The sequence below is a fragment of the Haematobia irritans genome, chromosome 3, assembly GCF_050003625.1.
Source record: "Haematobia irritans isolate KBUSLIRL chromosome 3, ASM5000362v1, whole genome shotgun sequence".
NCBI lineage: Eukaryota > Metazoa > Arthropoda > Insecta > Diptera > Muscidae > Haematobia > Haematobia irritans.
The window spans coordinates 174,391,341-174,463,429 of NC_134399.1; the positions used below are offsets into that span (position 1 = coordinate 174,391,341).

A 72,089-nucleotide genomic window follows, 5' to 3' on the forward strand; every position below is an offset into this window, starting at 1 on the left:
TGGTCATGAATTAAGCTCCTTTTCGCTCTAGGACGCATAGTTTAGGAGATATGAGCAAAACAAGTTTTTCATATAAAAATTTCAATTTTTTCAGGATTTGGATGGAATTTTCGATTTTTTGGGGGTGGTCATGAATTAAGCTCCTTTTCGCTCTAGGACGCATAGTTTAGGAGATATGAGCAAAACAAGTTTTTCATATAAAAATTTCAATTTTTTTACGATTTGGATGGAACTTTCGATTTTTTGGGGGTGATCATGAATTAAGCTCCATTTCGCTCTAGGACGCATAGTTTAGGAGATATGAGCAAAACAAGTTTTTCATATAAAAATTTCAATTTTTTTTACGATTTGGATGGAATTTTCGATTTTTTGGGGGTGGTCATGAATTAAGCTCCTTTTCGCTCTAGGAGGCATAGTTTACGAGATATGAGCAAAACAAGCTTTTCATATAAAAATTTAATTTTTTTTACGATTTGGATGGAATTTTCGATTTTTTGGGGGTGATCATGAATTAAGCTCCTTTTCGCTCTAGGACGCATAGTTTAGGAGATATGAGCAAAACAAGTTTTTCATATAAAAATTTCAATTTTTTTACGATTTGGACGGAATTTTCGATTTTTTGGGGATAGTCATGAATTAAGCTCCTTTTCGCTCTAGGACGCATAGTTTAGGAGATATGAGCAAAACAAGTTTTTCATATAAAAATTTGAATTTTTTCACGATTTCAATTTTTTCAGGATTTGGATAGAATTTTCGATTTTTTGAGGGTGGTCATGAATTAAGCTCCTTTTCGCTCTAGGACGCATAGTTTAGGAGATATGAGCAAAACAAGTTTTTCATATAAAAATTTTAATTTTTTCACGATTTGGATGGAATTTTCGATTTTTTGGGGGTGGTCATGAATTAAGCTCCTTTTCGCTCTAGGACGCATAGTTTAGGAGATATGAGCAAAACAAGTTTTTCATATAAAAATTTCATTTTTTTCAGGATTTGGATGGAATTTTCGATTTTTTGGGGGTGGTCATGAATTAAGCTTCTTTTCGCTCTAGGACGCATAGTTTAGGAGATATGAGCAAAACAAGTTTTTCATATAAAAATTTCAATTATTTTCACGATTTGGATGGAATTTTCGATTTTTTGGGGATGGTCATGAATTAAGCTCCTTTTCGCTCTAGGACGCATAGTTTAGGAGATATGAGCAAAACAAGTTTTTCATATAAAAATTTCAATTTTTTTACGATTTGGATGGAATTTTCGATTTTTTGGGGGTGGTCGTGAATTAAGCTCCTTTTCGCTCTAGGACGCATAGTTTAGGAGATATGAGCAAAACAAGTTTTTCATATAAAAATTTCAATTTTTTCAGGATTTGGATGGAATTTTCGATTTTTTGGGGGTGGTCATGAATTAAGCTCCTTTTCGCTCTAGGACGCATAGTTTAGGAGATATGAGCAAAACAAGTTTTTCATATAAAAATTTCAATTTTTTTTTACGATTTGGATGGAATTTTCGAATTTTTGGGGGTGGTCATGAATTAAGCTCCTTTTCGCTCTAGGAGGCATAGTTTACGAGATATGAGCAAAACAAGCTTTTCATATAAAAATTTCAATTTTTTTACGATTTGGATGGAATTTTCGATGTTTTGGGGGTGATCATGAATTAAGCTCCTTTTCGCTCTAGGACGCATAGTTTAGGAGATATGAGCAAAACAAGTTTTTCATATAAAAATTTCAATTTTTTCACGATTTCATTTTTGTCAGGATTTGGATGGAATTTTCGATTTTTTGGGGGTGGTCATGAATTAAGCTCCTTTTCGCTCTAGGACGCATAGTTTAGGAGATATGAGCAAAACAAGTTTTTCATATAAAAATTTCAATTTTTTTACGATTTGGATGGAACTTTCGATTTTTTGGGGGTGATCATGAATTAAGCTCCATTTCGCTCTAGGACGCATAGTTTAGGAGATATGAGCAAAACAAGTTTTTCATATAAAAATTTCAATTTTTTTTACGATTTGGATGGAATTTTCGATTTTTTGGGGGTGGTCATGAATTAAGCTCCTTTTCGCTCTAGGAGGCATAGTTTACGAGATATGAGCAAAACAAGCTTTTCATATAAAAATTTAATTTTTTTTACGATTTGGATGGAATTTTCGATTTTTTGGGGGTGATCATGAATTAAGCTCCTTTTCGCTCTAGGACGCATAGTTTAGGAGATATGAGCAAAACAAGTTTTTCATATAAAAATTTCAATTTTTTTACGATTTGGACGGAATTTTCGATTTTTTGGGGATAGTCATGAATTAAGCTCCTTTTCGCTCTAGGACGCATAGTTTAGGAGATATGAGCAAAACAAGTTTTTCATATAAAATTTTCAATTTTTTTACGATTTGGATGGAATTTTCGATTTTTTGGGGATAGTCATGAATTAAGCTCCTTTTCGCTCTAGGACGCATAGTTTAGGAGATATGAGCAAAACAAGTTTTTCATATAAAAATTTGAATTTTTTCACGATTTCAATTTTTTCAGGATTTGGATAGAATTTTCGATTTTTTGGGGGTGGTCATGAATTAAGCTCCTTTTCGCTCTAGGACGCATAGTTTAGGAGATATGAGCAAAACAAGTTTTTCATATAAAAATTTTAATTTTTTCACGATTTGGATGGAATTTTCGATTTTTTGGGGGTGGTCATGAATTAAGCTCCTTTTCGCTCTAGGACGCATAGTTTAGGAGATATGAGCAAAACAAGTTTTTCATATAAAAATTTCATTTTTTTCAGGATTTGGATGGAATTTTCGATTTTTTGGGGGTGGTCATGAATTAAGCTCCTTTTCGCTCTAGGACGCATAGTTTAGGAGATATGAGCAAAACAAGTTTTTCATATAAAAATTTCAATTTTTTCACGATTTGGATGGAATTTTCGATTTTTTGGGGGTGGTCATGAATTAAGCTCCTTTTCGCTCTAGGACGCATAGTTTAGGAGATATGAGCAAAACAAGTTTTTCATATAAAAATTTTAATTTTTTCACGATTTGGATGGAATTTTCGATTTTTTGGGGGTGGTCATGAATTAAGCTCCTTTTCGCTCTAGGACGCATAGTTTAGGAGATATGAGCAAAACAAGTTTTTCATATAAAAATTTCATTTTTTTCAGGATTTGGATGGAATTTTCGATTTTTTGGGGGTGGTCATGAATTAAGCTCCTTTTCGCTCTAGGACGCATAGTTTAGGAGATATGAGCAAAACAAGTTTTTCATGTAAAAATTTCAATTTTTTCACGATTTGGATGGAATTTTCGATTTTTTGGGGATGGCCATGAATTAAGCTCCTTTTCGCTCTAGGACGCCTAGTTTAGGAGATATGAGCAAAACAAGTTTTTCATATAAAAATTTCAATTTTTTCAGGATTTGGATGGAATTTTCGATTTTTTGGGGGTGGTCATTAATTAAGCTCCTTTTCGCTCTAGGATGCATAGTTTATGAGATATGAGCAAAACAAGTTTTTCATATAAAAATTTGAATTTTTTCACGATTTGGATGGAATTTTCGATTTTTTGGGGATGGTCATGAATTAAGCTCCTTTTCGCTCTAGGACGCATAGTTTAGGAGATATGAGCAAAACAAGTTTTTCATATAAAAATTTCAATTTTTTCACGATTTGGATGGAATTTTCGATTTTTTGGGGGTGGTCGTGAATTAAGCTCCTTTTCGCTCTAGGACGCATAGTTTAGGAGATATGAGCAAAACAAGTTTTTCATATAAAAATTTCAATTTTTTCAGGATTTGGATGGAATTTTCGATTTTTTGGGGGTGGTCATGAATTAAGCTCCTTTTCGCTCTAGGACGCATAGTTTAGGAGATATGAGCAAAACAAGTTTTTCATATAAAAATTTCAATTTTTTTTTACGATTTGGATGGAATTTTCGATTTTTTGGGGGTGGTCATGAATTAAGCTCCTTTTCGCTCTAGGAGGCATAGTTTACGAGATATGAGCAAAACAAGCTTTTCATATAAAAATTTCAATTTTTTTACGATTTGGATGGAATTTTCGATGTTTTGGGGGTGATCATGAATTAAGCTCCTTTTCGCATAGTTTAGGAGATAGGAGCAAAACAAGTTTTTCATATAAAAATTTTAATTTTTTCACGATTTAGATGGAATTTTCGATTTTTTGGGGGTGGTCATGAATTAAGCTCCTTTTCGCTCTAGGACGCATAGTTTACGAGATATGAGCAAAACAAGCTTTTCATATAAAAATTTCAATTTTTTTACGATTTGGATGGAATTTTCGATTTTTTGGGGGTGGTCATGAATTAAGCTCCTTTTCGCTCTAGGACGCATAGTTTACGAGATATGAGCAAAACAAGCTTTTCATATAAAAATTTCAATTTTTTTACGATTTGGATGGAATTTTCGATTTTTTGGGGGTGATCATGAATTAAGCTCCTTTTCGCTCTAGGACGCATAGTTTAGGAGATATGAGCAAACAAGTTTTTCATATAAAAATTTTAATTTTTTCACGATTTGGATGGAATTTTCGATTTTTTGGGGATGGTCATGAATTAAGCTCCTTTTCGCTCTAGGACGCATAGTTTAGGAGATATGAGCAAAACAAGTTTTTCATATAAAAATTTCATTTTTTTCAGGATTTGGATGGAATTTTCGATTTTTTGGGGGTGGTCATGAATTAAGCCCCTTTTCGCTCTAGGACGCATAGTTTAGGAGATATGAGCAAAACAAGTTTTTCATATAAAAATGTCATTTTTTTATATGAAGATATGAGCAAAACAAGTTTTTCATATAAAAATTTCAATTTTTTCAGGATTTGGATGGAATTTTCGATTTTTTGGGGGTGGTCATGAATTAAGCTCCTTTTCGCTCTAGGACGCATAGTTTAGGAGATATGAGCAAAACAAGTTTTTCATATAAAAATTTCAATTTTTTCAGGATTTGGATGGAATTTTCGATTTTTTGGGGGTGGTCATGAATTAAGCTCCTTTTCGCTCTAGGACGCATAGTTTAGGAGATATGAGCAAAACAAGTTTTTCATATAAAAATTTCAATTTTTTCACGATTTCATTTTTGTCAGGATTTGGATGGAATTTTCGATTTTTTGGGGGTGGTCATGAATTAAGCTCCTTTTCGCTCTAGGACGCATAGTTTCGGAGATATGAGCAAAACAAGTTTTTCATATAAAAATTTCAATTTTTTTACGATTTGGATGGAACTTTCGATTTTTTGGGGGTGATCATGAATTAAGCTCCATTTCGCTCTAGGACGCATAGTTTAGGAGATATGAGCAAAACAAGTTTTTCATATAAAAATTTCAATTTTTTTTACGATTTGGATAGAATTTTCGATTTTTTGAGGGTGGTCGTGAATTAAGCTCCTTTTCGCTCTAGGACGCATAGTTTAGGAGATATGAGCAAAACAAGTTTTTCATATAAAAATTTTAATTTTTTCACGATTTGGATGGAATTTTCGATTTTTTGGGGGTGGTCATGAATTAAGCTCCTTTTCGCTCTAGGACGCATAGTTTAGGAGATATGAGCAAAACAAGTTTTTCATATAAAAATTTCATTTTTTTCAGGATTTGGATGGAATTTTCGATTTTTTGGGGGTGGTCATGAATTAAGCTCCTTTTCGCTCTAGGACGCATAGTTTAGGAGATATGAGCAAAACAAGTTTTTCATATAAAAATTTCAATTTTTTCACGATTTGGATGGAATTTTCGATTTTTTGGGGGTGGTCATGAATTAAGCTCCTTTTCGCTCTAGGACGCATAGTTTAGGAGATATGAGCAAAACAAGTTTTTCATATAAAAATTTCAATTTTTTCACGATTTGGATGGAATTTTCGATTTTTTGGGGATGGTCATGACTTAAGCTCCTTTTCGCTCTAGGACGCATAGTTTAGGAGATATGAGCAAAACAAGTTTTTCATATAAAAATTTCAATTTTTTTACGATTTGGATGGAATTTTCGATTTTTTGGGGGTGGTCATGAATTAAGCTTCTTTTCGATTTTTTGGGGGTGGTCATGAATTAAGCTCCTTTTCGCTCTAGGACGCATAGTTTAGGACATATGAGCAAAACAAGTTTTTCTCAAAAAATTTCATTTTTTTCAGGATTTGGATGGAATTTTCGATTTTTTGGGGGTGGTCATGAATTAAGCTCCTTTTCGCTCTAGGACGCATAGTTTAGGAGATATGAGCAAAACAAGTTTTTCATATAAAAATTTCAATTTTTTTACGATTTGGATGGAACTTTCGATTTTTTGGGGGTGATCATGAATTAAGCTCCATTTCGCTCTAGGACGCATAGTTTAGGAGATATGAGCAAAACAAGTTTTTCATATAAAAATTTCAATTTTTTTACGATTTGGACGGAATTTTCGATTTTTTGGGGATAGTCATGAATTAAGCTCCTTTTCGCTCTAGGACGCATAGTTTAGGAGATATGAGCAAAACAAGTTTTTCATATAAAAATTTGAATTTTTTCACGATTTCAATTTTTTCAGGATTTGGATAGAATTTTCGATTTTTTGAGGGTGGTCATGAATTAAGCTCCTTTTCGCTCTAGGACGCATAGTTTAGGAGATATGAGCAAAACAAGTTTTTCATATAAAAATTTTAATTTTTTCACGATTTGGATGGAATTTTCGATTTTTTGGGGGTGGTCATGAATTAAGCTCCTTTTCGCTCTAGGACGCATAGTTTAGGAGATATGAGCAAAACAAGTTTTTCATATAAAAATTTCATTTTTTTCAGGATTTGGATGGAATTTTCGATTTTTTGGGGGTGGTCATGAATTAAGCTCCTTTTCGCTCTAGGACGCATAGTTTAGGAGATATGAGCAAAACAAGTTTTTCATATAAAAATTTCAATTTTTTCACGATTTGGATGGAATTTTCGATTTTTTGGGGGTGGTCATGAATTAAGCTCCTTTTCGCTCTAGGACGCATAGTTTAGGAGATATGAGCAAAACAAGTTTTTCATATAAAAATTTCAATTTTTTCACGATTTGGATGGAATTTTCGATTTTTTGGGGATGGTCATGACTTAAGCTCCTTTTCGCTCTAGGACGCATAGTTTAGGAGATATGAGCAAAACAAGTTTTTCATATAAAAATTTCAATTTTTTTACGATTTGGATGGAATTTTCGATTTTTTGGGGGTGGTCATGAATTAAGCTTCTTTTCGATTTTTTGGGGGTGGTCATGAATTAAGCTCCTTTTCGCTCTAGGACGCATAGTTTAGGACATATGAGCAAAACAAGTTTTTCTCAAAAAATTTCATTTTTTTCAGGATTTGGATGGAATTTTCGATTTTTTGGGGGTGGTCATGAATTAAGCTCCTTTTCGCTCTAGGACGCATAGTTTAGGAGATATGAGCAAAACAAGTTTTTCATATAAAAATTTCAATTTTTTTACGATTTGGATGGAACTTTCGATTTTTTGGGGGTGATCATGAATTAAGCTCCATTTCGCTCTAGGACGCATAGTTTAGGAGATATGAGCAAAACAAGTTTTTCATATAAAAATTTAAATTTTTTTACGATTTGGATGGAATTTTCGATTTTTTGGGGGTGGTCATGAATTAAGCTCCTTTTCGCTCTAGGACGCATAGTTTACGAGATATGAGCAAAACAAGCTTTTCATATAAAAATTTCAATTTTTTTACGATTTGGATGGAATTTTCGATTTTTTGGGGGTGATCATGAATTAAGCTCCTTTTCGCTCTAGGACGCATAGTTTAGGAGATATGAGCAAACAAGTTTTTCATATAAAAATTTTAATTTTTTCACGATTTGGATGGAATTTTCGATTTTTTGGGGATGGTCATGAATTAAGCTCCTTTTCGCTCTAGGACGCATAGTTTAGGAGATATGAGCAAAACAAGTTTTTCATATAAAAATTTCATTTTTTTCAGGATTTGGATGGAATTTTCGATTTTTTGGGGGTGGTCATGAATTAAGCCCCTTTTCGCTCTAGGACGCATAGTTTAGGAGATATGAGCAAAACAAGTTTTTCATATAAAAATGTCATTTTTTTATATGAAGATATGAGCAAAACAAGTTTTTCATATAAAAATTTCAATTTTTTCAGGATTTGGATGGAATTTTCGATTTTTTGGGGGTGGTCATGAATTAAGCTCCTTTTCGCTCTAGGACGCATAGTTTAGGAGATATGAGCAAAACAAGTTTTTCATATAAAAATTTCAATTTTTTCAGGATTTGGATGGAATTTTCGATTTTTTGGGGGTGGTCATGAATTAAGCTCCTTTTCGCTCTAGGACGCATAGTTTAGGAGATATGAGCAAAACAAGTTTTTCATATAAAAATTTCAATTTTTTCACGATTTCATTTTTGTCAGGATTTGGATGGAATTTTCGATTTTTTGGGGGTGGTCATGAATTAAGCTCCTTTTCGCTCTAGGACGCATAGTTTAGGAGATATGAGCAAAACAAGTTTTTCATATAAAAATTTCAATTTTTTTACGATTTGGATGGAACTTTCGATTTTTTGGGGGTGATCATGAATTAAGCTCCATTTCGCTCTAGGACGCATAGTTTAGGAGATATGAGCAAAACAAGTATTTCATATAAAAATTTCAATTTTTTTTACGATTTGGATGGAATTTTCGATTTTTTGGGGGTGGTCATGAATTAAGCTCCTTTTCGCTCTAGGAGGCATAGTTTACGAGATATGAGCAAAACAAGCTTTTCATATAAAAATTTAATTTTTTTTACGATTTGGATGGAATTTTCGATTTTTTGGGGGTGATCATGAATTAAGCTCCTTTTCGCTCTAGGACGCATAGTTTAGGAGATATGAGCAAAACAAGTTTTTCATATAAAAATTTCAATTTTTTTACGATTTGGACGGAATTTTCGATTTTTTGGGGATAGTCATGAATTAAGCTCCTTTTCGCTCTAGGACGCATAGTTTAGGAGATATGAGCAAAACAAGTTTTTCATATAAAAATTTGAATTTTTTCACGATTTCAATTTTTTCAGGATTTGGATAGAATTTTCGATTTTTTGAGGGTGGTCACGAATTAAGCTCCTTTTCGCTCTAGGACGCATAGTTTAGGAGATATGAGCAAAACAAGTTTTTCATATAAAAATTTTAATTTTTTCACGATTTGGATGGAATTTTCGATTTTTTGGGGGTGGTCATGAATTAAGCTCCTTTTCGCTCTAGGACGCATAGTTTAGGAGATATGAGCAAAACAAGTTTTTCATATAAAAATTTCATTTTTTTCAGGATTTGGATGGAATTTTCGATTTTTTGGGGGTGGTCATGAATTAAGCTCCTTTTCGCTCTAGGACGCATAGTTTAGGAGATATGAGCAAAACAAGTTTTTCATATAAAAATTTCAATTTTTTCACGATTTGGATGGAATTTTCGATTTTTTGGGGGTGGTCATGAATTAAGCTCCTTTTCGCTCTAGGACGCATAGTTTAGGAGATATGAGCAAAACAAGTTTTTCATATAAAAATTTCAATTTTTTCACGATTTGGATGGAATTTTCGATTTTTTGGGGATGGTCATGACTTAAGCTCCTTTTCGCTCTAGGACGCATAGTTTAGGAGATATGAGCAAAACAAGTTTTTCATATAAAAATTTCAATTTTTTTACGATTTGGATGGAATTTTCGATTTTTTGGGGGTGGTCATGAATTAAGCTTCTTTTCGCTCTAGGACGCATAGTTTAGGAGATATGAGCAAAACAAGTTTTTCATATAAAAATTTCAATTATTTTCACGATTTGGATGGAATTTTCGATTTTTTGGGGATGGTCATGAATTAAGCTCCTTTTCGCTCTAGGACGCATAGTTTAGGAGATATGAGCAAAACAAGTTTTTCATATAAAAATTTCAATTTTTTTACGATTTGGATGGAATTTTCGATTTTTTGGGGGTGGTCATGAATTAAGCTCCTTTTCGATTTTTTGGGGGTGGTCTTGAATTAAGCCCCTTTGCGATCTAGGACGCATAGTTTAGGAGCTATGAGCAAAACAAGTTTTTCATATAAAAATTTCAATTTTTTTACGATTTGGATGGAATTTTCGATTTTTTGGGGGTGGTCATGAATTAAGCTCCTTTTCGCTCTAGGACGCATAGTTTACGAGATATGAGCAAAACAAGTTTTTCATATGAAAATTTCAATTTTTTTACGATTTGGATGGAATTTTCGATTTTTTGGGGGTGGTCATGAATTAAGCTCCTTTTCGCTCTAGGACGCATAGTTTAGGAGATATGAGCAAAACAAGTTTTTCATGTAAAAATTTCAATTTTTTCACGATTTGGATGGAATTTTCGATTTTTTGGGAATGGCCATTAATTAAGCTCCTTTTCGCTCTAGGACGCCTAGTTTAGGAGATATGAGCAAAACAAGTTTTTCATATAAAAATTTCAATTTTTTCAGGATTTGGATGGAATTTTCGATTTTTTGGGGGTGGTCATTAATTAAGCTCCTTTTCGCTCTAGGATGCATAGTTTATGAGATATGAGCAAAACAAGTTTTTCATATAAAAATTTCAATTTTTTTACGATTTGGATGGAATTTTAGATTTTTTGGGGATAGTCATGAATTAAGCTCCTTTTCGCTCTAGGACGCATAGTTTAGGAGATATGAGCAAAACAAGTTTTTCATATAAAAATTTTAATTTTTTCACGATTTGGATGGAATTTTCGATTTTTTGGGGATGGTCATGAACTAAGCTCCTTTTCGCTCTAGGACGCCTAGTTTAGGAGATATGAGCAAAACAAGTTTTTCATATAAAAATTTCAATTTTTACGATTTGGATGGAACTTTCGATTTTTTGGCGGAGATCATGAATTAAACTCCTTTTCGATTTTTTGGGGGTGGTCATGAGTTAAGCCCCTTTTCGCTCTAGGACGCATAGTTTAGGAGATATGAGCAAAACAAGTTTTTCATATAAAAATGTCATTTTTTTATATGAAGATATGAGCAAAACAAGTTTTTCATATAAAAATTTCAATTTTTTCAGGATTTGGATGGAATTTTCGATTTTTTGGGGGTGGTCATGAATTAAGCTCCTTTTCGCTCTAGGACGCATAGTTTAGGAGATATGAGCAAAACAAGTTTTTCATATAAAAATTTCAATTTTTTCAGGATTTGGATGGAATTTTCGATTTTTTGGGGGTGGTCATGAATTAAGCTCCTTTTCGCTCTAGGACGCATAGTTTAGGAGATATGAGCAAAACAAGTTTTTCATATAAAAATTTCAATTTTTTCACGATTTCATTTTTGTCAGGATTTGGATGGAATTTTCGATTTTTTGGGGGTGGTCATGAATTAAGCTCCTTTTCGCTCTAGGACGCATAGTTTAGGAGATATGAGCAAAACAAGTTTTTCATATAAAAATTTCAATTTTTTTACGATTTGGATGGAACTTTCGATTTTTTGGGGGTGATCATGAATTAAGCTCCATTTCGCTCTAGGACGCATAGTTTAGGAGATATGAGCAAAACAAGTTTTTCATATAAAAATTTCAATTTTTTTTACGATTTGGATGGAATTTTCGATTTTTTGGGGGTGGTCATGAATTACGCTCCTTTTCGCTCTAGGAGGCATAGTTTACGAGATATGAGCAAAACAAGCTTTTCATATAAAAATTTAATTTTTTTTACGATTTGGATGGAATTTTCGATTTTTTGGGGGTGATCATGAATTAAGCTCCTTTTCGCTCTAGGACGCATAGTTTAGGAGATATGAGCAAAACAAGTTTTTCATATAAAAATTTCAATTTTTTTACGATTTGGACGGAATTTTCGATTTTTTGGGGATAGTCATGAATTAAGCTCCTTTTCGCTCTAGGACGCATAGTTTAGGAGATATGAGCAAAACAAGTTTTTCATATAAAAATTTGAATTTTTTCACGATTTCAATTTTTTCAGGATTTGGATAGAATTTTCGATTTTTTGAGGGTGGTCATGAATTAAGCTCCTTTTCGCTCTAGGACGCATAGTTTAGGAGATATGAGCAAAACAAGTTTTTCATATAAAAATTTTAATTTTTTCACGATTTGGATGGAATTTTCGATTTTTTGGGGGTGGTCATGAATTAAGCTCCTTTTCGCTCTAGGACGCATAGTTTAGGAGATATGAGCAAAACAAGTTTTTCATATAAAAATTTCATTTTTTTCAGGATTTGGATGGAATTTTCGATTTTTTGGGGGTGGTCATGAATTAAGCTCCTTTTCGCTCTAGGACGCATAGTTTAGGAGATATGAGCAAAACAAGTTTTTCATATAAAAATTTCAATTTTTTCACGATTTGGATGGAATTTTCGATTTTTTGGGGGTGGTCATGAATTAAGCTCCTTTTCGCTCTAGGACGCATAGTTTAGGAGATATGAGCAAAACAAGTTTTTCATATAAAAATTTCAATTTTTTCACGATTTGGATGGAATTTTCGATTTTTTGGGGATGGTCATGACTTAAGCTCCTTTTCGCTCTAGGACGCATAGTTTAGGAGATATGAGCAAAACAAGTTTTTCATATAAAAATTTCAATTTTTTTACGATTTGGATGGAATTTTCGATTTTTTGGGGGTGGTCATGAATTAAGCTTCTTTTCGCTCTAGGACGCATAGTTTAGGAGATATGAGCAAAACAAGTTTTTCATATAAAAATTTCAATTATTTTCACGATTTGGATGGAATTTTCGATTTTTTGGGGATGGTCATGAATTAAGCTCCTTTTCGCTCTAGGACGCATAGTTTAGGAGATATGAGCAAAACAAGTTTTTCATATAAAAATTTCAATTTTTTTACGATTTGGATGGAATTTTCGATTTTTTGGGGGTGGTCATGAATTAAGCTCCTTTTCGCTCTAGGACGCATAGTTTACGAGATATGAGCAAAACAAGTTTTTCATATGAAAATTTCAATTTTTTTACGATTTAGATGGAATTTTCGATTTTTTGGGGGTGGTCATGAATTAAGCTCCTTTTCGCTCTAGGACGCATAGTTTAGGAGATATGAGCAAAACAAGTTTTTCATGTAAAAATTTCAATTTTTTCACGATTTGGATGGAATTTTCGATTTTTTGGGGATGGCCATGAATTAAGCTCCTTTTCGCTCTAGGACGCCTAGTTTAGGAGATATGAGCAAAACAAGTTTTTCATATAAAAATTTCAATTTTTTCAGGATTTGGATGGAATTTTCGATTTTTTGGGGGTGGTCATTAATTAAGCTCCTTTTCGCTCTAGGATGCATAGTTTATGAGATATGAGCAAAACAAGTTTTTCATATAAAAATTTCAATTTTTTTACGATTTGGATGGAATTTTCGATTTTTTGGGGATAGTCATGAATTAAGCTCCTTTTCGCTCTAGGACGCATAGTTTAGGAGATATGAGCAAAACAAGTTTTTCATATAAAAATTTTAATTTTTTCACGATTTGGATGGAATTTTCGATTTTTTGGGGATGGTCATGAATTAAGCTCCTTTTCGCTCTAGGACGCATAGTTTAGGAGATATGAGCAAAACAAGTTTTTCATATAAAAATTTCAATTTTTACGATTTGGATGGAACTTTCGATTTTTTGGCGGTGATCATGAATTAAACTCCTTTTCGATTTTTTGGGGGTGGTCATGAATTAAGCCCCTTTTCGCTCTAGGACGCATAGTTTAGGAGATATGAGCAAAACAAGTTTTTCATATAAAAATGTCATTTTTTTCAGTATTTGGATGGAATTTTAGATTTTTTGGGGGTGGTCATGAATTAAGCTCCTTTTCGCTCTAGGACGCATAGTTTAGGAGATATGAGCAAAACAAGTTTTTCATATAAAAATTTCAATTTTTTTACGATTTGGATGGAATTTTCGATTTTTTGGGGGTGGTCATGAGTTAAGCTCCTTTTCGCTCTAGGACGCATAGTTTAGGAGATATGAGCAAAACAAGTTTTTCATATAAAAATTTCAATTTTTCAGGATTTGGATGGAATTTTCGATTTTTTGGGGATGGTCATGAATTAAGCTCCTTTTCGCTCTAGGACGCATAGTTTAGGAGATATGAGCAAAACAAGTTTTTCATATAAAAATTTCAATTTTTTACGATTTGGATGGTATTTGCTATTTTTTGGGGATAGTCATGAATTAAGCTCCTTTTCGCTCTAGGACGCATAGTTTAGGAGATATGAGCAAAACAAGTTTTTCATATAAAAATTTCAATTTTTTCACGATTTGGATGGAATTTTCGATTTTTTGGGGATGGTCATGAATTAAGCTCCTTTTCGCTCTAGGACGCATAGTTTAGGAGATATGAGCAAAAGACGTTTTTCATATAAAAATTTCAATTTTTTCAGGATTTGGATGGAATTTTCGATTTTTTGGGGGTGGTCATGAGTTAAGCTCCTTTTCGCTCTAGGACGCATAGTTTAGGAGATATGAGCAAAACAAGTTTTTCATATAAAAATTTCAATTTTTTCAGGATTTGGATGGAATTTTCGATTTTTTGGTGGTGGTCATGAATTAAGCTCCTTTTCGCTCTAGGACGCATAGTTTAGGAGATATGAGCAAAACAAGTTTTTCATATAAAAATTTTAATTTTTTCACGATTTGGAATGAATTTTCGATTTTTTGGGGATGGTCATGAATTAAGCTCCTTTTCGCTCTAGGACGCATAGTTTAGGAGATATGAGCAATACAAGTTTTTCACATAAAAATTTCAATTTTTTCAGGATTTGGATGGAATTTTCGATTTTTTGAGGGTGGTCATGAATTAAGCTCCTTTTCGCTCTAGGACGCATAGTTTAGGAGATATGAGCAAAACAAGTTTTTCATATAAAAATTACAATTTTTTTACGATTTGGATGGCATTTTCGATTTTTTGGGGATAGTCATGAATTAAGCTCCTTTTCGCTCTAGGACGCATAGTTTAGGAGATATGAGCAAAACAAGTTTTTCATATAAAAATTTTAATTTTTTCACGATTTGGATGGAATTTTCGATATTTTGGGGATGGTCATGAATTAAGCTCCTTTTCGCTCTAGGACGCATAGTTTAGGAGATATGAGCAAAACAAGTTTTTCATATAAAAATTTCAATTTTTTTACGATTGGGATGGAACTTTCGATTTTTTGGCGGTGATCATGAATTAAGCTCCTTTTCGATTTTTTGCGGGTGGTCATGAATTAAGCCCCTTTTCGCTCTAGGACGCATAGTTTAGGAGATATGAGCAAAACAAGTTTTTCATATAAAAATTTCAATTTTTTCAGGATTTGGATGGAATTTTCGATTTTTTGGGGGTGGTCATGAATTAAGCTCCTTTTCGCTCTAGGACGCATAGTTTAGGAGATATGAGCAAAACAAGTTTTTCACATAAAAATTTAAATTTTTTCAGGATTTGGATGGAATTTTCGATTTTTTGGGGGTGGTCATGAATTAAGCTCTTTTTCGCTCTAGGACGCATAGTTTAGGAGATATGAGCAAAACAAGTTTTTCATATAAATTTTTCAATTTTTTCAGGATTTGGATGGAATTTTCGATTTTTTGGGGGTGGTCATGAATTAAGCTCCTTTTCGCTCTAGGACGCATAGTTTAGGAGATATGAGCAAAACAAGTTTTTCATATAAAAATTTCAATTTTTTCACGATTTGGATGGAATTTTCGATTTTTTGGGGATGGTCATGAATTAAGCTCCTTTTCGCTCTAGGACGCATAGTTTAGGAGATATGAGCAAAAGACGTTTTTCATATAAAAATTTCAATTTTTTCAGGATTTGGATGGAATTTTCGATTTTTTGGGGGTGGTCATGAGTTAAGCTCCTTTTCGCTCTAGGACGCATAGTTTAGGAGATATGAGCAAAACAAGTTTTTCATATAAAAATTTCAATTTTTTCAGGATTTGGATGGAATTTTCGATTTTTTGGTGGTGGTCATGAATTAAGCTCCTTTTCGCTCTAGGACGCATAGTTTAGGAGATATGAGCAAAACAAGTTTTTCATATAAAAATTTTAATTTTTTCACGATTTGGAATGAATTTTCGATTTTTTGGGGATGGTCATGAATTAAGCTCCTTTTCGCTCTAGGACGCATAGTTTAGGAGATATGAGCAATACAAGTTTTTCACATAAAAATTTCAATTTTTTCAGGATTTGGATGGAATTTTCGATTTTTTGAGGGTGGTCATGAATTAAGCTCCTTTTCGCTCTAGGACGCATAGTTTAGGAGATATGAGCAAAACAAGTTTTTCATATAAAAATTACAATTTTTTTACGATTTGGATGGCATTTTCGATTTTTTGGGGATAGTCATGAATTAAGCTCCTTTTCGCTCTAGGACGCATAGTTTAGGAGATATGAGCAAAACAAGTTTTTCATATAAAAATTTTAATTTTTTCACGATTTGGATGGAATTTTCGATATTTTGGGGATGGTCATGAATTAAGCTCCTTTTCGCTCTAGGACGCATAGTTTAGGAGATATGAGCAAAACAAGTTTTTCATATAAAAATTTCAATTTTTTTACGATTGGGATGGAACTTTCGATTTTTTGGCGGTGATCATGAATTAAGCTCCTTTTCGATTTTTTGCGGGTGGTCATGAATTAAGCCCCTTTTCGCTCTAGGACGCATAGTTTAGGAGATATGAGCAAAACAAGTTTTTCATATAAAAATTTCAATTTTTTCAGGATTTGGATGGAATTTTCGATTTTTTGGGGGTGGTCATGAATTAAGCTCCTTTTCGCTCTAGGACGCATAGTTTAGGAGATATGAGCAAAACAAGTTTTTCACATAAAAATTTAAATTTTTTCAGGATTTGGATGGAATTTTCGATTTTTTGGGGGTGGTCATGAATTAAGCTCTTTTTCGCTCTAGGACGCATAGTTTAGGAGATATGAGCAAAACAAGTTTTTCATATAAATTTTTCAATTTTTTCAGGATTTGGATGGAATTTTCGATTTTTTGGGGGTGGTCATGAATTAAGCTCCTTTTCGCTCTAGGACGCATAGTTTAGGAGATATGAGCAAAACAAGTTTTTCATATAAAAATTTTAATTTTTTTACGATTTGGATGGAATTTTCGATTTTTTGGGGGTGGTCATGAATTAAGCTCCTTTTCGCTCTAGGACGCATAGTTTAGGAGATATGAGCAAAACAAGTTTTTCATATAAAAATTTAAATTTTTTCAGGATTTGGATGGAATTTTCGATTTTTTGGGGGTGGTCATGAATTAAGCTCCTTTTCACTCTAGGACGCATAGTTTAGGAGATATGAGCAAAACAAGTTTTTCATATAAAAATTTCAATTTTTTCAGGATTTGGATGGAGTTTTCGATTTTTTGGGGATGGTCATGAATTAAGCTCCTTTTCGCTCTAGGACGCATAGTTTAGGAGATATGAGCAAAACAAGTTTTTCATATAAAAAATTTCAATTTTTTACGATTTGGATGGAATTTTCGATTTTTTAGGGATAGTCATGAATTAAGCTCCTTTTCGCTCTAGGACGCATAGTTTAGGAGATATGAGCAAAACAAGTTTTTCATATAAAAATTTCAATTTTTTCACGATTTGGATGGAATTTTCGATTTTTTGGGGGTGGTCATGAATTAAGCTCCTTTTCGCTCTAGGACGCATAGTTTAGGAGATATGAGCAAAAGACGTTTTTCATATAAAAATTTCAATTTTTTCAGGATTTGGATGGAATTTTCGATTTTTTGGGGGTGGTCATGGATTAAGCTCCTTTTCGCTCTAGGACGCATAGTTTAGGAGATATGAGCAAAACAAGTTTTTCATATAAAAATTTCAATTTTTTCAGGATTTGGATGGAATTTTCGATTTTTTGGTGGTGGTCATGAATTAAGCTACTTTTCGCTCTAGGACGCATAGTTTAGGAGATATGAGCAAAACAAGTTTTTCATATAAAAATTTTAATTTTTTTCACGATTAGGAAAGAATTTTCGATTTTTTGGGGATGGTCATGAATTAAGCTCCTTTTCGCTCTAGGACGCATAGTTTAGGAGATATGAGCAAAACAAGTTTTTCACATAAAAATTTCAATTTTTTCAGGATTTGGATGGAATTTTCGATTTTTTGGGGGTGGTCATGAATTAAGCTCCTTTTCGCTCTAGGACGCATAGTTTAGGAGATATGAGCAAAACAAGTTTTTCATATAAAAATTACAATTTTTTTACGATTTGGATGGAATTTTCGATTTTTTGGGGATAGTCATGAATTAAGCTCCTTTTCGCTCTAGGACGCATAGTTTAGGAGATATGAGCAAAACAAGTTTTTCATATAAATTTTTCAATTTTTTCAGGATTTGGATGGAATTTTCGATTTTTTGGGGGTGGTCATGAATTAAGCTCCTTTTCGCTCTAGGACGCATAGTTTAGGAGATATGAGCAAAACAAGTTTTTCATATAAAAATTTTAATTTTTTCACGATTTGGATGGAATTTTCGATTTTTTGGGGATGGTCATGAATTAAGCTCCTTTTCGCTCTAGGACGCATAGTTTAGGAGATATGAGCAAAACAAGTTTTTCACATAAAAATTTAAATTTTTTCAGGATTTGGATGGAATTTTCGATTTTTTGGGGCTGGTCATGAATTAAGCTCTTTTTCGCTCTAGGACGCATAGTTTAGGAGATATGAGCAAAACAAGTTTTTCATATAAAAATTTCAATTTTTTCAGGATTTGGATGGAATTTTCGATTTTTTGGGGGTGGTCATGAATTAAGCTCCTTTTCGCTCTAGGACGCATAGTTTAGGAGATATGAGCAAAACAAGTTTTTCATATAAAAATTTTAATTTTTTCACGATTTGGATGGAATTTTCGATTTTTTGGGGATGGTCATGAATTAAGCTCCTTTTCGCTCTAGGACGCATAGTTTAGGAGATATGAGCAAAACAAGTTTTTCATATAAAAATTTCAATTTTTTTACGATTTGGATGGAACTTTCGATTTTTTGGCGGTGATCATGAATTAAGCTCCTTTTCGATTTTTTGGGGGTGGTCATGAATTAAGCCCCTTTTCGCTCTAGGACGCATAGTTTAGGAGATATGAGCAAAACAAGTTTTTCATATAAAAATTTCAATTTTTTTACGATTTGGATGGAATTTTCGATTTTTTGGGGGTGGTCATGAATTAAGCTCCTTTTCGCTCTAGGACGCATAGTTTAGGAGATATGAGCAAAACAAGTTTTTCATATAAAAATTTTAATTTTTTCACGATTTGGATGGAATTTTCGATTTTTTGGGGATGGTCATGAATTAAGCTCCTTTTCGCTCTAGGACGCATAGTTTAGGAGATATGAGCAAAACAAGTTTTTCATATGAAAATTTCAATTTTTTTACGATTTGGAGAAGAGAGAAGTTCACCACTGTGGTATCACAATGGACTGAATAGTCTAAGTGAGCCTGATACATCGGGCTGCCACATAACCTAACCTAACCTAAGCTCCTTTTCGCTCTAGGACGCATAGTTTAGGAGATATGAGCAAAACAAGTTTTTCATATAAATTTTTCAATTTTTTCAGGATTTGGATGGAATTTTCGATTTTTTGGGGGTGGTCATGAATTAAGCTCCTTTTCGCTCTAGGGCGCATAGTTTTGGAGATATGAGCAAAACAAGTTTTTCATATAAAAATTTCAATTTTTTTACGATTTGGATGGAATTTTCGATTTTTTGGGGATGGTCATGAATTAAGCTCCTTTTCGCTCTAGGACGCATAGTTTAGGAGATATGAGCCAAACAAGTTTTTCATATAAAAATTTCAATTTTTTCACGATTTCAATTTTTTCAGGATTTGGATAGAATTTTCGATTTTTTGAGGTTGGTCATGAATTAAGCTCCTTTTCGCTCTAGGACGCATAGTTTAGGAGATATGAGCAAAACAAGTTTTTCATATAAAAATTTAAATTTTTTCACGATTTGGATGAAATTTTCGATTTTTTGGGGGTGGTCATGAATTAAGCTCCTTTTCGCTCTAGGACGCATAGTTTAGGAGATATGAGCAAAACAAGTTTTTCATATAAAAATTTCATTTTTTTTCAGGATTTGGATGGAATTTTCGATTTTTTGGGGGTGGTCATGAATTAAGCTCCTTTTCGCTCTAGGACGCATAGTTTAGGAGATATGAGCAAAACAAGTTTTTTATATAAAAATTTCAATTTTTTTACGATTTGGATGGAATTTTCGATTTTTTGGAGATGGTCATGTATTAAGCTCCTTTTCGCTCTAGGACGCATAGTTTAGGAGATATGAGCAAAACAAGTTTTTCATATAAAAATTTTAATTTTTTTACGATTTGGATGGAATTTTCGATTTTTTTGGGGTGGTCATAAATTAAGCTCCTTTTCGCTCTAGGACGCATAGTTTAGGAGATATGAGCAAAACAAGTTTTTCATAAAAAAATTTCAATTTTTTCAGGATTTGGATGGAATTTTCGATTTTTTGGGGGTGGTCATGAATTAAGCTCCTTTTCGCTCTAGGACGCATAGTTTAGGAGATATGAGCAAAACAATAAAAATGGCGGTGATCATGAATTAAGCTCCTTTTCGATTTTTTGGGGGTGGTCATGAATTAAGCCCCTTTTCGCTCTAGGACGCATAGTTTAGGAGATATGAGCAAAACAAATTTTTCATATAAAAATTTCAATTTTTTTACGATTTGGATGGAATTTTCGATTTTTTGGGGGTGGTCATGAATTAAGCTCCTTTTCGCTCTAGGACGCATAGTTTAGGAGTTTTTCATATAAAAATTTCAATTTTTTCAGGATTTGGATGGAATTTTCGATTTTTTGGGGATGGTCATGAATTAAGCTCCTTTTCGCTCTAGGACGCATAGTTTAGGAGATATGAGCAAAACAAGTTTTTCATATAAAAATTTCAATTTTTTCACGATTTGGATGGAATTTTCGATTTTTTGGGGGTGGTCATGAATTAAGCTCCTTTACGCTCTAGGACGCATAGTTTAGGAGATATGAGCAAAACAAGTTTTTCATATAAAAATTTCAATTTTTTCAGGATTTAGATGGAATTTTCGATTTTTTGGGGGTGGTCATGAATTAAGCTCCTTTTCGCTCTAGGACGCATAGTTTAGGAGATATGAGCAAAACAAGTTTTTCATATAAAAATTTCAATTTTTTTAGGATTTGGATGGAATTTTCGATTTTTTGGGGATGGTCATGAATTAAGCTCCTTTTCGCTCTAGGACGCATAGTTTAGGAGATATGAGCAAAACAAGCTTTTCATATAAAAATTACAATTTTTTTACGATTTGGATGGAATATTCGATTTTTTGGGGATAGTCATGAATTAAGCTCCTTTTCGCTCTAGGACGCATAGTTTAGGAGATATGAGCAAAACAAGTTTTTCATATAAAAATTGCAATTTTTTCAGGATTTGGATGGAATTTTCGATTTTTTGGGGGTGGTCATGAATTAAGCTCCTTTTCGCTCTAGGACGCATAGTTTAGGAGATATGAGCAAAACAAGTTTTTCATATAAAAATTTCATTTTTTTTCAGGATTTGGATGGAATTTTTAATTTTTTGGGGGTGGTCATGAATTAAGCTCCTTTTCGCTCTAGGACGCATAGTTTAGGAGATATGAGCAAAACAAGTTTTTCATATAAAAATTTTAATTTTTTTACGATTTGGATGGAATTTTCGATTTTTTTGGGGTGGTCATAAATTAAGCTCCTTTTCGCTCTAGGACGCATAGTTTAGGAGATATGAGCAAAACAAGTTTTTCATAAAAAAATTTCAATTTTTTCAGGATTTGGATGGAATTTTCGATTTTTTGGGGGTGGTCATGAATTAAGCTCCTTTTCGCTCTAGGACGCATAGTTTAGGAGATATGAGCAAAACAATAAAAATGGCGGTGATCATGAATTAAGCTCCTTTTCGATTTTTTGGGGGTGGTCATGAATTAAGCCCCTTTTCGCTCTAGGACGCATAGTTTAGGAGATATGAACAAAACAAGTTTTTCATATAAAAATTTCAATTTTTTTACGATTTGGATGGAATTTTCGATTTTTGGGGGTGGTCATGAATTAAGCTCCTTTTCGCTCTAGGACGCATAGTTTAGGAGATATGAGCAAAACAAGTTTTTCATATAAAAATGTCATTTTTTTCAGTATTTGGATGGAATTTTCGATTTTTTGGGGGTGGTCATGAATTAAGCTCCTTTTCGCTCTAGGACGCATAGTTTAGGAGATATGAGCAAAACAAATTTTTCATATAAAAATTTCAATTTTTTTACGATTTGGATGGAATTTTCGATTTTTTGGGGGTGGTCATGAATTAAGCTCCTTTTCGCTCTAGGACGCATAGTTTAGGAGTTTTTCATATAAAAATTTCAATTTTTTCAGGATTTGGATGGAATTTTCGATTTTTTGGGGATGGTCATGAATTAAGCTCCTTTTCGCTCTAGGACGCATAGTTTAGGAGATATGAGCAAAACAAGTTTTTCATATAAAAATTTCAATTTTTTCACGATTTGGATGGAATTTTCGATTTTTTGGGGGTGGTCATGAATTAAGCTCCTTTACGCTCTAGGACGCATAGTTTAGGAGATATGAGCAAAACAAGTTTTTCATATAAAAATTTCAATTTTTTCAGGATTTGGATGGAATTTTCGATTTTTTGGGGGTGGTCATGAATTAAGCTCCTTTTCGCTCTAGGACGCATAGTTTAGGAGATATGAGCAAAACAAGTTTTTCATATAAAAATTTCAATTTTTTTAGGATTTGGATGGAATTTTCGATTTTTTGAATTAAGCTCCTTTTCGCTCTAGGGCGCATAGTTTAGGAGATATGAGCAAAACAAGCAAAACAAGTTTTTCATATAAACATTTCAATTTTTTCACGATTTGGATGGAATTTTCGATTTTTTGGGGGTGGTCATGAATTAAGCTCCTTTTCGCTCTAGGACGCATAGTTTAGGAGATATGAGCAAAACAAGTTTTTCATATAAAAATTTCAATTTTTCAGGATTTGGATGGAATTTTCGATTTTTTGGGGGTGGTCATGAATTAAGCTCCTTTTCGCTCTAGGACGCATAGTTTAGGAGATATGAGCAAAACAAGTTTTTCATATAAAAATTTTAATTTTTTCACGATTTGGATGGAATTTTCGATTTTTTGGGGGTGGTCATGAATTAAGCTCTTTTCGCTCTAGGACGCATAGTTTAGGAGATATGAGCAAAACAAGTTTTTCATATAAAAATTTCAATTTTTTCACGATTTGGATGGAATATTCGATTTTTTGGGGATAGTCATGAATTAAGCTCCTTTTCGCTCTAGGACGCATAGTTTAGGAGATATGAGCAAAACAAGTTTTTCATATAAAAATTTCAATTTTTTCAGGATTTGGATGGAATTTTCGATTTTTTGGGGGTGGTCATGAATTAAGCTCCTTTTCGCTCTAGGACGCATAGTTTAGGAGATATGAGCAAAACAAGCTTTTCATATAAAAATTACAATTTTTTTACGATTTGGATGGAATATTCGATTTTTTGGGGATAGTCCTGAATTAAGCTCCTTTTCGCTCTAGGACGCATAGTTTAGGAGATATGAGCAAAACAAGTTTTTCATATAAAAATTTCAATTTTTTCACGATTTGGATGGAATTTTCGATTTTTTGGGGGTGGTCATGAATTAAGCTCCTTTTCGCTCTAGGACGCATAGTTTAGGAGATATGAGCAAAACAAGTTTTTCATATAAAAATTTCAATTTTTTCAGGATTTGGATGGAATTTTCGATTTTTTGGGGGTGGTCATGAATTAAGCTCCTTTTCGCTCTAGGACGCATAGTTTAGGAGATATGAGCAAAACAAGTTTTTCATATAAAAATTTCAATTTTTTCAGGATTTGGATGGAATTTTCGATTTTTTGGGGGTGGTCATGAATTAAGCTCCTTTTCGCTCTAGGACGCATAGTTTAGGAGATATGAGCAAAACAAGCTTTTCATATAAAAATTACAATTTTTTTACGATTTGGATGGAATATTCGATTTTTTGGGGATAGTCATGAATTAAGCTCCTTTTCGCTCTAGGACGCATAGTTTAGGAGATATGAGCAAAACAAGTTTTTCATATAAAAATTGCAATTTTTTCAGGATTTGGATGGAATTTTCGATTTTTTGGGGGTGGTCATGAATTAAGCTCCTTTTCGCTCTAGGACGCATAGTTTAGGAGATATGAGCAAAACAAGTTTTTCATATAAAAATTTAAATTTTTTCAGGATTTGGATGGAATTTTCGATTTTTTGGGGGTGGTCATGAATTAAGCTCCTTTTCGCTCTAGGACGCATAGTTTAGGAGATATGAGCAAAACAAGTTTTTCATATAAAAATTTCAATTTTTTCAGGATTTGGATGGAATTTTCGATTTTTTGGGGGTGGTCATGAATTAAGCTCCTTTTCGCTCTAGGACGCATAGTTTAGGAGATATGAGCAAAACAAGTTTTTCTTATAAAAATTTTAATTTTTTCACGATTTGGATGGAATTTTCGATTTTTTGGGGGTGGTCATGAATTAAGCTCCTTTTCGCTCTAAGACGCATAGTTTAGGAGATATGAGCAAAACAAGTTTTTCATATAAAAATTTCATTTTTGTCAGGATTTGGATGGAATTTTCGATTTTTTGGGGGTGGTCATGAATTAAGCTCCTTTTCGCTCTAGGGCGCATAGTTTAGGAGATATGAGCAAAACAAGTTTTTCATATAAAAATTTCAATTTTTTTACGATTTGGATGGAATTTTCGATTTTTTGGGGATAGTCATGAATTAAGCTCCTTTTCGCTCTAGGACGCATAGTTTAGGAGATATGAGCAAAACAAGTTTTTCATATTAAAATTTCAATTTTTTCACGATTTCAATTTTTTCAGGATTTGGATAGAATTTTCGATTTTTTGAGGGTGGTGATGAATTAAGCTCCTTTTCGCTCTAGGACGCATAGTTTACGAGATATGAGCAAAACAAGCTTTTCGTATAAAAATTTCAATTTTTTTACGATTTGGATGGAATTTTTGATTTTTTGGGGGTGATCATGAATTAAGCTCCTTTTCGCTCTAGGACGCATAGTTTAGGAGATATGAGCAAAACAAGTTTTTCATATAAAAATTTTAATTTTTTCACGATTTGGATGGAATTTTCGATTTTTTGGGGGTGGTCATGAATTAAGCTCCTTTTCGCTCTAGAACGCATAGTTTAGGAGATATGAGCAAAACAAGTTTTTCATATAAAAATTTCATTTTTTTCAGGATTTGGATGGAATTTTCGATTTTTTGGGGGTGGTCATGAATTAAGCTCCTTTTCGCTCTAGGACGCATAGTTTAGGAGATATGAGCAAAACAAGTTTTTCATATAAAAATTTAAATTTTTTCACGATTTGGATGGAATTTTCGATTTTTTGGGGATGGTCATGAATTAAGCTCCTTTTCGCTCTAGGACGCATAGTTTAGGAGATATGAGCAAAACAAGTTTTTCATATAAAAATTTAAATTTTTTCAGGATTTGGATGGAATTTTCGATTTTTTGGGGGTGGTCATGAATTAAGCTCCTTTTCGCTCTAGGACGCATAGTTTAGGAGATATGAGCAAAACAAGTTTTTCATATAAAAATTTCAATTTTTTTACGATTTGGATGGAATTTTCGATTTTTTGGGGGTGGTCATGAATTAAGCTCCTTTTCGCTCTAGGACGCATAGTTTAGGAGATATGAGCAAAACAATAAAAATTTCAATTTTTTCAGGATTTGGATGGAATTTTCGATTTTTTGGGGGTGGTCATGAATTAAGCTCCTTTTCGCTCTAGGACGCATAGTTTAGGAGATGTGAGCAAAACAAGTTTTTCATATAAAAATTTTAATTTTTTCACGATTTGGATGGAATTTTCGATTTTTTGGGGATGGTCATGAATTAAGCTCCTTTTCGCTCTAGGACGCATAGTTTAGGAGATATGAGCAAAACAAGTTTTTCATATAAAAATTTCAATTTTTTTACGATTTGGATGGAATTTTCGATTTTTTGGGCACAGTCATGAATTAAGCTCCTTTTCGCTCTAGGACGCATAGTTTAGGAGATATGAGCAAAACAAGTTTTTCATATAAAAATTTCAATTTTTTTACGATTTGGATGGAATTTTCGATTTTTTTGGGGTGGTCATAAATTAAGCTCCTTTTCGCTCTAGGACGCATAGTTTAGGAGATATGAGCAAAACAAGTTTTTCATATAAAAATTTCAATTTTTTCAGGATTTGGATGGAATTTTCGATTTTTTGGGGGTGGTCATGAATTAAGCTCCTTTTCGCTCTAGGACGCATAGTTTAGGAGATATGAGCAAAACAATAAAAATTTCAATTTTTTCAGGATTTGGATGGAATTTTCGATTTTTTGGGGGTGGTCATGAATTAAGCTCCTTTTCGCTCTAGGACGCATAGTTTAGGAGATATGAGCAAAACAAGTTTTTCATATAAAAATTTTAATTTTTTCACGATTTGGATGGAATTTTCGATTTTTTGGGGATGGTCATGAATTAAGCTCCTTTTCGCTCTAGGACGCATAGTTTAGGAGATATGAGCAAAACAAGTTTTTCATATAAAAATTTCAATTTTTTTACGATTTGGATGGAACTTTCGATTTTTTGGCGGTGATCATGAATTAAGCTCCTTTTCGATTTTTTGGGGGTGGTCATGAATTAAGCCCCTTTTCGCTCTAGGACGCATAGTTTAGGAGATATGAACAAAACAAGTTTTTCATATAAAAATTTCAATTTTTTACGATTTGGATGGAATTTTCGATTTTTTGGGGGTGGTCATGAATTAAGCTCCTTTTCGCTCTAGGACGCATAGTTTAGGAGATATGAGCAAAACAAGTTTTTCATATAAAAATGTCATTTTTTTCAGTATTTGGATGGAATTTTCGATTTTTTGGGGGTGGTCATGAATTAAGCTCCTTTTCGATCTAGGACGCATAGTTTAGGAGATATGAGCAAAACAAGTTTTTCATATAAAAATTTCAATTTTTTTACGATTTGGATGGAATTTTCGATTTTTTGGGGGTGGTCATGAATTAAGCTCCTTTTCGCTCTAGGACGCATAGTTTAGGAGTTTTTCATATAAAAAATTCAATTTTTTCAGGATTTGGATGGAATTTTCGATTTTTTGGGGGTGATCATGAATTAAGCTCCTTTTCGCTCTAGGACGCATAGTTTAGGAGATATGAGCAAAACAAGTTTTTCATATAAAAATTTTAATTTTTTCACGATTTGGATGGAATTTTCGATTTTTTGGGGGTGGTCATGAATTAAGCTCCTTTTCGCTCTAGAACGCATAGTTTAGGAGATATGAGCAAAACAAGTTTTTCATATAAAAATTTCATTTTTTTCAGGATTTGGATGGAATTTTCAATTTTTGGGGGTGGTCATGAATTAAGCTCCTTTTCGCTCTAGGACGCATAGTTTAGGAGATATGAGCAAAACAAGTTTTTCATATAAAAATTTAAATTTTTTCACGATTTGGATGGAATTTTCGATTTTTTGGTGATGGTCATGAATTAAGCTCCTTTTCGCTCTAGGACGCATAGTTTAGGAGATATGAGCAAAACAAGTTTTTCATATAAAAATTTAAATTTTTTCAGGATTTGGATGGAATTTTCGATTTTTTGGGGGTGGTCATGAATTAAGCTCCTTTTCGCTCTAGGACGCATAGTTTAGGAGATATGAGCAAAACAAGTTTTTCATATAAAAATTTCAATTTTTTTACGATTTGGATGGAATTTTCGATTTTTTGGGGGTGGTCATGAATTAAGCTCCTTTTCGCTCTAGGACGCATAGTTTAGGAGATATGAGCAAAACAATAAAAATTTCAATTTTTTCAGGATTTGGATGGAATTTTCGATTTTTTGGGGGTGGTCATGAATTAAGCTCCTTTTCGCTCTAGGACGCATAGTTTAGGAGATGTGAGCAAAACAAGTTTTTCATATAAAAATTTTAATTTTTTCACGATTTGGATGGAATTTTCGATTTTTTGGGGATGGTCATGAATTAAGCTCCTTTTCGCTCTAGGACGCATAGTTTAGGAGATATGAGCAAAACAAGTTTTTCATATAAAAATTTCAATTTTTTTACGATTTGGATGGAATTTTCGATTTTTTGGGCACAGTCATGAATTAAGCTCCTTTTCGCTCTAGGACGCATAGTTTAGGAGATATGAGCAAAACAAGTTTTTCATATAAAAATTTCAATTTTTTTACGATTTGGATGGAATTTTCGATTTTTTTGGGGTGGTCATAAATTAAGCTCCTTTTCGCTCTAGGACGCATAGTTTAGGAGATATGAGTGAATGCGTAGCACCGAGAAATAAAATAAATAAAAACACAAGGATTTAGTTTTTCTTTTCAATAATGTTTCAATAAAACGTAATTTTATTGAATTTTTTGGGAGATTAATTTACCTTTTACAAAACAATCGTTGGACGGACGTAATCCAGTAACGAATAATAACAAAAGCTTAGACGCCGCAAGACGGTAATGGCGCGACTCGTTAGAAAAATGTAACGAATTGTGCTGAAAGCACAGAGCTGCATCCAGAGCTTAGGGTACATTTCCTAACGAGGGGGAAATTGTTATTTTACAAGATTTTAAGTCCCCATCTAACGAATAAATTTTGACCTTACGAATTTGAACTTAAACATTCCGCCCGCCTTGCAACATCCAGCTATGTTGTAATTGAAATTCAGTAATTCATAGAATATTACATATGTACAATATATTGATATCAAAATAAATATAAAATGCGTTGTCAGTATCATTTTCAAATTGAGCATTTTTTTTTTTTTTATTAGTTCTTTTAATTTTTTTCAAACTTCATTCTTTCTTAACTAAATGCTCGTAGAGCCGTTGACCCGGAGGGTCTGCAGTGTCTGGGTTATTGGCCAGGATGACCTACGACACTTATGGTTGGCATTGACCTGACACTATCCAGCCAAACATCGTTAGCTGCGCCAATGGGAATCCAGGACTCGAAAATATTTGTGTCTTTAGAACCCGTGCGTAGACATCGGGCCCTAGAACCAACCCCACCCCGGAAGGACGGTAAAACCTTGGGTCGGCCAGCTGGAGACACTCGAAATGTTCCCGTATCGTATCTGGAGCCGACGACGATGGGGTGACAACACGGGTCAGGTCTGTTACCCGGGCAGAAAAAACCAATTTACTTTCTGCATTGTGTCGGGAGACAGCAACAAGCGGACAAAATGCGTCTTGCGACGTCATCGCTGAGACAAGCCGTAGGCTGAGAGCTAAACTGCTACAAATCATACTGTACCCCGCACACGGGTCGAGGACAGCTCGGACAGGAATTCGACGATCGGACAAGACAAGCAAGAGGACTATAGTGGGACCAAGCGTGACGATTGGTTGTAGAACCAACATCGGATCAGATAGGGGAGCGGTATTCGTGATACAGTACGCGGACGAGTTAACGGACGAACTTGACTTGGACTTTCTCTTCGACAAGGTTTGAGCGGAAGGACGTTGTTGCTGGTCAAATGAATGTAGCAGCGTATGGTGGCTATCTCCACATTCGCGGCACCTCTCGCGACTATTGCAGGTCGATCGCATGTGAGACCTGCCCAGACAGTTTGAACATACCCGATGCAACACTACAGTGCGCAATCGTTGCTCCAAACGCATGTTCAAAAATTTGCGACACGACCTGAGATTGTGACTTCGCCTACACAACACACAGACATTCGAGTGCACTCTTTTATTCGCACCTGAATTCTTTTGGGCAGTCCCCGTAGGGGATGACGATGGTTTGGCTACGTTGGTTGCGGATACGTCAGCGGGAGCCGTATCAGCCCCCGACGGAGGGACAACTTTCTGCGTCGGTACTACCCCTTGTGAAGAGGCGACGACTGGGGTCATCCCGACGTCAGGGACCTGCTCGATGGCTGGTAACGGCTCGCGAAGAACCGGTGCAACATTATTTTCTAAAATCTCTTTTTCCTCATCGGACATCGGGACGTCATCCTCGTAGTCAGGGAGAGTCTTAACAATTTCCCTCATATTTTCCATTGTACTGCGAAAAGAAAGATGACGCTTACTATATGATCGATCGAAAACTATTCGGTCAGTATGACCAATTTTACCACCGGTCGTCTTACAACACCGTTTGCCGTTCTCACGTCTGCAACTCTAACGCGACCGTCAGATCCTGGGTGGACGTCATCCACACGACCTAATTTCCACGATGTAGGAGGCAATTGCTCATCACGAATTACTACCAAGTCCCCTACTTCGATATCACGCTGCGGAAATTTCCATTTATACCTTTTCTGTAAGCCTTTCAAATATTCATCTTTCCACCGTAAGCAGAACTGTTGCGACAGCGCCTTCATTTTCCTAAATCGATGCACCAAATGAAGTGGTGATTCCTCCTCTAACTGTTCAGGAGGCGCCAAGATCGGAGATCCTACCAAAAAATGGCCAGGCGTAAGTGCTACCAATTCTTGAGAACTTTCACTCATTGGGCACAACGGCCTAGAATTTAAACAAGCCTCAATTCTCGAAAGAACAGTCGAAAACTCTTCAAATGTAAATTTGAATCCTGATGCATGTTTCCTAAAATGCGTCTTGAAGCTTTTGACAGCAGCTTCCCAGAGACCACCCATATGTGGCGCCCCGGCAGGGATAAACTGCCAGGAAAGCTGCTGAAACTGGTATGCGGAACACACCTTATCACGTCCCTCCTTAAGAACACTTCTCAATTCTTTTTCCATTTCGCGTGAAGCGCCTACAAAATTTGTACCATTATCCGAAAAAATGGTCTTGGGACAACCACGCCGAGATATAAATCTGTGAAAGGCAGCCAGAAATGTTGTCGTAGACAAGTCCGATGTGGCTTCCAAGTGTATGGCCTTCGTCGAAAAGCATACAAAAACGCAAACATAACCCTTTGTTATCTTACATGCGCGCCCTATAAATGACTTAATTTCGAAAGGCCCCGCAAAATCAACGCCAGTCGTAGTAAACGGTCTGGTAAGCACAGTTCTCTCCGGTGGGAGAGCCGCCATGATCTGCGTACCAGACTTCTTCCTATCCAACAGACACCGTTTACACCGGTTAATAGTCGATCTAATCAAAGATGTTAAACGAGGAATCCAATACTCTATCCGAATAAGACGTAGAACCAACTGGTTCCCTCCGTGAATAGATATGTCGTGAACATATTTCACCAGTAACCTAGCGAATCTACTATTATACGGCACTATAATTGGATGTCGCTCACTATACGACAGGGTAGGACACCTACTCAAACGACCATTCAACCTCATAACCCCCTCCTCATCCAGGAATGGATTCAATGACAACAACGAGGTCCTGGAACCTAACGGTTTCTTTTCCATCAAAAAACGGCACTCATCTGGATAATGAGCCCTTTGAGAAAGAACAGCTAGACGTAATCTCACTGCCTTTAATTCAGTTGCCGTCAACGTCGTGTCGTGATACACATTTCGACTAGCATGTGAATAATGGGTCCTGTGATAAAACCTAAATATATATGCGATGACTCGTAGAGCCCTATCTAACGAAGAAAATCTCTCTAAAATGTCCTCATAGTTCGTAAAAAACGATGCGTGAGTCTTGACCGCCCGTACCTCAACGTCAGTCTCAAGAGGGGTCAAATCACTAATATCCCACTGAGAACTAGCTGAGCACAGCCACTCTGGTCCATGCCACCAAAGCGTTGAAACTGCCAACTCTGCAGGCGACACTCCGCGACTTCCCAAGTCGGCCGGATTGTCCTCAGAACGAACATGGTACCAATTCTGTCCCCCAGTATTCTCCTGAATCCTACATACGCGATTCGCAACGAAAGTAGACCACGTAGATGGCGTCTTTCGAAGCCAAGAGCGGACGATCGTAGAATCCGTCCAACAATAAACACGTCGAAATTCAATATCTAACTCCCTGGCTATAGACTTGTAAAGTTCTGAGGCCAAAACTGCCCCACAAAGCTCCAAACGTGGCAAAGATATAGATTTGATGGGGGCTACCTTAGTCTTACAAGATAGCAAATGGGTGAAGATTTGTCCCTGCGGCGTAACCACACGAACATATACTACCCCCGCGTATGCTTTTTCCGAGGCGTCGGAAAAAACATGTAATTCTACCTCACAGTCTGTGGAGTAATTGACCCATCGAGGAATACGAACGTGATTCACATCCTGATAGGTCTCGACAAACTTTCGCCATTGTCGCTCAGTTTGTAACGGAAGAGACTCGTCCCATCCTATCTTATCCAACCAAACCTGTTGCATAATTATCTTCGCCACTATAATAACTGGCCCCAGCCAGCCAACAGGGTCAAATAGCCTAGCTATAGCCGATAAAACCTCTCTCTTCGTAAACCGAGATTTTCGCTCAATCGGTTTCATCTCAAAATAAAATAAGTCCAACTGCGCATTCCACCTAATACCCAACGGCTTCGAACTACTAGCTTCAACAAACTCCAGTAATTTGGCGTCAACCAAATGGTCAGCCGAAAGCGATTCTAAAATGGCTAGCTCATTAGAAGTCCACTTCCTCAGTTCGAACTTTGCCGATGATAGTACTCTAATCAATTGGTCCCTAGATTCTACAGCAGTATCCACGTCATGGTACCCTGTCAAAACATCATCCACGTACATGCACCTTCGTAGAATATGTGCCGCGTGGGGATAGTCATCTTCGGAGTCATCGGCCAATTGCAATAACGTCCGTATGGCTAAATAGGGAGCACAATTCACTCCAAATGTCACGGTCTGCAGCTCATAGTCTTGTACATCTTTTTGTGGGGAGTCCCTAAAGACAATTCGCTGCAGAGAAGTATGGGCCGAATTTACCCTAATTTGGCGGTACATCTGTGTGATGTCGCAATTAAAAACATATCTGAAAAATCTCCACCTCAAAATCAAATGAACCAATTCCAATTGTAATGTGGGTCCCACATAAAGAATGTCGTTCAGACTTTTACCATTTGAGGTCTTATGCGAAGCATTAAAGACAACTCGAAGTTTGGACGTCAATTTGTCCGGATTGATTACCGGGTGGTGTGGCAAATAACACACAGTTTGATCTGCAGGAGAAGTCGACGACACTGGTCTCATATGTTGCAAGTCCAAATATTCTTTAATCACCCCGTCATACATTAATTTTGTTTCAGGCTTTCGTAAAAGCGAAGCCTCACCACGAATAAACTGCTTCAAACAACTTGTCCGCGAATGTCCAAGCAAAACTTGTCCCTTTAATTCGGGTTTTATCGGAAGAGTCACTACGTATCTTCCATCGGAATCCCTATATGTGGTATTCTTAAAATTTTCTTCACAAAATTTATCTGCGGGAGAACAAATTGCCCGTCTTGGTAAGTCCTCTAATTCCCAAAACCGAAGAAGAGTCTTGTCAAGACCATCTTCTTCCATAAATTCAACAGTCGTTGAAAAAACCGTCACATTAGAAGTGGGAATTGAACCAGTAATGAGCCAACCGAAGACTGTCTGTTGAGCAATCAACGATCCTAAAATACCAGACCGAACCCCCTGTAATATAATTCTGGGATACACGTCTGCCCCCAACAATAGATCAACCGGACGACTATCGAACAGATTAGGATCAGCTAAACGTAAATTAGGCAAACGTGACATATAATTCCGACCCACTTGGAAAGACGGTAAATTCCCAGAAATCTTAGGCAGGACCAACGCAGTCGCCTCTACCAAGACCGATTCATCTATTGGTGACCCTATACTCAGAGGGCAAATACCTCGAGAAGTTATCGAAACCGATTGATTCACGCCCGATATCGAAGACGTCGCACTCGTTATCGAAATCCTAAGCAACTTTTGCATTTTTTCGGTAATAAAGGAGGCTTCCGATGCTGGGTCAATAAGAGCCCGAGCTGGGTACGTCATACCCTGATGAACGATGTTCACCATAGCCGTCCCTAATAGTACCGACCTGTTCTGGGAAACATGAAACACTTGCCTGGCCGAAGTACCAGACACGATTCCAGACGAAGTGGAAGGCTGCGGGTCAATCAAACCGCTAGAATCCGTAGGACGAGCGGCCGAAACTGTCGAAGACGTAGTCGCCACATTCGTAGAATGGGAAAAATCGCGATGAAGCAAAGTATGATGCCTTCCTTGACACTTCTCACAACTGCGAGATGTAGCACAGTTGTTAACGTCATGTCTACGAGATAGACAATTGAAACAACAGCGGTACCGTTTCACAGCAGTCAACCGATCATTCACAGAAAGATTCCTAAATCTCGGACAAACACGAAGATGATGGCTTTGTCGTGGACAAAGAACACACATCTTATCGACGGAATCTCTAGAAGAATGAGAAGTGTATTGCGAATTACGCGACCTAGATGGCGAAGATTTCGGAGCTGCATTCGTAAAATGCGTTCGCAGTTTCCTGCCATCAGTTTTCTTCGAAGCATCGATACCCTTCAAATCGCGGAGACACGTGAGTGTCTGAATCCTTTCCGTAAGAAAACGATCCATGTCCACCCAAGACGACAACGCAGACTTATCACTTATACCCTGTTCCCACAAAGTAACACTAATCTTCGGTAGACGTTGCACACACAAATATATCAAAATCGGATCCCAATCGTTCGTAGGAACGTTATTCACAGCCATCGCCGAAATACATGCATTCATACCACGCTGCAAGTTCTTCAACCCAGAACTTGTCTCGGTGTCTAAGACCGGAAGGTCAAAAAGAAGCTTCAATTGATTGCTGACTAAAATTCTCAAGTTGTCATAAGTTTCCTTTAACGTCCTCCAAGCTAACTCGAAACTCCTATCAGTGAGAGGAAATCTTCTTACAACTTCACGGGCGTCGCCACTAGTCTTTTTGAGCAAATGACACAAGCGCTCAATATCACTCAGACGGGAATTTTTTACATAAACAGCAGTAAACAAATCCCTAAATGTTGGCCAAGACTGAAAGTCACCATCGAAAACCTCAATATCGCATGGTGGTAAAGCCAAACTATGGACCGCACCATGGTCAACACCTAACAAAAGAGAATTTCCCGATACATCCACATTACCAGAACGAGCAGAAATATCCGCCACATCGGCCTGCTGTATAGGAGTTGACGCCCTAGGAACGGCTTTTAGACCGTCTATTTTCCTTTCGATAGAGGAAACAATACGAATATAGGCATCATAAGTTGCCTCATACTTGCCGTCAGCAGATTCTACCTTTCCCTTATCTGAATCCTCCTGAAGATCGTCTAAACACTCCTCATACCTCTCTTTCACTTTCTCCCAGAGTGATTTCGCCTCTTCGACCTGAGCCCTTAGAGAATAAACATCTAAATTCTCCTCCTTCAAAGAGCTAACCCGTGTCCCAAACTTCACAACCGCATCAGCGGCTCTAATGAATCGCGCGAATGTATTAACTGGCATATTGAAAATAATTTAGCGTCACAAAAATTCACAAAAACTCGTAAAGTATGTGAACACGCACTTATCGACAGCGAAAACTGGCCGAAAAATCAATAAATTTGCACAAAATGCCCAAAAATGCAAAAACAAAAATTTACAAAATTTTTCTTTCAGTGTATCAAATTCTCACACTTCACCGAAATTACCACAAAATTTCTTGAAGTGTAAACAATTGTTCGTAAAACAACCACTTCAAAACTTAAAATCAAAAATTTCAAACAATTTGTAAACTATTGGACTATTTTTCTCTCAGTGTAGAGACAATTAATTTTCGTTCAGAGTACCGAATCACAAAATATTTTTCCCCGTGTACAAAAAAATGGGCAAATTATTCAAGTCAAATTCTAAAAATCTCAAAATTCTACTAAAATCTTCGAACTATTTCTCTCAGTGTATGAATGAATTTACGAAAATTACGCTCAGTGTATCGAAGAATACTGCCGCTGTATCAAAACTTCACACACGAAAACCAGATGATCAAAAAATTCAACAAATTATAAGAAATTATAAAAAAATGTCTGTAAGACCAAATGTAGGGTGCACGGACTGTAAAATACACCTCTACACTTCCACGCCAAATAATCTCCCCAAAAAAAATCAAATATCGCAAATAATAAAAGATATAGAAATAAAAATATATACGTAATATATATGATAAAATAAAAATTATACGATCGTACCGGACCGCCTGTAGGGTGCACAGTGACCAAAACGATAATTTTTACTAATGCGCGTAACGCTAATGGGTCATACAACACGATAACCCAAAAAACTCAATTTCAAAAATTTTTATAATTTTCTTCAAAATATTTACAACTCGCGGCCCCGTGAGGGTTAACAAATAAACCAAAGAAACACAGCTCAAAAAAAAAATATGTATGTATATACGTGTGTGTATCACTGATCATACGTAGGTATGTAATTCAAACGTTGACTGCAGTGACGATTGATGTTTGTTTACAATAGTAATACGACCAACAGAGCCTTTGGAGTCTGCGTGTATTTTGTTATTGTTTTATTTACTTCAAGTTAAAGGCAACGTAATTGCAAATAATGTTTTGAAGTAAATAAGCAATTGTCAACGTTTAAATTCACCACACAACACCAATATATACAATAGATTTTTTTCACTTTTTATTTTGACTATTCTTTCACTTGAATATCTTTTAGCAAAACGAAATAAAACAAACAAAAGAAACGTACGTATGTATGTAGCAACGAATGTGTGTTTTTTGAAATGCAATTTGCCGTCGGCAAAACGAAATAATTGAATCAATGTTGTAAAACGACCGCGGTTTAAATTTAAAACACTCGCGATTTGCTCAATTATTTTAATAAAACACTGACATACGCACCTGTGTGTTGATAAATAATTATTTAAATAAATTTTCAATATAAATCCTTCACAAATATGGCTGCAAAGTGGCTGCTTTTTGTTGTTGCTTCACAATATCAGCACTTTCCTTTGAAAAAAAGACAAAACAAAATCCTTTATTAATTGCTGTAAGCAAGTATCCGGCTCGATTGGACCAATGAATGCGTAGCACCGAGAAATAAAATAAATAAAAACACAAGGATTTAGTTTTTCTTTTCAATAATGTTTCAATAAAACGTAATTTTATTGAATTTTTTGGGAGATTATTATTTACCTTTTACAAAACAATCGTTGGACGGACGTAATCCAGTAACGAATAATAACAAAAGCTTAGACGCCGCAAGACGGTAATGGCGCGACTCGTTAGAAAAATGTAACGAATGGTGCTGAAAGCACAGAGCTGCATCCAGAGCTTAGGGTACATTTCCTAACGAGGGGGAAATTGTTATTTTACAAGATTTTAAGTCCCCATCTAACGAATAAATTTTGACCTTACGAATTTGAACTTAAACAATGAGCAAAACAAGTTTTTCATATAAAAATTTCAATTTTTTCAGGATTTGGATGGAATTTTCGATTTTTTGGGGGTGGTCATGAATTAAGCTCCTTTTCGCTCTAGGACGCATAGTTTAGGAGATATGAGCAAAACAATAAAAATTTAAATTTTTTCAGGATTTGGATGGAATTTTCGATTTTTTGGGGGTGGTCATGAATTAAGCTCCTTTTCGCTCTAGGACGCATAGTTTAGGAGATATGAGCAAAACAAGTTTTTCATATAAAAATTTTAATTTTTTCACGATTTGGATGGAATTTTCGATTTTTTGGGGATGGTCATGAATTAAGCTCCTTTTCGCTCTAGGACGCATAGTTTAGGAGATATGAGCAAAACAAGTTTTTCATATAAAAATTTCAATTTTTTTACGATTTGGATGGAACTTTCGATTTTTTGGCGGTGATCATGAATTAAGCTCCTTTTCGATTTTTTGGGGGTGGTCATGAATTAAGCCCCTTTTCGCTCTAGGACGCATAGTTTAGGAGATATGAACAAAACAAGTTTTTCATATAAAAATTTCAATTTTTTTACGATTTGGATGGAATTTTCGATTTTTTGGGGGTGGTCATGAATTAAGCTCCTTTTCGCTCTAGGACGCATAGTTTAGGAGATATGAGCAAAACAAGTTTTTCATATAAAAATGTCATTTTTTTCAGTATTTGGATGGAATTTTCGATTTTTTGGGGGTGGTCATGAATTAAGCTCCTTTTCGATCTAGGACGCATAGTTTAGGAGATATGAGCAAAACAAGTTTTTCATATAAAAATTTCAATTTTTTTACGATTTGGATGGAATTTTCGATTTTTTGGGGGTGGTCATGAATTAAGCTCCTTTTCGCTCTAGGACGCATAGTTTAGGAGATATGAGCAAAACAAGTTTTTCATATAAAAATGTCATTTTTTTCAGTATTTGGATGGAATTTTCGATTTTTTGGGGGTGGTCATGAATTAAGCTCCTTTTCGATCTAGGACGCATAGTTTAGGAGATATGAGCAAAACAAGTTTTTCATATAAAAATTTTAATTTTTTCACGATTTGGATGGAATTTTCGATTTTTTGGGGATGGTCATGAATTAAGCTCCTTTTCGCTCTAGGACGCATAGTTTAGGAGATATGAGCAAAACAAGTTTTCATATAAAAATTTCAATTTTTTTACGATTTGGATGGAACTTTCGATTTTTTGGCGGTGATCATGAATTAAGCTCCTTTTCGATTTTTTGGGGGTGGTCATGAATTAAGCCCCTTTTCGCTCTAGGACGCATAGTTTAGGAGATATGAACAAAACAAGTTTTTCATATAAAAATTTCAATTTTTTTACGATTTGGATGGAATTTTCGATTTTTTGGGGGTGGTCATGAATTAAGCTCCTTTTCGCTCTAGGACGCATAGTTTAGGAGATATGAGCAAAACAAGTTTTTCATATAAAAATGTCATTTTTTTCAGTATTTGGATGGAATTTTCGATTTTTTGGGGGTGGTCATGAATTAAGCTCCTTTTCGATCTAGGACGCATAGTTTAGGAGATATGAGCAAAACAAGTTTTTCATATAAAAATGTCATTTTTTTCAGTATTTGGATGGAATTTTCGATTTTTTGGGGGTGGTCATGAATTAAGCTCCTTTTCGATCTAGGACGCATAGTTTAGGAGATATGAGCAAAACAAGTTTTTCATATAAAAATTTCAATTTTTTCAGGATTTGGATGGAATTTTCGATTTTTTGGGGGTGGTCATGAATTAAGCTCCTTTTCGCTCTAGGACGCATAGTTTAGGAGATATGAGCAAAACAAGTTTTTCATATAAAAATTTCAATTTTTTTAGGATTTGGATGGAATTTTCGATTTTTTGGGGATGGTCATGAATTAAGCTCCTTTTCGCTCTAGGGCGCATAGTTTAGGAGATATGAGCAAAACAAGGTTTTCATATAAAAATTTCAATTTTTTACGATTTGGATGGAATTTTCGATTTTTTGGGGATAGTCATGAATTAAGCTCCTTTTCGCTCTAGGACGCATAGTTTAGGAGATATGAGCAAAACAAGTTTTTCATATAAAAATTTCAATTTTTCAGGATTTGGATGGAATTTTCGATTTTTTGGGGGTGGTCATGAATTAAGCTCCTTTTCGCTCTAGGACGCATAGTTTAGGAGATATGAGCAAAACAAGTTTTTCATATAAAAATTTCAATTTTTTCAGGATTTGGATAGAATTTTCGATTTTTTGAGGGTGGTGATGAATTAAGCTCCTTTTCGCTCTAGGACGCATAGTTTACGAGATATGAGCAAAACAAGCTTTTCATATAAAAATTTCAATTTTTTTACGATTTGGATGGAATTTTCGATTTTTTGGGGGTGATCATGAATTAAGCTCCTTTTCGCTCTAGGACGCATAGTTTAGGAGATATGAGCAAAACAAGTTTTTCATATAAAAATTTTAATTTTTTCACGATTTGGATGGAATTTTCGATTTTTTGGGGGTGGTCATGAATTAAGCTCCTTTTCGCTCTAGAACGCATAGTTTAGGAGATATGAGCAAAACAAGTTTTTCATATAAAAATTTCATTTTTTTCAGGATTTGGATGGAATTTTCGATTTTTTGGGGGTGGTCATGAATTAAGCTCCTTTTCGCTCTAGGACGCATAGTTTAGGAGATATGAGCAAAACAAGTTTTTCATATAAAAATTTAAATTTTTTCACGATTTGGATGGAATTTTCGATTTTTTGGGGATGGTCATGAATTAAGCTCCTTTTCGCTCTAGGACGCATAGTTTAGGAGATATGAGCAAAACAAGTTTTTCATATAAAAATTTAAATTTTTTCAGGATTTGGATGGAATTTTCGATTTTTTGGGGGTGGTCATGAATTAAGCTCCTTTTCGCTCTAGGACGCATAGTTTAGGAGATATGAGCAAAACAAGTTTTTCATATAAAAATTTCAATTTTTTTACGATTTGGATGGAATTTTCGATTTTTTGGGGAATTAAGCTCCTTTTCGCTCTAGGACGCATAGTTTAGGAGATATGAGCAAAACAAGTTTTTCGCATAAAAATTTCAATTTTTGCAGGATTTGGATGGAATTTTCGATTTTTTGGGGGTGGTCATGAATTAAGCTCCTTTTCGCTCTAGGACGCATAGTTTAGGAGATATGAGCAAAACAAGTTTTTCATATAAAAATTACAATTTTTTTACGATTTGGATGGAATTTTCGATTTTTTGGGGATAGTCATGAATTAAGCTCCTTTTCGCTCTAGGACGCATAGTTTAGGAGATATGAGCAAAACAAGTTTTTCATATAAAAATTTCAATTTTTTCAGGATTTGGATGGAATTTTCGATTTTTTGGGGGTGGTCATGAATTAAGCTCCTTTTCGCTCTAGGACGCATAGTTTAGGAGATATGAGCAAAACAAGTTTTTCATATAAAAATTTAAATTTTTTCAGGATTTGGATGGAATGTTCGATTTTTTGGGGGTGGTCATGAATTAAGCTCCTTTTCGCTCTAGGACGCATAGTTTAGGAGATATGAGCAAAACAAGTTTTTCATATAAAAATTACAATTTTTTTACGATTTGGATGGAAATTTCGATTTTTTGAGGATAGTCATAAATTAAGCTCCTTTTCGCTCTAGGACGCATAGTTTATGAGATATGAGCAAAACAAGTTTTTCATATAAAAATTTCAATTTTTTCAGGATTTGGATGGAATTTTCGATTTTTTGGGGGTGGTCATGAATTAAGCTCCTTTTCGCTCTAGGACGCATAGTTTAGGAGATATGAGCAAAACAAGTTTTTCATATAAAAATTTTAATTTTTTTCACGATTTGGATGGAATTTTCGATTTTTTGGGGATGGTCATGAATTAAGCTCCTTTTCGCTCTAGGACGCAAATTATGTTGAGGGTATTTCTCTTAGGAGAAAAAAATAAAACGACTTTGAAAAACTTAAGTTTTCAATCTTTATTCATTAACTTGAATCTTAAGACTAACTTAAAAACGCTAATTGGTTTTTAATATATTATTGTTAGTAGCGATGAATTCGATGACGATGTTAATATCGTTCATTGATCCATCGCCCTATTTAAATATTTTTGCATTATTATGCTGACATCGTTATTTTTGCCAGCTACAATAGGGTGGGAAGTACACATACGGATGTGAGGGTACGTAACTCCTCCCTCCCTTGTCGAAGAATTCTCCTGAATTCGATTCTTTATTTGTATCTTAATGTTTTTTTGTTTACATTGTAAATATAGTACATATACAAGTGTGGCGGTTATTGCTATAGGTATTATGCTATACATTATAGTACATTGGTATCTTAGTTCCTTTATTTCTTTTATATTTTCAATTTGTTGGAGTTCTATTTCTTTAAATGTTATTTGTTTTGGGAATTCGTTTGGTGTATTACTGTCATCTATAGTGATCTGTTCAATATGCATATATTTTCTGTTGGTGAACGTTTTTTTCATTAAGCTTATTGTACAGTTTTCAAATGTGATTAGCATATTTTGTGAGCTATTTTTATATTCAAAGTTTGAAATGCAATTTTGTCGTGCTATGTTAATGTCAATATTTTGTATTACAATCATATTTTCATGTATCTGTTCTATTCTTTTTGATAAATCATATACAGTTTTACAATTTTTTAAATATATACAATGGGATGTTTCTGTAAGCTCGTTAATCATTTTATTTTCCTCGTAAGTGTACATTTTATCCATTATTTTCAAAACTTTTTCTGTTGATGCGTCTATTTTATAATGATCTTTGTTAGTAATGGGTATGATTGTATATTGTGTTGATTGTATTGTTCTTGTTGGTAGCTTAATTGCTAATATTAACGAGTCGTTGTAAATCATTAGCCCTAGTCTACATAGTTTTATTTTTAAGAAATCTATTTCATATTTGTTTATTTCTTCTGCTGTTAATATTGATGGATGAAGTGTATTATATTTAGCGGATGCTATGTTTTCTAGGATTTCGTCCACTTTGTTTTCTAGGAATTGTAATTTTAATAGTTGATCATGGTATGTAAGTCTACTTATAATATCATTATTATGGGTTTGTATTTGGTTGATAAATTTGGATATTTGATTTCTATCGTCCATTATTGTATCTTTTAAAATATTGATTGAATCATTAAATTTTGTGTTAATATCTACTTGTTTATTAATAGTGTTAATTGTTAATTCTGTTTGCGTTTAAGCTGTGTTCAATTTGTTGTCTGTCGTCATCGTTCATGGTTCCGAACAACCATTTATGAACATCCCCGACTATGTTTTAAAGGCCTCGTTTTTGTCTTTTTTTATTTGGTGTTATCGAACTAATTTTGGCTCTTATATTTTCTATTTGGGTTTTTAGGTGTTGTTTTGTATCAACGGACAGTGTTTTTATGTTATATTGTATATTGTCCAGTACGACATTTAGTTCATTTGGGTGTATGATGTGTAGTATAAGATCAGTTTCGTTAACGATTTCCACAGTTCCTGTCGGGATCATGCAATATCCGTTTTTGGTTTGTATTGGGGTTATTGTTAGGGATGCCAATGTTAGAGGTGTTGTAATCGAGAGAATCATCAGAATTATGAATACCTGTGAATTTAGAAGGACGCTTTATATTAGACACATGGATGTTGGTGAGGTTCCTTTTTATAAATTTGGGTGTTTCCTTATGCCTGACGTTTTTATAATTTTTTATGAAACCCTCCTGTCTTTGTTCAATATATGTTTCTCTATTCTCGTTTGCTTTTTCTATGTGTTTTTGTTTTATGTTTTTGAGACGATTATATATTTTGTTGTGGTCAACCTTATGATTTTGAGCTTCGAAGGGTGTACATCCAATTGCACTGTGATAGTTATTGTTATACAAGATGATAGCTTTATTCATTTGCATAATAATGGGTATTTTTTCCTCAATATTTAGTGTTCTAATTTTTTCCGTTAAAGTATTATTAAGTCGTTCTGCGTCGGAATTTCCGGTGTGACTATTTGCTTTAGTAGTATGAAATTCTATATTTTCCGCTTTTAAATATTCTGTGACGACACCTGAGTTGAACTCATTATCGAAAACGAATTTTTTTATTTTTCCTTTTATAGCAATAAACTCTTGAATTTTACTTAGAATAGTTCTTGCATTCCTGTCTGGTAGTGGGAAACATATTGCATGTTTTGAAAATTTGTCTATAAAAATGATAAATGATTGTTTGCTGTTTATATACGTATCAATATGGACTATTTCGTTAATTGTTTTTGGAGTTTCCGTTAATGAGAATTTATTTTTAATAGGATTACGATCGTATTTTCCTCCGCTACATATGTCGCAGTTATTTATAATTGTGTGTATATGTGTTCTTAAATTTGGGTTATAGATTATTGATTTAAGTTTTTCGTATGTTGCAACTATACCACAATGGCAACATTCATTCTTGTGGAAAAGGGCAATTTGTTTTTTTAAGTCGTCTTCATTTTCTATATCTCTAGCGAATTTAGTACATTTTATAAATTTAATTTTTGGGTTTGTAGAATATTCATTTTCTATAATTTTTGATACTTTATAATATTCATGATCATTGAGATCCGAGTATATTCCAACTTTGCCGCTTTTCAGTTCCCTTCGTAGTATATCGAGGGCCAAATTGTTATTAATGTCATCTTTTTCAATAAAGATTCTTTTATTTCCGAAAGCTGTGGTTGTAGAGGTAACTTTTTTATCTGTAAGGATTAGCTGATGTTTAAATCTGTTGACGACTGTCTCTAAAATAGGTATACTATATCCTAGGTCCTCTTCTTGAGAATGGACGGTTTGAACTACCAATGATTCTGAGTCACTTTTGTCTCTATCTCCTGGTAATAGTTCGTTGCTTGGTTCTTCTAGATTATCGGCTCCGATTTCCTCGAGGTTTATTTCGTCTTCTCGTATTCTGCTTAAAAAATCGGCGATGTAATTGGCTTTTCCTTTTATGTAGTCAAGGGAGAAATTATACTCCCCTAGATTTATAAGCCATCTTTGAAGTCTTGGGCTAATATCTTTGCCAGAGTATTTAGTCATCAGCCACTTAAGTGGTTGATGGTCACTCTCAAGATCAAATTCTCTACCATATACATATGGTCTAAAATATTTTACTGCCCAAACTATGGCAAGTAATTCTTTCTCTATTGTAGCGTAATTGCATTCGTGTTTGTTTAATGTACGAGATGCATAAGCAATTGGGTGTCCTTCTTGAGATAGAACAGCCCCTATTGCAAAATTACTGGCATCTGAAGTGATTTTAAATTTTTTCTGAAAGTTTGGATACCTTAGTATAGGGCTTTTGGTTACTAAATCTTTAAGTTTTTCAAATGAGACTATGTATTCTGGATCATTAATATTTATGGATTTGCCTTTTTTTAAGAATGTTGTCATTGGATGTGCTATTTTTGCATAATCCTTTATAAATTTCCTATAGAATCCTGTCATTCCGAGAAAGGATTTTATTTGTTTTACAGTACTGGGTAACTTTAATTTTTGGATGATGGAGACTTTATCGGGGTTTGGTTTTATTCCTTTAGCGGTCAATAAGTGACCCAGGAATTGTGTTTCTTTTCTTAGGAAATTGCATTTGTCTACTTGAATTTTTAGTTTAGCGTTTTGCAACACTTTAAATATTTTCTTCAAGGTTATCATATGCTCTTGAAGCGATGTAAGCTAAATATAAGAATGTCATCCATATAGACAACACATGTTTTATTAATGTAGTCCTTAAGGACTTCATTCATTAGCCTTTGAAATGTGGAAGGGGCATTTTTCAGCCCGAAAGGCATTCGAACAAACTCATAATGACCGGAAGGAGTTGAGAAGGCTGTTTTTTTTCGATCTTCTTCCCTGATTAGAATTTGGTGAAAACCCTTGGCTAGATCAAGAGTTGTAAAATATTGAGCTCTACCAAGTCTGTCTAGCAATGAATTTAGGTTAGGGATAGGGTATTTGTCATCCACTGTGAATTCATTTAGTTTTCTATAGTCTATAACTATTCTATATTTTTTTATTCCTGAATTATCCATTTTTTTCTCTACGATCCATAGTGGGCTATTATACGGCGAGTTACTTTTTTGAATAATATTTTGATTAAGCATCTCTTCAATTTGACGATTTATTTCAGATTCATGTATTTGTGGATATCGGTACATTTTTGCATATATAGGCTTATCTATGGTTGTTACTATTTCATGAAATACTTTATGTGTTGCTGATAGGTTATCTCCTTCTTTAAAGAAGAGATCTTTAAATTCATTCAGTAACTTTGTGGTTTGTAATGTTTCTTCTTTGTTGAGATGGCTCAAATCAAACTTCTCACGATTTTTGTGTTCTATTGTTTCAAGAGTACATATGTTGTTCATATATTCTGGGTATATATACTCTTCGAAGTATAATTTTTGATTTAATAGTTCTACGAATCCTACTTCAGTGTTTATTTTCGCTTTGAACGGTATAAGAAAATTTTGTCCTATTATGCCGAAAAAATTTTTATTAGAAAAGTCTATTATTTTCCATTGCAAATTACCTTCACATTTTAATTCTTTTGGAAAAGGGGTTACAATTACGTATTTAATTTCTTTGGTACCGTTAAGGGTTCTATAAATCCATGGACTTTTTATTCTAGTCATTGGGTAATCTTCTTTGAGAATACCCTGTTTTAGAATGCTAGTGGTTGAAACTGTATCAACCAGACATCTGACTTTTTGTTTTCCTATTGTTAGGGATATTATGGGTAGTTTTGCTCTTGAGGCAATATCAAAAAATTTACTTCGTTATTCGTTTCTACTTTTTCTTCTTCGATAGTGTCCACTTCCATATACACTGGTCTACTAATAGTACTACTATCGACGCTCATATAAGAATTTCTAGTTTGGTTAGATCCTTGTCTAGGAATATAGGTATTTCTTTGTTGGATATTCATGCTGTTAGTTTGTGTCGGTTTTTGTTGGTTAGTGTTGTATTGGTAGTTATGTTTTTGTTGGCTAGTGTTGTAAGTGTTATAGCTAGTTTTATGCTGATGGTTATTCTTTTGTTGGGTAATTTTTTGTTGGTAGTTATTGTATTGTTGGTTAGTGTTGTAAGTGTCATAGTTAGTTTCATGTTGATAATTATTATTTTGTTGGTTAATTTTTTGTTGATAGTTATTATTTTGTTGTTTAATTTTATGTTTGTAATGAATGGCTCTTGGGTCGTCCAAGGCCCCTATTTGTGCATATCTCCTAATCACTTCATTTAAACTACTATGTTGGTCTATATGAGACCTCAATGGTATATCTATTTTCTCGATTAAAACGTTTACAAGATCTTTATCAACCCTACTTGGTTCGTACATTACCGGTCTCGTTACATCGAATAAATAAACTTGACTTAGATCATATTTAGCTTTTTCAAAAAAATTAAATAATTCTCTTAAGGTTCTTACTTTAACTTGACGACAGTTATTGAAGATATCGCCATATGTCATCTTTGGTCTGTTGAAGTCTATCAGTTTGGTTTTTATTTGGTCCCACGTTGCATCTGGTCCTAATTCTCTAACATAATTTCCTGTCGCTCCCAATATTTTTTCGTTTATGATGATCGACGTTGCCAGTCTTAAAAAATTGTTGTTGTTCTTCGGACATAGGCTTATTATCGACTCCACCGCTGAAATAAAGGCTACTGTTGAGTGATCCTCATCTAGCGGCTTTAGCTGCCTAAACTGAGTTAAAATGTCCTTTGGGGATAGACATAACTGATCCTGATCCCACTGCTGAACTTGTTGTGGTTGTTGTTGCGATTGTTGCTGCATTTGTAACTGTAGCTGGTTTATAATACTTTCTTGTCGCCTTATGACTTCTGCCATTTGTTGTATTCCATTTTCTTCACTCAAATTTCGATTTGAATCGAATTCTTCTTGCCTGGACATTTTGTTGGTATGTATTCTTCTTTTCTGCACTTTTCGGCTCACAATATCAAATGTCTTTTTTTTTTTTTGTCTGTTATTTCACAGTGATGGTTTGGTTTAAAGCAATTTGTCACTTAAATTCTTTTCTGTTGTTGTTGGTTTCTTATTTCATTGTTCACAGTTGAATATTTTAATTTAAAACCATTTGTAGTTGCTTTTTTTTATGAAAATTGTCAATCGGTTAGCCGGTATATGTTTTGTTTTTGTTTTTCAAGCTTTCAATCGTTTAGTCGGTATATATTTTTTATGGTTCTTTTCAATTAAATTCTTTAGAATTTAATTTCCGTGACTGCGCCAATTATGTTGAGGGTATTTCTCTTAGGAGAAAAAAATAAAACGACTTTGAAAAACTTAAGTTTTCAATCTTTATTCATTAACTTGAATCTTAAGACTAACTTAAAAACGCTAATTGGTTTTTAATATATTATTGTTAGTAGCGATGAATTCGATGACGATGTTAATATCGTTCATTGATCCATCGCCCTATTTAAATATTTTTGCATTATTATGCTGACATCGTTATTTTTGCCAGCTACAATAGGGTGGGAAGTACACATACGGATGTGAGGGTACGTAACTCGCATAGTTTAGGAGATATGAGCAAAACAAGTTTTTCATATAAAAATTTCAATTTTTTTACGATTTGGATGGAACTTTCGATTTTTTGGCGGTGATCATGAATTAAGCTCCTTTTCGAAATTTTGGGGGTGGTCATGAATTAAGCCCCTTTTCGCTCTAGGACGCATAGTTTAGGAGATATGAGCAAAACAAGTTTTTCATATAAAAATTTCAATTTTTTTACGATTTGGATGGAATTTTCGATTTTTTGGGGGTGGTCATGAATTAAGCTCCTTTTCGCTCTAGGACGCATAGTTTAGGAGATATGAGCAAAACAAGTTTTTCATATTAAAATTTCAATTTTTTCACGATTTCAATTTTTTCAGGATTTGGATAGAATTTTCGATTTTTTGAGGGTGGTGATGAATTAAGCTCCTTTTCGCTCTAGGACGCATAGTTTACGAGATATGAGCAAAACAAGCTTTTCGTATAAAAATTTCAATTTTTTTACGATTTGGATGGAATTTTCGATTTTTTGGGGGTGATCATGAATTAAGCTCCTTTTCGCTCTAGGACGCATAGTTTAGGAGATATGAGCAAAACAAGTTTTTCATATAAAAATTTTAATTTTTTCACGATTTGGATGGAATTTTCGATTTTTTGGGGATAGTCATGAATTAAGCTCCTTTTCGCTCTAGGACGCATAGTTTAGGAGATATGAGCAAAACAAGTTTTTCATATAAACATTTCAATTTTTTCACGATTTGGATGGAATTTTCGATTTTTTGGGGGTGGTCATGAATTAAGCTCCTTTTCGCTCTAGGACGCATAGTTTAGGAGATATGAGCAAAACAAGTTTTTCATATAAAAATTTCAATTTTTCAGGATTTGGATGGAATTTTCGATTTTTTGGGGGTGGTCATGAATTAAGCTCCTTTTCGCTCTAGGACGCATAGTTTAGGAGATATGAGCAAAACAAGTTTTTCATATAAAAATTTTAATTTTTTCACGATTTGGATGGAATTTTCGATTTTTTGGGGGTGGTCATGAAGTAAGCTCCTTTTCGCTCTAGGACGCATAGTTTAGGAGATATGAGTAAAACAAGTTTTTCATATAAAAATTTCAATTTTTTCACGATTTGGATGGAATATTCGATTTTTTGGGGATAGTCATGAATTAAGCTCCTTTTCGCTCTAGGACGCATAGTTTAGGAGATATGAGCAAAACAAGTTTTTCATATAAAAATTTCAATTTTTTCAGGATTTGGATGGAATTTTCGATTTTTTGGGGGTGGTCATGAATTAAGCTCCTTTTCGCTCTAGGACGCATAGTTTAGGAGATATGAGCAAAACAAGCTTTTCATATAAAAATTACAATTTTTTTACGATTTGGATGGAATATTCGATTTTTTGGGGATAGTCCTGAATTAAGCTCCTTTTCGCTCTAGGACGCATAGTTTAGGAGATATGAGCAAAACAAGTTTTTCATATAAAAATTTCAATTTTTTCACGATTTGGATGGAATTTTCGATTTTTTGGGGGTGGTCATGAATTAAGCTCCTTTTCGCTCTAGGACGCATAGTTTAGGAGATATGAGCAAAACAAGTTTTTCATATAAAAATTTCAATTTTTTCAGGATTTGGATGGAATTTTCGATTTTTTGGGGGTGGTCATGAATTAAGCTCCTTTTCGCTCTAGGACGCATAGTTTAGGAGATATGAGCAAAACAAGTTTTTCATATAAAAATTTCAATTTTTTCAGGATTTGGATGGAATTTTCGATTTTTTGGGGATGGTCATGAATTAAGCTCCTTTTCGTTCTAGGACGCATAGTTTAGGAGATATGAGCAAAACAAGCTTTTCATATAAAAATTACAATTTTTTTACGATTTGGATGGAATATTCGATTTTTTGGGGATAGTCATGAATTAAGCTCCTTTTCGCTCTAGGACGCATAGTTTAGGAGATATGAGCAAAACAAGTTTTTCATATAAAAATTGCAATTTTTTCAGGATTTGGATGGAATTTTCGATTTTTTGGGGGTGGTCATGAATTAAGCTCCTTTTCGCTCTAGGACGCATAGTTTAGGAGATATGAGCAAAACAAGTTTTTCATATAAAAATTTCAATTTTTTCAGGATTTGGATGGAATTTTCGATTTTTTGGGGGTGGTCATGAATTAAGCTCCTTGTCGCTCTAGGACGCATAGTTTAGGAGATATGAGCAAAACAAGTTTTTCATATAAAAATTTAAATTTTTTCAGGATTTGGATGGAATTTTCGATTTTTTGGGGGTGGTCATGAATTAAGCTCCTTTTCGCTCTAGGACGCATAGTTTAGGAGATATGAGCAAAACAAGTTTTTCTTATAAAAATTTTAATTTTTTCACGATTTGGATGGAATTTTCGATTTTTTGGGGGTGGTCATGAATTAAGCTCCTTTTCGCTCTAAGACGCATAGTTTAGGAGATATGAGCAAAACAAGTTTTTCATATAAAAATTTCATTTTTGTCAGGATTTGGATGGAATTTTCGATTTTTTGGGGGTGGTCATGAATTAAGCTCCTTTTCGCTCTAGGGCGCATAGTTTAGGAGATATGAGCAAAACAAGTTTTTCATATAAAAATTTCAATTTTTTTACGATTTGGATGGAATTTTCGATTTTTTGGGGATAGTCATGAATTAAGCTCCTTTTCGCTCTAGGACGCATAGTTTAGGAGATATGAGCAAAACAAGTTTTTCATATTAAAATTTCAGTTTTTTCACGATTTCAATTTTTTCAGGATTTGGATGGAATTTTCGATTTTTTGGGGGTGGTCATGAATTAAGCTCCTTTTCGCTCTAGGACGCATAGTTTAGGAGATATGAGCAAAACAAGTTTTTCTTATAAAAATTTTAATTTTTTCAGGATTTGGATGGAATTTTCGATTTTTTGGGGGTGGTCATGAATTAAGCTCCTTTTCGCTCTAGGACGCATAGTTTAGGAGATATGAGCAAAACAAGTTTTTCTTATAAAAATTTTAATTTTTTCACGATTTGGATGGAATTTTCGATTTTTTGGGGGTGGTCATGAATTAAGCTCCTTTTCGCTCTAAGACGCATAGTTTAGGAGATATGAGCAAAACAAGTTTTTCATATAAAAATTTCATTTTTGTCAGGATTTGGATGGAATTTTCGATTTTTTGGGGGTGGTCATGAATTAAGCTCCTTTTCGCTCTAGGGCGCATAGTTTAGGAGATATGAGCAAAACAAGTTTTTCATATAAAAATTTCATTTTTGTCAGGATTTGGATGGAATTTTCGATTTTTTGGGGGTGGTCATGAATTAAGCTCCTTTTCGCTCTAGAACGCATAGTTTAGGAGATATGAGCAAAACAAGTTTTTCATATAAAAATTTCATTTTTTTCAGGATTTGGATGGAATTTTCGATTTTTTGGGGGTGGTCATGAATTAAGCTCCTTTTCGCTCTAGGACGCATAGTTTAGGAGATATGAGCAAAACAAGTTTTTCATATAAAAATTTAAATTTTTTCACGATTTGGATGGAATTTTCGATTTTTTGGGGATGGTCATGAATTAAGCTCCTTTTCGCTCTAGGACGCATAGTTTAGGAGATATGAGCAAAACAAGTTTTTCATATAAAAATTTCAATTTTTTCAGGATTTGGATGGAATTTTCGATTTTTTGGGGGTGGTCATGAATTAAGCTCCTTTTCGCTCTAGGACGCATAGTTTAGGAGATATGAGCAAAACAAGTTTTTCATATAAAAATTTAAATTTTTTTACGATTTGGATGGAATTTTCGATTTTTTGGGGGTGGTCATGAATTAAGCTCCTTTTCGCTCTAGGACGCATAGTTTAGGAGATATGAGCAAAACAATAAAAATTTCAATTTTTTCAGGATTTGGATGGAATTTTCGATTTTTTGGGGGTGGTCATGAATTAAGCTCCTTTTCGCTCTAGGACGCATAGTTTAGGAGATGTGAGCAAAACAAGTTTTTCATATAAAAATTTTAATTTTTTCACGATTTGGATGGAATTTTCGATTTTTTGGGGATGGTCATGAATTAAGCTCCTTTTCGCTCTAGGACGCATAGTTTAGGAGATATGAGCAAAACAAGTTTTTCATATAAAAATTTCAATTTTTTTACGATTTGGATGGAATTTTCGATTTTTTGGGCACAGTCATGAATTAAGCTCCTTTTCGCTCTAGGACGCATAGTTTAGGAGATATGAGCAAAACAAGTTTTTCATATAAAAATTTCAATTTTTTTACGATTTGGATGGAATTTTCGATTTTTTTGGGGTGGTCATAAATTAAGCTCCTTTTCGCTCTAGGACGCATAGTTTAGGAGATATGAGCAAAACAAGTTTTTCATATAAAAATTTAAATTTTTTCAGGATTTGGATGGAATTTTCGATTTTTTGGGGGTGGTCATGAATTAAGCTCCTTTTCGCTCTAGGACGCATAGTTTAGGAGATATGAGCAAAACAATAAAAATTTCAATTTTTTCAGGATTTGGATGGAATTTTCGATTTTTTGGGGGTGGTCATGAATTAAGCTCCTTTTCGCTCTAGGACGCATAGTTTAGGAGATATGAGCAAAACAAGTTTTTCATATAAAAATTTTAATTTTTTCACGATTTGGATGGAATTTTCGATTTTTTGGGGATTGTCATGAATTAAGCTCCTTTTCGCTCTAGGACGCATAGTTTAGGAGATATGAGCAAAACAAGTTTTTCATATAAAAATTTCAATTTTTTTACGATTTGGATGGAACTTTCGATTTTTTGGCGGTGATCATGAATTAAGCTCCTTTTCGATTTTTTGGGGGTGGTCATGAATTAAGCCCCTTTTCGCTCTAGGACGCATAGTTTAGGAGATATGAACAAAACAAGTTTTTCATATAAAAATTTCAATTTTTTTACGATTTGGATGGAATTTTCGATTTTTTGGGGGTGGTCATGAATTAAGCTCTTTTTCGCTCTAGGACGCATAGTTTAGGAGATATGAGCAAAACAAGTTTTTCATATAAAAATTTCAATTTTTTCACGATTTGGATGGAATTTTCGATTTTTTGGGGATGGTCATGAATTAAGCTCCTTTTCGCTCTAGGACGCATAGTTTAGGAGATATGAGCAAAACAAGTTTTTCATATAAAAATTTCAATTTTTTTACGATTTGGATGGAATTTTCGATTTTTTGGGGGTGGTCATGAATTAAGCTCCTTTTCGCTCTAGGACGCATAGTTTAGGAGTTTTTCATATAAAAAATTCAATTTTTCAGGATTTGGATGGAATTTTCGATTTTTTGGGGATGGTCATGAATTAAGCTCCTTTTCGCTCTAGGACGCATAGTTTAGGAGATATGAGCAAAACAAGTTTTTCATATAAAAATTTCAATTTTTTCACGATTTGGATGGAATTTTCGATTTTTTGGGGGTGGTCATGAATTAAGCTCCTTTTCGCTCTAGGACGCATAGTTTAGGAGATATGAGCAAAACAAGTTTTTCATATAAAAATTTCAATTTTTTCAGGATTTGGATGGAATTTTCGATTTTTTGGGGGTGGTCATGAATTAAGCTCCTTTTCGCTCTAGGACGCATAGTTTAGGAGATATGAGCAAAACAAGTTTTTCATATAAAAATTTCAATTTTTTTAGGATTTGGATGGAATTTTCGATTTTTTGGGGATGGTCATGAATTAAGCTCCTTTTCGCTCTAGGGCGCATAGTTTAGGAGATATGAGCAAAACAAGGTTTTCATATAAAAATTTCAATTTTTTACGATTTGGATGGAATTTTCGATTTTTTGGGGATAGTCATGAATTAAGCTCCTTTTCGCTCTAGGACGCATAGTTTAGGAGATATGAGCAAAACAAGTTTTTCATATAAACATTTCAATTTTTTCACGATTTGGATGGAATTTTCGATTTTTTGGGGGTGGTCATGAATTAAGCTCCTTTTCGCTCTAGGACGCATAGTTTAGGAGATATGAGCAAAACAAGTTTTTCATATAAAAATTTCAATTTTTTCAGGATTTGGATAGAATTTTCGATTTTTTGAGGGTGGTGATGAATTAAGCTCCTTTTCGCTCTAGGACGCATAGTTTACGAGATATGAGCAAAACAAGCTTTTCATATAAAAATTTCAATTTTTTTACGATTTGGATGGAATTTTCGATTTTTTGGGGGTGATCATGAATTAAGCTCCTTTTCGCTCTAGGACGCATAGTTTAGGAGATATGAGCAAAACAAGTTTTTCATATAAAAATTTTAATTTTTTCACGATTTGGATGGAATTTTCGATTTTTTGGGGGTGGTCATGAATTAAGCTCCTTTTCGCTCTAGAACGCATAGTTTAGGAGATATGAGCAAAACAAGTTTTTCATATAAAAATTTCATTTTTTTCAGGATTTGGATGGAATTTTCGATTTTTTGGGGGTGGTCATGAATTAAGCTCCTTTTCGCTCTAGGACGCATAGTTTAGGAGATATGAGCAAAACAAGTTTTTCATATAAAAATTTAAATTTTTTCACGATTTGGATGGAATTTTCGATTTTTTGGGGATGGTCATGAATTAAGCTCCTTTTCGCTCTAGGACGCATAGTTTAGGAGATATGAGCAAAACAAGTTTTTCATATAAAAATTTAAATTTTTTCAGGATTTGGATGGAATTTTCGATTTTTTGGGGGTGGTCATGAATTAAGCTCCTTTTCGCTCTAGGACGCATAGTTTAGGAGATATGAGCAAAACAAGTTTTTCATATAAAAATTTCAATTTTTTCAGGATTTGGATGGAATTTTCGATTTTTTGGGGACAGTCATGAATTAAGCTCCTTTTCGCTCTAGGACGCATAGTTTAGGAGATATGAGCAAAACAAGTTTTTCGCATAAAAATTTCAATTTTTGCAGGATTTGGATGGAATTTTCGATTTTTTGGGGGTGGTCATGAATTAAGCTCCTTTTCGCTCTAGGACGCATAGTTTAGGAGATATGAGCAAAACAAGTTTTTCATATAAAAATTACAATTTTTTTACGATTTGGATGGAATTTTCGATTTTTTGGGGATAGTCATGAATTAAGCTCCTTTTCGCTCTAGGACGCATAGTTTAGGAGATATGAGCAAAACAAGTTTTTCATATAAAAATTTCAATTTTTTCAGGATTTGGATGGAATTTTCGATTTTTTGGGGGTGGTCATGAATTAAGCTCCTTTTCGCTCTAGGACGCATAGTTTAGGAGATATGAGCAAAACAAGTTTTTCATATAAAAATTTCAATTTTTTCAGGATTTGTATGGAATGTTCGATTTTTTGGGGGTGGTCATGAATTAAGCTCCTTTTCGCTCTAGGACGCATAGTTTAGGAGATATGAGCAAAACAAGAAAAATTTCAATTTTTTCAGGATTTGGATGGAATTTTCGATTTTTTGGGGGTGGTCATGAATTAAGCTCCTTTTCGCTCTAGGACGCATAGTTTAGGAGATATGAGCAAAACAAGTTTTTCATATAAAAATTTTAATTTTTTCACGATTTGGATGGAATTTTCGATTTTTTGGGGATGGTCATGAATTAAGCTCCTTTTCGCTCTAGGACGCATAGTTTAGGAGATATGAGCAAAACAAGTTTTTCATATAAAAATTTCAATTTTTTTACGATTTGGATGGAACTTTCGATTTTTTGGCGGTGATCATGAATTAAGCTCCTTTTCGATTTTTTGGGGGTGGTCATGAATTAAGCCCCTTTTCGCTCTAGGACGCATAGTTTAGGAGATATGAACAAAACAAGTTTTTCATATAAAAATTTCAATTTTTTTACGATTTGGATGGAATTTTCGATTTTTTGGGGGTGGTCATGAATTAAGCTCCTTTTCGCTCTAGGACGCATAGTTTAGGAGATATGAGCAAAACAAGTTTTTCATATAAAAATGTCATTTTTTTCAGTATTTGGATGGAATTTTCGATTTTTTGGGGGTGGTCATGAATTAAGCTCCTTTTCGATCTAGGACGCATAGTTTAGGAGATATGAGCAAAACAAGTTTTTCATATAAAAATTTCAATTTTTTTACGATTTGGATGGAATTTTCGATTTTTTGGGGGTGGTCATGAATTAAGCTCCTTTTCGCTCTAGGACGCATAGTTTAGGAGATATGAGCAAAACAAGTTTTTCATATAAAAATTTCAATTTTTTCACGATTTGGATGGAATTTTCGATTTTTTGGGGGTGGTCATGAATTAAGCTCCTTTTCGCTCTAGGACGCATAGTTTAGGAGATATGAGCAAAACAAGTTTTTCATATAAAAATTTCAATTTTTTCAGGATTTGGATGGAATTTTCGATTTTTTGGGGGTGGTCATGAATTAAGCTCCTTTTCGCTCTAGGACGCATAGTTTAGGAGATATGAGCAAAACAAGTTTTTCATATAAAAATTTCAATTTTTTTAGGATTTGGATGGAATTTTCGATTTTTTGGGGATGGTCATGAATTAAGCTCCTTTTCGCTCTAGGGCGCATAGTTTAGGAGATATGAGCAAAACAAGGTTTTCATATAAAAATTTCAATTTTTTACGATTTGGATGGAATTTTCGATTTTTTGGGGATAGTCATGAATTAAGCTCCTTTTCGCTCTAGGACGCATAGTTTAGGAGATATGAGCAAAACAAGTTTTTCATATAAACATTTCAATTTTTTCACGATTTGGATGGAATTTTCGATTTTTTGGGGGTGGTCATGAATTAAGCTCCTTTTCGCTCTAGGACGCATAGTTTAGGAGATATGAGCAAAACAAGTTTTTCATATAAAAATTTCAATTTTTCAGGATTTGGATGGAATTTTCGATTTTTTGGGGGTGGTCATGAATTAAGCTCCTTTTCGCTCTAGGACGCATAGTTTAGGAGATATGAGCAAAACAAGTTTTTCATATAAAAATTTCAATTTTTTCAGGATTTGGATAGAATTTTCGATTTTTTGAGGGTGGTGATGAATTAAGCTCCTTTTCGCTCTAGGACGCATAGTTTACGAGATATGAGCAAAACAAGCTTTTCATATAAAAATTTCAATTTTTTTACGATTTGGATGGAATTTTCGATTTTTTGGGGGTGATCATGAATTAAGCTCCTTTTCGCTCTAGGACGCATAGTTTAGGAGATATGAGCAAAACAAGTTTTTCATATAAAAATTTTAATTTTTTCACGATTTGGATGGAATTTTCGATTTTTTGGGGGTGGTCATGAATTAAGCTCCTTTTCGCTCTAGAACGCATAGTTTAGGAGATATGAGCAAAACAAGTTTTTCATATAAAAATTTCATTTTTTTCAGGATTTGGATGGAATTTTCGATTTTTTGGGGGTGGTCATGAATTAAGCTCCTTTTCGCTCTAGGACGCATAGTTTAGGAGATATGAGCAAAACAAGTTTTTCATATAAAAATTTAAATTTTTTCACGATTTGGATGGAATTTTCGATTTTTTGGGGATGGTCATGAATTAAGCTCCTTTTCGCTCTAGGACGCATAGTTTAGGAGATATGAGCAAAACAAGTTTTTCATATAAAAATTTAAATTTTTTCAGGATTTGGATGGAATTTTCGATTTTTTGGGGGTGGTCATGAATTAAGCTCCTTTTCGCTCTAGGACGCATAGTTTAGGAGATATGAGCAAAACAAGTTTTTCATATAAAAATTTCAATTTTTTTACGATTTGGATGGAATTTTCGATTTTTTGGGGACAGTCATGAATTAAGCTCCTTTTCGCTCTAGGACGCATAGTTTAGGAGATATGAGCAAAACAAGTTTTTCGCATAAAAATTTCAATTTTTGCAGGATTTGGATGGAATTTTCGATTTTTTGGGGGTGGTCATGAATTAAGCTCCTTTTCGCTCTAGGACGCATAGTTTAGGAGATATGAGCAAAACAAGTTTTTCATATAAAAATTACAATTTTTTTACGATTTGGATGGAATTTTCGATTTTTTGGGGATAGTCATGAATTAAGCTCCTTTTCGCTCTAGGACGCATAGTTTAGGAGATATGAGCAAAACAAGTTTTTCATATAAAAATTTCAATTTTTTCAGGATTTGGATGGAATTTTCGATTTTTTGGGGGTGGTCATGAATTAAGCTCCTTTTCGCTCTAGGACGCATAGTTTAGGAGATATGAGCAAAACAAGTTTTTCATATAAAAATTTCAATTTTTTCAGGATTTGGATGGAATGTTCGATTTTTTGGGGGTGGTCATGAATTAAGCTCCTTTTCGCTCTAGGACGCATAGTTTAGGAGATATGAGCAAAACAAGTTTTTCATATAAAAATTACAATTTTTTTACGATTTGGATGGAAATTTCGATTTTTTGAGGATAGTCATAAATTAAGCTCCTTTTCGCTCTAGGACGCATAGTTTATGAGATATGAGCAAAACAAGTTTTTCATATAAAAATTTCAATTTTTTCAGGATTTGGATGGAATTTTCGATTTTTTGGGGGTGGTCATGAATTAAGCTCCTTTTCGCTCTAGGACGCATAGTTTAGGAGATATGAGCAAAACAAGTTTTTCATATAAAAATTTTAATTTTTTTCACGATTTGGATGGAATTTTCGATTTTTTGGGGGTGGTCATGAATTAAGCTCCTTTTCGCTCTAGGACGCATAGTTTAGGAGATATGAGCAAAACAAGTTTTTCATATAAAAATTTCAATTTTTTTACGATTTGGATGGAACTTTCGATTTTTTGGCGGTGATCATGAATTAAGCTCCTTTTCGAAATTTTGGGGGTGGTCATGAATTAAGCCCCTTTTCGCTCTAGGACGCATAGTTTAGGAGATATGAGCAAAACAAGTTTTTCATATAAAAATTTCAATTTTTTTACGATTTGGATGGAATTTTCGATTTTTTGGGGGTGGTCATGAATTAAGCTCCTTTTCGCTCTAGGACGCATAGTTTAGGAGATATGAGCAAAACAAGTTTTTCATATAAAAATTTTAATTTTTTTCACGATTTGGATGGAATTTTCGATTTTTTGGGGATGGTCATGAATTAAGCTCCTTTTCGCTCTAGGACGCATAGTTTAGGAGATATGAGCAAAACAAGTTTTTCATATAAAAATTTCAATTTTTTTACGATTTGGATGGAACTTTCGATTTTTTGGCGGTGATCGTGAATTAAGCTCCTTTTCGATTTTTTGGGGGTGGTCATGAATTAAGCCCCTTTTCGCTCTAGGACGCATAGTTTAGGAGATATGAGCAAAACAAGTTTTTCATATAAAAATTTCAATTTTTTTACGATTTGGATGGAATTTTCGATTTTTTGGGGGTGGTCATGAATTAAGCTCCTTTTCGCTCTAGGACGCATAGTTTAGGAGATATGAGCAAAACAAGTTTTTCATATAAAAATGTCATTTTTTGTCGATTTTTTGGGGGTGGTCATGAATTAAGCTCCTTTTCGCTCTAGTACGCATAGTTTAGGAGACATGAGCAAAACAAGTTTTTCATATAAAAATTTAAATTTTTTTACGATTTGGATGGAATTTTCGATTTTTTCGGGATAGTCATGAATTAAGCTCCTTTTCGCTCTAGGACGCATAGTTTAGGAGATATGAGCAAAACAAGTTTTTCATATAAAAATTTTAATTTTTTTACGATTTGGATGGAATTTTCGATTTTTTGGGGATGGTCATGAATTAAGCTCCTTTTCGCTCTAAGACGCATAGTTTAGGAGATATGAGCAAAACAAGTTTTTCACATAAAAATTTCAATTTTTGCAGGATTTGGATGGAATTTTCGATTTTTTGGGGGTGGTCATGAATTAAGCTCCTTTTCGCTCTAGGACGCATAGTTTAGGAGATATGAGCAAAACAAGTTTTTCATATAAAAATTTCAATTTTTTTACGATTTGGATGGAATTTTCTATTTTTTGGGGACAGTCATGAATTAAGCTCCTTTTCGCTCTAGGACGCATAGTTTAGGAGATATGAGCAAAACAAGTTTTTCGCATAAAAATTTCAATTTTTGCAGGATTTGGATGGAATTTTCGATTTTTTGGGGGTGGTCATGAATTAAGCTCCTTTTCGCTCTAGGACGCATAGTTTAGGAGATATGAGCAAAACAAGTTTTTCATATAAAAATTACAATTTTTTTACGATTTGGATGGAATTTTCGATTTTTTGGGGATAGTCATGAATTAAGCTCCTTTTCGCTCTAGGACGCATAGTTTAGGAGATATGAGCAAAACAAGTTTTTCATATAAAAATTTCAATTTTTTCAGTATTTGGATGGAATTTTCGATTTTTTGGGGGTGGTCATGAATTAAGCTCCTTTTCGCTCTAGGACGCATAGTTTAGGAGATATGAGCAAAACAAGTTTTTCATATAAAAATTTCAATTTTTTCAGGATTTGGATGGAATGTTCGATATTTTGGGGGTGGTCATGAATTAAGCTCCTTTTCGCTCTAGGACGCATAGTTTAGGAGATATGAGCAAAACAAGTTTTTCATATAAAAATTTCAATTTTTTTACGATTTGGATGGAACTTTCGATTTTTTGGCGGTGATCATGAATTAAGCTCCTTTTCGATTTTTTGGGGGTGGTCATGAATTAAGCCCCTTTTCGCTCTAGGACGCATAGTTTAGGAGATATGAGCAAAACAAGTTTTTCATATAAAAATTTCAATTTTTTTACGATTTGGATGGAATTTTCGATTTTTTGGGGGTGGTCATGAATTAAGCTCCTTTTCGCTCTAGGACGCATAGTTTAGGAGATATGAGCAAAACAAGTTTTTCGTATAAAAATGTCATTTTCTTCAGTATTTGGATGGAATTTTCGATTTTTTTGGGGGTGGTCATGAATTAAGCTCCTTTTCGCTCTAGGACGCATAGTTTAGGAGATATGAGCAAAACAAGTTTTTCATATAAAAATTACAATTTTTTTACGATTTGGATGGAATTTTCGATTTTTTGGGGATAGTCATAAATTAAGCTCCTTTTCGCTCTAGGACGCATAGTTTAGGAGATATGAGCAAAACAAGTTTTTCATATAAAAATTTAAATTTTTTCAGGATTTGGATGGAATTTTCGATTTTTTGGGGGTGGTCATGAATTAAGCTCCTTTTCGCTCTAGGACGCATAGCTTAGGAGATATGAGCAAAACAAGTTTTTCATATAAAAATTTTAATTTTTTCACGATTTGGATGGAATTTTCGATTTTTTGGGGATGGTCATGAATTAAGCTCCTTTTCGCTCTAGGACGCATAGTTTAGGAGATATGAGCAAAACAAGTTTTTCATATAAAAATTTTAATTTTTTTACGATTTGGATGGAATTTTCGATTTTTTGGGGATGGTCATGAATTAAGCTCCTTTTCGCTCTAAGACGCATAGTTTAGGAGATATGAGCAAAACAAGTTTTTCACATAAAAATTTCAATTTTTTCAGCATTTGGATGGAATTTTCGATTTTTTGGGGGTGGTCATGAATTAAGCTCCTTTTCGCTCTAGGACGCATAGTTTAGGAGATATGAGCAAAACAAGTTTTTCATATAAAAATTTCAATTTTTTCAGGATTTGGATAGAATTTTCGATTTTTTGGGGGTGGTCATGAATTAAGCTCCTTTTCGCTCTAGGACGCATAGTTTAGGAGATATGAGCAAAACAAGTTTTTCATATAAAAATTTTAATTTTTTCACGATTTGGATGGAATTTTCGATTTTTTGGGGATGGTCATGAATTAAGCTCCTTTTCGCTCTAGGACGCATAGTTTAGGAGATATGAGCAAAACAAGTTTTTCATATAAAAATTTAAATTTTTTTACGATTTGGATGGAATTTTCGATTTTTTGGGGATGGTCATGAATTAAGCTCCTTTTCGCTCTAAGACGCATAGTTTAGGAGATATGAGCAAAACAAGTTTTTCACATAAAAATTTCAATTTTTTCAGCATTTGGATGGAATTTTCGATTTTTTGGGGGTGGTCATGAATTAAGCTCCTTTTCGCTCTAGGACGCATAGTTTAGGAGATATGAGCAAAACAAGTTTTTCATATAAAAATTTCAATTTTTTCAGGATTTGGATAGAATTTTCGATTTTTTGGGGGTGGTCATGAATTAAGCTCCTTTTCGCTCTAGGACGCATAGTTTAGGAGATATGAGCAAAACAAGTTTTTCATATAAAACTTTAATTTTTTCACGATTTGGATGGAATTTTCGATTTTTTGGGGATGGTCATGAATTAAGCTCCTTTTCGCTCTAGGACGCATAGTTTAGGAGATATGAGCAAAACAAGTTTTTCATATAAAAATTTCAAATTTTTCACGATTTGGATGGAATTTTCGATTTTTTGGGGGTGGTCATGAATTAAGCTCCTTTTCGCTCTAGGACGCATAGTTTAGGAGATATGAGCGAAACAAGTTTTTCATATAAAAATTACAATTTTTTTACGATTTGGATGGAATTTTCGATTTTTTGGGGATAGTCATGAATTAAGCTCCTTTTCGCTCTAGGACGCATAGTTTAGGAGACATGAGCAAAACAAGTTTTTCATATAAAAATTTAAATTTTTTTACGATTTGGATGGAATTTTCGATTTTTTCGGGATAGTCATGAATTAAGCTCCTTTTCGCTCTAGGACGCATAGTTTAGGAGATATGAGCAAAACAAGTTTTTCATATAAAAATTTTAATTTTTTTACGCTCTAGGACGCATAGTTTAGGAGATATGAGCAAAACAAGTTTTTCATATAAAAATTTTAATTTTTTCACGATTTGGATGGAATTTTCGATTTTTTGGGAATGGTCATGAATTAAGCTCCTTTTCGCTCTAGGACGCATAGTTTAGGAGATATGAGCAAAACAAGTTTTTCATATAAAAATTTCAATTTTTTCAGGATTTGGATAGAATTTTCGATTTTTTGGGGGTGGTCATGAATTAAGCTCCTTTTCGCTCTAGGACGCATAGTTTAGGAGATATGAGCAAAACAAGTTTTTCATATAAAAATTTTAATTTTTTCACGATTTGGATGGAATTTTCGATTTTTTGGGGATGGTCATGAATTAAGCTCCTTTTCGCTCTAGGACGCATAGTTTAGGAGACATGAGCAAAACAAGTTTTTCATATAAAAATTTAATTTTTTTTACGATTTGGATGGAATTTTCGATTTTTTCGGGATAGTCATGAATTAAGCTCCTTTTCGCTCTAGGACGCATAGTTTAGGAGATATGAGCAAAACAAGTTTTTCATATAAAAATTTTAATTTTTTTACGATTTGGATGGAACTTTCGATTTTTTGGCGGTATTCATGAATTAAGCTCCTTTTCGATTTTTTGGGGGTGGTCATGAATTAAGCCCCTTTTCGCTCTAGGACGCATAGTTTGGGAGACATGAGCAAAACAAGTTTTTCATATAAAAATTTCAATTTTTTTACGATTTGGATGGAATTTTCGATTTTTTGGGGGTGGTCATGAATTAAGCTCCTTTTCGGACGCATAGTTTAGGAGATATGAGCAAAACAAGTTTTTCATATAAAAATGTCATTTTTTTCAGTATTTGGATGGAATTTTCGATTTTTTGGGGGTGGTCATGAATTAAGCTCCTTTTCGCTCTAGGACGCATAGTTTAGGAGATATGAGCAAAACAAGTTTTTCATATAAAAATTTCAAACTTTTCAGGATTTGGATGGAATTTTCGATTTTTTGGGGGTGATCATGAATTAAGCTCCTTTTCGCTCTAGGACGCATAGTTTAGGAGATATGAGCAAAACAAGTTTTTCATATAAAAATTTTAATTTTTTCACGATTTGGATGGAATTTTCGATTTTTTGGGAATGGTCATGAATTAAGCTCCTTTTCGCTCTAGGACGCATAGTTTAGGAGATATGAGCAAAACAAGTTTTTCATATAAAAATTTCAATTTTTTCAGGATTTGGATAGAATTTTCGATTTTTTGGGAATGGTCATGAATTAAGCTCCTTTTCGCTCTAGGACGCATAGTTTAGGAGATATGAGCAAAACAAGTTTTTCACATAAAAATTTCAATTTTTTCAGGATTTAGATGGAATTTTCGATTTTTTGGGGGTGGTCATGAATTAAGCTCCTTTTCGCTCTAGGACGCATAGTTTAGGAGATATAAGCAAAACAAGTTTTTCATATAAAAATTTCAATTTTTTCACGATTTAGATGGAATTTTCGATTTTTTGGGGGTGGTCATGAATTAAGCTCCTTTTCGCTCTAGGACGCATAGTTTAGGAGATATGAGCAAAACAAGTTTTTCATATAAAAATTTCAATTTTTTTACGATTTGGATGGAACTTTCGATTTTTTGGCGGTGATCATGAATTAAGCTCCTTTTCGATTTTTTGGGGGTGGTCATGAATTAAGCCCCTTTTCGCTCTAGGACGCATAGTTTGGGAGACATGAGCAAAACAAGTTTTTCATATAAAAATTTAAATTTTTTTACGATTTGGATGGAATTTTCGATTTTTTGGGGGTGGTCATGAATTAAGCTCCTTTTCGGACGCATAGTTTAGGAGATATGAGCAAAACAAGTTTTTCATATAAAAATTTAAATTTTTTTACGATTTGGATGGAATTTTCGATTTTTTGGGGGTGGTCATGAATTAAGCTCCTTTTCGCTCTAGGACGCATAGTTTAGGAGATATGAGCAAAACAAGTTTTTCATATAAAAATTTCAATTTTTTCAGGATTTGGATGGAATTTTCGATTTTTTGGGGGTGGTCATGAATTAAGCCCCTTTTCGCTCTAGGACGCATAGTTTAGGAGACATGAGCAAAACAAGTTTTTCATATAAAAATTTCAATTTTTTTACGATTTGGATGGAATTTTCGATTTTTTGGGGGTGGTCATGAATTAAGCTCCTTTTCGGACGCATAGTTTAGGAGATATGAGCAAAACAAGTTTTTCATATAAAAATGTAATTTTTTTTAGTATTTGGATGGAATTTTCGATTTTTTGGGGGTGGTTATTAATTAAGCTCTTTTTCGCTCTAGGACGCATAGTTTAGGAGACATGAGCAAAACAAGTTTTTCATATAAAAATTTCAATTTTTTTACGATTTGGATGGATTTTTCGATTTTTTGGGGATAGTCATGAATTAAGCTCCTTTTCGCTCTAGGACGCATAGTTTAGGAGATATGAGCAAAACAAGTTTTTCATATAAAAATTTCAATTTTTTCAGGATTTGGATGGAATTTTCGATTTTTTGGGGGTGGTCATGAATTAAGCTCCTTTTCGCTCTAGGACGCATAGTTTAGGAGATATGAGCAAAACAAGTTTTTCATATAAAAATTTCAAACTTTTCAGGATTTGGATGGAATTTTCGATTTTTTGGGGGTGGTCATGAATTAGGCTCCCTTTCGCTCTAGGACGCATAGTTTAGGAGATATGAGCAAAACAAGTTTTTCATATAAAAATTTTAATTTTTTCACGATTTGGATGGAATTTTCGATTTTTTGGGAATGGTCATGAATTAAGCTCCTTTTCGCTCTAGGACGCATAGTTTAGGACAAGTTTTTCATATAAAAATTTCAATTTTTTCAGGATTTGGATAGAATTTTCGATTTTTTGGGGGTGGTTATGAATTAAGCTCCTTTTCGCTCTAGGACGCATAGTTTAGGAGATATGAGCAAAGCAAGTTTTTCATATAAAAATTACAATTTTTTTACGATTTGGATGGAATTTTCGATTTCGGGATAGTCATGAATTAAGCTCCTTTTCGCTTTAGGACGCATAGTTTAGTAGATATGAGCAAAACAAGTTTTTCATATAAAAATTTTAATTTTTTCACGATTTGGATGGAATTTTCGATTTTTTGGGGGTGGTCATGAATTAAGCTCATTTTCGCTCTAAGACGCATAGTTTAGGAGATATGAGCAAAACAAGTTTTTCATATAAAAATTTCATTTTTGTCAGGATTTGGATGGAATTTTCGATTTTTTGGGGGTGGTCATGAATTAAGCTCCTTTTCGCTCTAGGACGCATAGTTTAGGAGATATGAGCAAAACAAGTTTTTCATATAAAAATTTCAATTTTTTTACGATTTGGATGGAATTTTCGATTTTTTGGGGATAGTCATGAATTAAGCTCCTTTTCGCTCTAGGACGCATAGTTTAGGAGATATGAGCAAAACAAGTTTTTCATATAAAAATTTCAATTTTTTCACGATTTCAATTTTTTCAGGATTTGGATAGAATTTTCGATTTTTTGAGGGTGGTCATGAATTAAGCTCCTTTTCGCTCTAGGACGCATAGTTTAGGAGATATGAGCAAAACAAGTTTTTGATATAAAAATTTCAATTTTTTACGATTTGGATGGAACTTTCGATTTTTTGGGGGTGATCATGAATTAAGCTCCATTTCGCTCTAGGACGCATAGTTTAGGAGATATGAGCAAAACAAGTTTTTCATATAAAAATTTCAATTTTTTCAGGATTTGGATGGAATGTTCGATTTTTTGGGGGTGGTCATGAATTAAGCTCCTTTTCGCTCTAGGACGCATAGTTTAGGAGATATGAGCAAAACAAGTTTTTCATATAAAAATTTCAATTTTTTCAGGATTTGGATGGAATGTTCGATTTTTTGGGGGTGGTCATGAATTAAGCTCCTTTTCGCTCTAGGACGCATAGTTTAGGAGATATGAGCAAAACAAGTTTTTCATATAAAAATTTCAATTTTTTTACGATTTGGATGGAACTTTCGATTTTTTGGCGGTGATCATGAATTAAGCTCCTTTTCGATTTTTTGGGGGTGGTCATGAATTAAGCCCCTTTTCGCTCTAGGACGCATAGTTTAGGAGATATGAGCAAAACAAGTTTTTCATATAAAAATTTCAATTTTTTTACGATTTGGATGGAATTTTCGATTTTTTGGGGGTGGTCATGAATTAAGCTCCTTTTCGCTCTAGGACGCATAGTTTAGGAGATATGAGCAAAACAAGTTTTTCGTATAAAAATGTCATTTTCTTCAGTATTTGGATGGAATTTTCGATTTTTTGGGGGTGGTCATGAATTAAGCTCCTTTTCGCTCTAGGACGCATAGTTTAGGAGATATGAGCAAAACAAGTTTTTCATATAAAAATTACAATTTTTTTACGATTTGGATGGAATTTTCGATTTTTTGGGGATAGTCATAAATTAAGCTCCTTTTCGCTCTAGGACGCATAGTTTAGGAGATATGAGCAAAACAAGTTTTTCATATAAAAATTTAAATTTTTTCAGGATTTGGATGGAATTTTCGATTTTTTGGGGGTGGTCATGAATTAAGCTCCTTTTCGCTCTAGGACGCATAGTTTAGGAGATATGAGCAAAACAAGTTTTTCATATAAAAATTTTAATTTTTTCACGATTTGGATGGAATTTTCGATTTTTTGGGGATGGTCATGAATTAAGCTCCTTTTCGCTCTAGGACGCATAGTTTAGGAGATATGAGCAAAACAAGTTTTTCATATAAAAATTTTAATTTTTTTACGATTTGGATGGAATTTTCGATTTTTTGGGGATGGTCATGAATTAAGCTCCTTTTCGCTCTAAGACGCATAGTTTAGGAGATATGAGCAAAACAAGTTTTTCACATAAAAATTTCAATTTTTTCAGCATTTGGATGGAATTTTCGATTTTTTGGGGGTGGTCATGAATTAAGCTCCTTTTCGCTCTAGGACGCATAGTTTAGGAGATATGAGCAAAACAAGTTTTTCATATAAAAATTTCAATTTTTTCAGGATTTGGATAGAATTTTCGATTTTTTGGGGGTGGTCATGAATTAAGCTCCTTTTCGCTCTAGGACGCATAGTTTAGGAGATATGAGCAAAACAAGTTTTTCATATAAAAATTTTAATTTTTTCACGATTTGGATGGAATTTTCGATTTTTTGGGGATGGTCATGAATTAAGCTCCTTTTCGCTCTAGGACGCATAGTTTAGGAGATATGAGCAAAACAAGTTTTTCATATAAAAATTTAAATTTTTTTACGATTTGGATGGAATTTTCGATTTTTTGGGGATGGTCATGAATTAAGCTCCTTTTCGCTCTAAGACGCATAGTTTAGGAGATATGAGCAAAACAAGTTTTTCACATAAAAATTTCAATTTTTTCAGCATTTGGATGGAATTTTCGATTTTTTGGGGGTGGTCATGAATTAAGCTCCTTTTCGCTCTAGGACGCATAGTTTAGGAGATATGAGCAAAACAAGTTTTTCATATAAAAATTTCAATTTTTTCAGGATTTGGATAGAATTTTCGATTTTTTGGGGGTGGTCATGAATTAAGCTCCTTTTCGCTCTAGGACGCATAGTTTAGGAGATATGAGCAAAACAAGTTTTTCATATAAAAATTTTAATTTTTTCACGATTTGGATGGAATTTTCGATTTTTTGGGGATGGTCATGAATTAAGCTCCTTTTCGCTCTAAGACGCATAGTTTAGGAGATATGAGCAAAACAAGTTTTTCACATAAAAATTTCAATTTTTTCAGCATTTGGATGGAATTTTCGATTTTTTGGGGGTGGTCATGAATTAAGCTCCTTTTCGCTCTAGGACGCATAGTTTAGGAGATATGAGCAAAACAAGTTTTTCATATAAAAATTTCAAATTTTTCACGATTTGGATGGAATTTTCGATTTTTTGGGGGTGGTCATGAATTAAGCTCCTTTTCGCTCTAGGACGCATAGTTTAGGAGATATGAGCGAAACAAGTTTTTCATATAAAAATTACAATTTTTTTACGATTTGGATGGAATTTTCGATTTTTTGGGGATAGTCATGAATTAAGCTCATTTTCGCTCTAGGACGCATAGTTTAGGAGACATGAGCAAAACAAGTTTTTCATATAAAAATTTAAATTTTTTTACGATTTGGATGGAATTTTCGATTTTTTCGGGATAGTCATGAATTAAGCTCCTTTTCGCTCTAGGACGCATAGTTTAGGAGATATGAGCAAAACAAGTTTTTCATATAAAAATTTTAATTTTTTTACGATTTGGATGGAACTTTCGATTTTTTGGCGGTATTCATGAATTAAGCTCCTTTTCGATTTTTTGGGGGTGGTCATGAATTAAGCCCCTTTTCGCTCTAGGACGCATAGTTTGGGAGACATGAGCAAAACAAGTTTTTCATATAAAAATTTCAATTTTTTTACGATTTGGATGGAATTTTCGATTTTTTGGGGGTGGTCATGAATTAAGCTCCTTTTCGGACGCATAGTTTAGGAGATATGAGCAAAACAAGTTTTTCATATAAAAATGTCATTTTTTTCAGTATTTGGATGGAATTTTCGATTTTTTGGGGGTGGTCATGAATTAAGCTCCTTTTCGCTCTAGGACGCATAGTTTAGGAGATATGAGCAAAACAAGTTTTTCATATAAAAATTTCAAACTTTTCAGGATTTGGATGGAATTTTCGATTTTTTGGGGGTGGTCATGAATTAAGCTCCTTTTCGCTCTAGGACGCATAGTTTAGGAGATATGAGCAAAACAAGTTTTTCATATAAAAATTTTAATTTTTTCACGATTTGGATGGAATTTTCGATTTTTTGGGAATGGTCATGAATTAAGCTCCTTTTCGCTCTAGGACGCATAGTTTAGGAGATATGAGCAAAACAAGTTTTTCATATAAAAATTTCAATTTTTTCAGGATTTGGATAGAATTTTCGATTTTTTGGGAATGGTCATGAATTAAGCTCCTTTTCGCTCTAGGACGCATAGTTTAGGAGATATGAGCAAAACAAGTTTTTCACATAAAAATTTCAATTTTTTCAGGATTTAGATGGAATTTTCGATTTTTTGGGGGTGGTCATGAATTAAGCTCCTTTTCGCTCTAGGACGCATAGTTTAGGAGATATAAGCAAAACAAGTTTTTCATATAAAAATTTCAATTTTTTCACGATTTAGATGGAATTTTCGATTTTTTGGGGGTGGTCATGAATTAAGCTCCTTTTCGCTCTAGGACGCATAGTTTAGGAGATATGAGCAAAACAAGTTTTTCATATAAAAATTTCAATTTTTTTACGATTTGGATGGAACTTTCGATTTTTTGGCGGTGATCATGAATTAAGCTCCTTTTCGATTTTTTGGGGGTGGTCATGAATTAAGCCCCTTTTCGCTCTAGGACGCATAGTTTGGGAGACATGAGCAAAACAAGTTTTTCATATAAAAATTTCAATTTTTTTACGATTTGGATGGAATTTTCGATTTTTTGGGGGTGGTCATGAATTAAGCTCCTTTTCGGACGCATAGTTTAGGAGATATGAGCAAAACAAGTTTTTCATATAAAAATTTAAATTTTTTTACGATTTGGATGGAATTTTCGATTTTTTGGGGGTGGTCATGAATTAAGCTCCTTTTCGCTCTAGGACGCATAGTTTAGGAGATATGAGCAAAACAAGTTTTTCATATAAAAATTTCAATTTTTTCAGGATTTGGATGGAATTTTCGATTTTTTGGGGGTGGTCATGAATTAAGCCCCTTTTCGCTCTAGGACGCATAGTTTAGGAGACATGAGCAAAACAAGTTTTTCATATAAAAATTTCAATTTTTTTTACGATTTGGATGGAATTTTCGATTTTTTGGGGGTGGTCATGAATTAAGCTCCTTTTCGGACGCATAGTTTAGGAGATATGAGCAAAACAAGTTTTTCATCTAAAAATGTAATTTTTTTTAGTATTTGGATGGAATTTTCGATTTTTTGGGGGTGGTTATTAATTAAGCTCTTTTTCGCTCTAGGACGCATAGTTTAGGAGACATGAGCAAAACAAGTTTTTCATATAAAAATTTCAATTTTTTTACGATTTGGATGGATTTTTCGATTTTTTGGGGATAGTCATGAATTAAGCTCCTTTTCGCTCTAGGACGCATAGTTTAGGAGATATGAGCAAAACAAGTTTTTCATATAAAAATTTCAATTTTTTCACGATTTGGATGGAATTTTCGATTTTTTGGGGGTGGTCATGAATTAAGCTCCTTTTCGCTCTAGGACGCATAGTTTAGGAGATATGAGCAAAACAAGTTTTTCATATAAAAATTTCAAACTTTTCAGGATTTGGATGGAATTTTCGATTTTTTGGGGGTGGTCATGAATTAAGCTCCCTTTCGCTCTAGGACGCATAGTTTAGGAGATATGAGCAAAACAAGTTTTTCATATAAAAATTTTAATTTTTTCACGATTTGGATGGAATTTTCGATTTTTTGGGAATGGTCATGAATTAAGCTCCTTTTCGCTCTAGGACGCATAGTTTAGGACAAGTTTTTCATATAAAAATTTCAATTTTTTCAGGATTTGGATAGAATTTTCGATTTTTTGGGGGTGGTTATGAATTAAGCTCCTTTTCGCTCTAGGACGCATAGTTTAGGAGATATGAGCAAAGCAAGTTTTTCATATAAAAACTACAATTTTTTTACGATTTGGATGGAATTTTCGATTTCGGGATAGTCATGAATTAAGCTCCTTTTCGCTTTAGGACGCATAGTTTAGTAGATATGAGCAAAACAAGTTTTTCATATAAAAATTTTAATTTTTTCACGATTTGGATGGAATTTTCGATTTTTTGGGGGTGGTCATGAATTAAGCTCATTTTCGCTCTAAGACGCATAGTTTAGGAGATATGAGCAAAACAAGTTTTTCATATAAAAATTTCATTTTTGTCAGGATTTGGATGGAATTTTCGATTTTTTGGGGGTGGTCATGAATTAAGCTCCTTTTCGCTCTAGGACGCATAGTTTAGGAGATATGAGCAAAACAAGTTTTTCATATAAAAATTTCAATTTTTTTACGATTTGGATGGAATTTTCGATTTTTTGGGGATAGTCATGAATTAAGCTCCTTTTCGCTCTAGGACGCATAGTTTAGGAGATATGAGCAAAACAAGTTTTTCATATAAAAATTTCAATTTTTTCACGATTTCAATTTTTTCAGGATTTGGATAGAATTTTCGATTTTTTGAGGGTGGTCATGAATTAAGCTCCTTTTCGCTCTAGGACGCATAGTTTAGGAGATATGAGCAAAACAAGTTTTTGATATAAAAATTTCAATTTTTTACGATTTGGATGGAACTTTCGATTTTTTGGGGGTGATCATGAATTAAGCTCCATTTCGCTCTAGGACGCATAGTTTAGGAGATATGAGCAAAACAAGTTTTTCATATAAAAATTTCAATTTTTTTACGATTTGGATGGAATTTTCGATTTTTTGGGGGTGATCATGAATTAAGCTGGATGGAACTTTCGATTTTTTTGGCGGTGGTCA

The 72,089-nt window shown here is 33.9% G+C and overlaps 2 protein-coding genes across 2 annotated transcripts; both read right to left on the reverse strand.

Annotated features, from left to right (window-relative positions):
* Positions 1–28,337: 28,337 nt before the first annotated feature.
* LOC142228903 (uncharacterized) lies at positions 28,338–37,023 on the reverse strand. Its single transcript, XM_075299433.1, has 2 exons — positions 36,816–37,023; positions 28,338–30,035 (listed from the first exon to the last, which is right to left on the reverse strand). Exon 2 carries the CDS (start codon positions 30,029–30,031, stop codon positions 28,907–28,909), a length of 1,125 nt encoding a protein of 374 aa, XP_075155548.1. The 5' UTR covers positions 30,032–30,035; positions 36,816–37,023; the 3' UTR covers positions 28,338–28,906.
* LOC142231290 (uncharacterized) lies at positions 30,079–35,421 on the reverse strand. Its single transcript, XM_075301905.1, has one exon. The coding sequence runs from the start codon at positions 35,419–35,421 to the stop codon at positions 30,079–30,081; it is 5,343 nt and encodes a 1,780-aa protein (XP_075158020.1).
* Positions 37,024–72,089: the final 35,066 nt, after the last annotated feature.

Coding starts and splice junctions, on each gene's coding strand:
- LOC142231290 (XM_075301905.1), bottom strand. CDS start 35,421: ATGCCAGTTAATACATTCGCGCGATTCATTAGAGCCGCTGATGCGGTT.
- LOC142228903 (XM_075299433.1), bottom strand. CDS start 30,031: ATGGAAAATATGAGGGAAATTGTTAAGACTCTCCCTGACTACGAGGAT.